This window comes from Psammomys obesus, unplaced genomic scaffold, assembly GCF_907164565.1.
Source record: "Psammomys obesus unplaced genomic scaffold, mPsaObe1.curated_primary_1811, whole genome shotgun sequence".
In the NCBI taxonomy this organism is placed as follows: Eukaryota; Metazoa; Chordata; class Mammalia; order Rodentia; family Muridae; genus Psammomys; species Psammomys obesus.
This window is the reverse complement of record NW_026585742.1, coordinates 661,239-723,692: the sequence shown is the minus strand read 5'-3', so window position 1 is coordinate 723,692 and position 62,454 is coordinate 661,239. Positions and strand designations below refer to the sequence as shown.

At 47.4% G+C, this 62,454-nt stretch overlaps 1 protein-coding gene across 1 annotated transcript; it reads left to right on the top strand.

The window, feature by feature from the left end:
* Positions 1 to 7,341: 7,341 nt before the first annotated feature.
* On the top strand, positions 7,342 to 34,165 carry Fam3d (FAM3 metabolism regulating signaling molecule D). The gene is made up of 10 exons (XM_055599024.1): positions 7,342 to 7,540; positions 18,319 to 18,369; positions 20,060 to 20,167; positions 23,499 to 23,519; positions 24,994 to 25,111; positions 26,309 to 26,367; positions 27,676 to 27,726; positions 29,205 to 29,289; positions 31,155 to 31,281; positions 33,706 to 34,165. The coding sequence occupies exons 2-10, from the start codon at positions 18,357 to 18,359 to the stop codon at positions 33,793 to 33,795; spliced, it is 672 nt and encodes a 223-aa protein (XP_055454999.1). The 5' UTR covers positions 7,342 to 7,540; positions 18,319 to 18,356; the 3' UTR covers positions 33,796 to 34,165.
* The last annotated feature ends 28,289 nt before the right edge of the window (positions 34,166 to 62,454 follow it).

Below are 62,454 nucleotides of genomic sequence, written 5' to 3'. Positions count from 1 at the left end.
TATATATATATATATATATATATATATATATATATATATATATATATGGTAATGCATACTCAATACCCATCAGATCTTATTATTTGTCCGCAATTGGCTCTTCCATGACCCCCAAACTTGTCATGAGTATATATTGTATCTGCAGACTGGTTCTTCCCAACTTGACAAGAGTATGTTGTGTCTGTAGAATGGTACCTCCCATCTCTTCCCAACTGCATACTTAGAAAGTTAATGATGGCAGCTTGAAACTGTATGCACTGTGTGTATGTCCTACTGTGAGAACTGAGACACTGCAGCTGAGATTGCTCCATTGCTGCCTGGGGGTCTAAACTTTAAAGAAGAAAGTACTAGATAAATGCTAATAATACAGATTACATCTAAATCTCTGCTATGATGAAAACCACTGTGTTGAAAACACAATCATAATTTGAGGGAGCTGGGTATAGTGGCACACACCTGTGATCACAGCACCCGGAAGGCTGAAATAGGAGAGAGGTGCATCTGAAGCCAATGTGAGATACACAGTAAAATCCTGTCTCCAAAAAATTACGGCAGGAATATTGAAAAACTGTTAACCTGGAGGAGTGCACTGGGAGAAGAGGAGAGAGGGGAACCTTAGGATGTAAAGTAAATAAACTTAAATTTTAAAAAATTTTAAATAAATATGAAAAAAAACCCTGTTAACCTGAGTCAGCAAAGTCACTTTGGCAGGTATCTTTCTTGCTCTACTGTCACCTGACACATTAACATAAAAGTAGCAATGTGACAGCATTAGACTCAGTCATTTGGTGACCTGATAGACTTCTCTGCTGGGTCGGAAACTAAGCAAATATAAACTCAAAGCTTAACTTTGTCAAATCACAATAGGTTGGCTCCGACAAGTTGGAAGTGAGGAACAGCCGAGGGTCAGTTGAGAGTCAATTGGCTGTGTGGGGTTTACAGTGAAGAGCACTGAGCTGTATGTGTTACCTCCATCCTCCATCATCTCATCTGAGGATGCAAGCTGCCCATCATGACATCGGGAAGGACTCTTTCCCATCATCTTCTCTGTGCGTAGAGGACTGAGGCTCAAAGAGAGGGAGTGACTTGTTCACACAAGTTCAGAACCTGCGCTCCTAGATGACCGACAGGTGAGGCTGAGGTTTTCTTAGGCATCTTGGGGAAGAGGAAATGTGGGCATAGAGGGAAGCATGGAGAGTAAGTCCTCTTCCAATGTTCACCATGACAATGATGACAACAACACATGGAAGAACCAGAAACACAATTCTCCCTTATTTTCATATTTCTTAAGAAATAAATTGTTTCCTTCAACTATCAGGAAGACTTTGTTTTCAAAAAATTTTGAGTGCCTATTATAGAAGTCCCCTCTTATCGAGAAGAGCTACATAGCAAGACCATCAGAGACACCTAAATCCTGGAGAGCAGCACAACCTATCTACTGAATGTTTTTGTCTTACACATGAGGAAGAAGAGCTACTTCCTCTCCAGGCACAGTTACTAAGAACAAGGAGCAGTTATAACAATACACTGTGATGAAATGTTATTTAAGTGTGGTTTCTCTATCCATCTACCCTTATTCTTTCTTAGTATGCTTCCATGTAATATGGTAAGTCCAAAGTTGACTATGGATAACTGAAACCTGAAAAATAGAAAACACTAATACAGGGGAAATGCTATCAGTCTAAGGATAGGAGACAGGAGACAGAGTAAGGGAGAGAAGGAAGGAGAAAGGAGAGCAAAGAAACAGATGGCAGAGTCATCTGGTGGTGTCAACCCAGAGCTATATCAGGAAACTGGTATATTTTTTTTCTTTCTGTTGTGTTTTTGAAGGTCCTACCTGGTTTCTAGTCCAGGGAATATGTCCATTAAATATGCTTTGTTGATAAACACCCAGAAAGCTGAATGCTGTAGAGACTGGTTAAACCCAAGTGCCAGCCTCCTTTCTCAATCACTACAGTGTCTAGAGAGAACCAGAGAAGTAAACCTCTAAATTATGCCAGGTGCATCTGCTTTCAGCAGGAATAAAGCCTGCCCATCACATCCCTGATGGGGCCCTGACTCAAGGCCAACCTTCTAGAATGAAAAATCTAGTTCACCCACCTTGCTTCTCTGCCTTTTGTATGTTAGACTCCATTGCCAGAGGTTTAGATTCTAGCCAGCCCATAGACCAAGAGGCTAGGAAGGGAAAACACTTCCTGGTGCAGTGAAAGAGCAATAGGTATGAACTGCAAATTTTAAAACCTATAACTTGGTCATAAAGATTAGCTGTTTCCTCTTCAGGGCTTCAGTGACCTCCAGAGCCTAGAAAGGCGGTGATGTGGGAAACTTAGTTCAGTCCACACTCAGAGAACATCACTGCATGTTAAATCTACATCACACCCAGGAGGGCTTAGCAAATGGGGAATCTGGAAAAGAGAGAAAGGAGGGTAGAGAAGGAATGTAGTGTTGACAGCAATCTGATTATACAGTGGTCTCTGTTAACTGTAGCAGAAGAGAGAGAAATATAAAAAAAAAATTACATTTCTGCCAGAGGGTGTAGCTCAGCAGTGGGAAGTTGGTGCACTGGCCACACAGTCCTGAGTTCTATCCCCAGCATGAAAGAGAAGGCAGGCATGGGAGCAGGTGAGACAGAAAGAGGAGAGAAGAGAGAGAGCCACCTCCAAGAGACACCATTTATGAACAGAAGTCCTCAGAGTTGAGAGGTTACAGGTCCAGAGATAAATTATCTTGTGCCATCTTAGCCTCCTAAGTAACCACTTAGTGACCACACCTGTTCTTGGCCTGATAGCCTGTGGCCAACAGGTAAAAGTCTATTTTTGAGTGTCCAAACAGACCTCTACCTTCCACTAATGTCTCCAAAGAATATCTAAAGCCTATAGCCCAGGCTTTCCAGCTTTGCTGCAAGCACAAGTTTCTTTCTTTTGTTCCTACAAAAGCTTCATAAAACTGTTACATTCAACGTGGTACTTTGGGGATCCCAAATCAGTGTTCTGGGTATAATCATTCATATTTGTCTTCAGTATAAGGTCTTTTATTCCCTTTGAGGAAAAGGGTCGACTAAGTTTTTGCATTGACAGTTTTTTGACATCCAATGCCATTTTCACTGGTTTCCCTTGTTACCAAAGCCCATGGGTACTGTGGAAAATGTTGCCAGTTGGGTGCTGAAGTGATCATGAAGAAACCCTGTCGTAGATCAGGCTCTAGTCTCAAAGATTAAAGTTCAAGCGATTGGTTTAATGGACATTTATTTCATTGGTAAGCCAACTCCCGTTGGCTGTGCACCTAGAAGGTCAGATATGGGCTGTAGACGCCCACACACGTGCTCCTCCCTTACATGAGGGAACTCACACACAGAAACACTCACACACAGTACACACTATGCAGTCTATATGCAAAGTGACTCTGCTTCACTGTTTACTCTCTGACTAGCCAGGGGAGGTTTGATCCTGGGGAAATAAATGTCACCTTCAGATAAGTTATTCTGCCTATCAGGGACACAAGACTGTACACAATTTAAAAAAAAAAAAAAGAAAAGAATGGAAAAACTCAGTTCAGAAAATGCTTGCGTGTTCTGAGAATCCAAAAGAGCAGTGAGCTAAAGGAGTCCTGATTGCTGGTGTCTGTGATCTCAGAGAAGGGTGTGTGTATAAATGTTTATTGTTTCCACTTGTGAGCTGTGTCAACATGGGAAAATTGCTTTTGACTATTCTGTGCCTCAGTTTCTCCATTTGCAAGTTGTAGGTAACAGTTTTATAGGAGGCTGTTAAGATGAATTATAAATGTGTATATCTCATTTAATAATGTCTTTTTTTAATGTTTTTGTTATTTTCTTGAGACTAGGTCTCATTGTAGCCCAGCCTGGCCTTGAACTCAATATGTAGCTGAGGATGACTTTGAATTCTTCATCATCCTGCCTGTACTCCCAAGGGCTTGGGTTATAGACATGTGCCGCTACACTGAACTCTACCATTCTACTATTCCTAGTTACACATTCATATATCATACACACACAGACATGTCACACGTCGGAGGACTCTGAGTGTCCAGTTTTGGAGAGAGTAAACCAAGCATGGCACTCTACAATGTGCAAGTGTGTGCACTGAGAAATCATAGCTACAGATGTCTGTGAAGAGAGGAAGTACCTCAGGCACAAGTGAGAACAGACTATAAAACCACTACCACCACTAGGGCAGCCAACAAGCCAAGACAGTAGCAGTCCCAGGGGGCATTTCCTGCTTGTTTTTCCTTCTCACTGGTAAAGAAAGTTTTTCAAACTTTTTGTGATGAGACTATGTTGATTTTATAACTAAATAAAAACAAGTACATTTTTGCCCTAAAACAGCTTCCCTGAGACATGGATTGCTGCTGGCAAAGCCCTGAGCCTTTGGCAACACTAGGGGCTGGTGACTTCCCCCACCTTCTCACCGCTGCTGGCAACATTTTGGCAACAAACACAGATGGCGGGAAAGGAGGAGCCAATAGTCAAACACCTCTTGTTGCATTTTCAATATTTCCTGCTCTGGGAAACCTCATAACCAAACTTGATATTGACTCTGCTTGCCCTGTGCTGTCTTCTGAGAAAGAAGACGGAGTAGTTCTGTCCTGTCACTGGAAAAGCCAGTCGCATAGGTGATATTATGCTATGATCTCAAGCCGGGGTTGGCTGAGCATTTCAGTTCAGGTTGAAGGCCTGGCCAGTTTTTTGGCATTGCAATTCAACCCTGTCATCCTCAAAGTTCATGCTTGAGAACAAATCAATCAAATTATTTTTAAAAGGTCAGAGGAAAGAAACCGTCAATGTTGTAAGCAGGCTTGGAATTTGTATTGCAACGTGTTTGGGGTCATCTGCCCACAGCCACAAGCAGCAAGTTGAGCATGCCTGGAGGGCGACAGCTCTGACTCTGCTCACGGCCACCGTGTAACAAATAAGACAGTGCCAATATGACAATGCTCAGGGAAGACTTTCAAAACCATGCAACTCCACCAGGTCACAGCTGGTGACCAGACTGCCCAATGCTGACTGTGTGATCAGAACTCGTGCTTCAGTTGTTATTTGCCAAGTCTTTACCAGGCACTGTCTGAGGCCCTGACACCATTCTGGTGAACATTTCCAGTGTTCCCTGACTGTATGGAGTTCACTTTCCAGTACAGCAGGACACATTACCAGTGTGGGGCTTAGAAACCCGTACCCCAAAGTGTGGGGCTTTGCCATGCTGAGCTGGACACCGGGTCCCTTTGAGTCTCTTGCTTCTCCCTGAAGTATAGAGTACGATACCTCGCTGGTAGTCCCCTTCTGAAACAGCTTCTTCTAGAGGAAATGCAGTTACCTTAAACTCCTTGGGACTCTATCCCATAATTGGGAATGATGAACCCCGGGAGAGGAGGCCAAAATTCATCACCAAACCCAGAGAGGCTTTTCATGGACTCCACAGGGCAGCATACCCTGGGAGACTTCCTGGCATAAGAGCCTGTGTCTGCAGTGAGATCTCTCTTCACCTGTACCACCTACCCCACACCCATTTCCCTCGTTCCTATGAGAACAGAATGTTAGATTCTGACTGAATTTTCAAATTGTGGATAGCTCCAGTATGTGTGTGCATATTAATATGTTCTCTCTTGATGATCTGCCTTTTGTTATAAGGGTGCCTGCATGCCTTTTTATGATGAGCAGGGGGGAAAAAAACACATTCCCTTTTCTGCCTGTCCAACGGTAATATTTTTTCCAGCATGTTGCAAATGCTATATGCAAAATAAATTAGGAGCATGCTTGCGTAGAATGATTCCATAGATGCTCATGTCTTAATTCTGCCACCTGGAAAGGCATACTGTCTCCAGGAAATGAGGAATAATAGTCAAAGGTTAAATTTACTTATTCATCTGCTGGTCTGAAGAAAGCCGGGATTATTCAGACTACCCACATGGGCCCAGCACAACCCCAGGGGTAGTGCTCAAGGTGGGAGAGGGAGCTGAGGATGAGTGAGGGAATGAGGGAATAAGGTGGATGAAGGAGTTAAAAATGGTCAGTAAGAGTCAAAGGTGCTGGCTGTGGAGAAGAAAAGTCATCTCTGGAGCCTCTCGAATGAGCCCCTGTCCTGCTGGCGCCTAGTTCCTAGGTGAGCACTAGATAGATGTTTGAAGCCACCAGGCGTACGGGTCACTGGTCACAGCACCTCCAAGGCTCTATCCGCAGAGAAGCTGCTCACAACTTTACCTCTCACTAGCAAAGGTCACCAAGGTTATTGAAGCCTGCTAAACAGGTTTATAACTTGCCACCACTTGAAATGATTTGCTTTGGGAAAGGGAGCTGTATGACCCTCCCCCTCCCAACACCTGAGGTGATACTGAAGGGCAGGTGTGGATGACAGGAGAAAAAAAAGAGGAAGAGGGAGGAACCAAGAGCCACATACCTAGGTTGGGGTGTGGCTGGAGCACGAACATACAGAACACGAACGCATAGCTTGCCCTGCCAGCCCGCTGGCCCCTGGGACTTACTTCTCCCTGCTCTTCCCTGCCACTAGCTCCTGGCACTTGTCTTTATGTCCTGATCAACTGCTGAACCTTAAGCCACAATATTCTCATTCCAAGGAGCCTCACATCCTTTTGAGGAGGAAATGGGGTTAATAGATGGGGAAGCCCCAGTCCAGCCCAAGTGTGTGAGGACCAAAGGTCCTTCTGGACAACAACATCCTAAAGATATATATAAAGACTATAAGTCTCAGTAGATAACCAATGATTAGTATTAAAAAAATAAAATTATTAAAAAAAAAGACTATAAGTCTCCATTGGTAACAAAGCCCAAGGATGTTTGTTGGCTCTCTCCAAAAGCACCTGGGTGCTAGGGAGAGAGAGATGGCATATACTCCTCTCACTGTGCTTTCCCCCACTTCCTTCCTCCACCTCCAGCTTTACTCTTTAGTTCACTGTGCCCCAACCCAGACCCCGAGTCTTTCGCCCACCCCACCTCCTCTCCCCATGGACCCTCACTTTTAATCCAGGAGGTTGCCTTTTCCCTACGTGGCCTCAGAGCCTGCACTGGCCCATTCACTGACTCACTGCCCCAGACTCACTAAGACCCTGGACAGTTCAGCACCAGTTGAGTGTTTTCTGTTTTATGTGGTTGGCAGTGGTGGGGAGAGGGGAGGATTTTACCCCTAGGTTGTTCGTGCCCACACCCAAGTGTCACCTGGGAAGGCTGGAGCTGCTCTGTTAGGAAGAAAGCAGGCACAGCCCTGCTCATGCCCCTACCAGACTTTAGCCTCATTTCCTCCCCAGAGAGCTCTAGATTAAACTTCCTCCTTCCTGGTAAGGTTGTTTAATGAGGCAGGGAGGGTTTATGACAAATCTCTTGCAAGAAGGACAGATCCTGGGCAGGGCTGGCAGCAACTACCCTCCCAAGGAGTCCATGACCTGCCCTGTCACTCCCACTGAGAAACCTCCTAAGAAAGGCCACAACTCTTCCAAGAAGCAGGAGGCAGGGGAGCAGTTGGCCGGGTCAGGACTCAAGGCATCGACAGCCGATTTATTCATCTTCTCGACCAAGGTAGGGAAGAGCGAGCCCTGAGCCTCAGGTAACGTTTCTGCCAGGCTAGAGGGCTTTACCTCTTGGTCCACGTTTTTGAATGATAGAGGCAGAGAGAGTGGGAAATGAAGAATAAGCATGCCTGAAAAGAAAGCAAGAGAAAAAGAAAAAGGAAACTACATTCCTGAAGAGATTTCTGAGACAGTGAGGAGAGTGAGGAGACTTCATCTGAAGGGGCCAAGGCCAACTGGTTGAGGGGAAGGCTGGGTTAGCATTTAGTACAGGTCACGCTGTGATTAATTAGTTATGTCTGCTGTGGGTACAAAGATAAGATCTTGGGTTCAAAATCCTTGGATTTGAAAACACAGGCTTAGACGATATCCCTTGACCACAGGGAATTTCCACGTGTATTAATCCACCCATGTATGTATTCATGCTTAAAAAAAAAAAAAAAAAAAAAAAAAAGCACATTCTAGATGAACATCAAGTTCCACAAGTATTTGAATAATGAATAAAGAGGGGCAGGATATTTTCTGGCCACAAAGTTTGTTGATCTCGGAAAAGATTGACTTGAAATGCCATGACAAAGGTACCTTGTCTTGAGAGATTTTTCTGACAATGTATTCAGGCTAGTTCATTTCATGAAGATCTGTGAAATGGGAATGAGGGGCCCGATACCCTGGTTCGAGCCCTTCAGTTCTCACCCATTAGGGATCTGTGGGAGGCATCAGTAAAGCACAGAAAATAGCACCAGCAGCATGCGAAGCATTCTCCACGTAGTAGCCTCTGTCAGGCCAGTTCTCATTATTACTCCTCTGCGAAGACAGAAAGCCAGAGCATTGAGAGACTTCATTCACCTAGGCAGATGGCAGCAGAGTTTGTGCCCTGACCCTATGCTACCATCCCCTGTGATGCAGTTGCCTCTGGAGTGTCCTTGCATATGGTTCACTCAAAGAATATTAATTGAGCACTTCCTACAGGGTAGGTAACATGCCATTGTTCTAACCAGAAAGCCAAACACAGCCTGCCAGGGGCCATCATTAGCAAATCAGTTTTGTCACATCTGTGGAGATGGCCTGGGAGTTAGGGACGGGCTTCTCCCAGGAGGTTAAATTGGCTAGGGCAGTGTGGTCTGGGAAGGTGGGAAGACAAGGAGATGAGCAGTGAAAGCAGTAGTGGCAGTGCAGACCACAACAGGGTAGAGCTGCTGGTCAAGGTGAGATAAGATGGCATCTCACCCGGGTTAAGCATGGCTGTAGGGGACAGCTCGGCTTTTCCCAGTTGAGCCATCTGTGAGTCTGCTGAGGTACACCTAGAGGCTTAGAGCCTTCTCTTTCCTGCTTATCATTTACACAGCTCTCTGAGCAGGACACCTAGTCTACAGGTGACACCGGTTACCTACTCTACTCCGGGAGGAATTTGGGGACCTGCAGAGCTGAGTAGCCTAACCTGCTCACTGGCGTTTCTCTGTGCTGGAGGATATTTGAAGTCATGGCTTGGCAACATTTCCTTAGGCTGAAGTAGCTGTTCCTTAGATGGAAGCAGTCTGTCTAATGGAGGGGCTGATGGGGCTTCAAGCAGACAGAGGACAGCGCGTAGGAGGGCTGTTTCTTGGAGAGGGTGCTGAAACTCCAATGCCTGGTACCAATCCTTTGCTTTAGGGGGCTCTAGGAGGTATTGGAACTCTGAAGTTTCCTCCCCAGGGAGCAGACAAGAGTGCCTTTTGTTCAGTTGTGTCTCCTTGAGCCAGTTGCTTCATCTTTTGTACTTGTCTAAACGTCTCCCTCTCCAAAGAATGGGTCATGTGTTTTACAGCAGATAGATTTCATCCATTTATTTGTTGGAATTAGTATTTTCTTTATTTTTTTTTAAATAATGGAGACATTAACAAATTCCTGGATGCTTAACTGATACAGATCAGTAAAAGGAAATAGTGTAAAATATCTGCCAAGGGGCTGGCATGGCGCAGGTGAATACCCAGGCTGGTACTCTTGTCAGTGTTCAGCACCTACTCTACCCTACTGTGCCCTGACACAGTGCAGGGCACCAGGCTTTTAGAACTGGCAAAATGCTATCTCCAAAAGTTCACAGTCTATCAGAATAGTCAGACTGAAGACTGGAAGTACACAGGCTGTGACACTACAAGAGAGGTGTTGTGTCTGTCGGCTTTCTGTCACTGTGACCTGAGAAAGTCGACTTAAAAGAAGAAAGGTTTATTTGGGCTTCTGCTTTCATGCTGTCGGGTCAGGGCCTGCGGTGCATCAGGGCATCATGGTGTGGAGAGTGCTGTGAAGCACAGCTGCTGGCTTTGTGATGACTAGAAAGCAAACAGAGCGTGGAGTAGGGTGTGGAGACAAAATAGACCATGAACTACTTCTTTCAGCTAGGCTCTGCCTCCTAGAGTGTCTCCTGCTTCCTGCTAGTCCATTAAGCTATCAACTCAATAGAGTAATCCAGTTCTGACGTTAGAACTCCCATAGGACCCACCTCTGAACCCTGCTGCTTTGGGAACCAAGCCTCCAACACATGAGCTTTTGGAGGACATCTCATAGGCAAACCAGAGCAGATGGGTTCGGATTCTGTGCTATCAAAACAAGCAACAACCACAAAAAGACAGGTGATGGGCGTGGAGGGTTGACTTCGAATCCAGCATGGCGCTGAGCACTTAGACCCAACTGTGTGAGGTGGGTCTTAGACCTGTTCTATAGGTGAACGGCTGAAGCAAAAAGAGAAAAAGGCAACCTGCCAACGGTGGGAAGGCTGGTAATGGTAGTGACAGACATCACTGAGGAGGAAGACTTTCCACGACTTCACGAAGGAGGCAGCATTCCACAAAGCACAGGGCCCCAAGCAAACAGGAGTGAAGGCATGTAAGGCGGACAACATTGCAGAATGTGGTGGCAGGAGCTGGACTCGGCACAGTCTGCCCACGGTCACCATGCCAAGGACTTAGATCTTCCCATTCGTATTCCTCCAGTGAAAGTAGCAATGGCAAAGTGGCTTTATTAGAGATGGCATGAGGAAGGAAACTGTTGCTGAAAACAAAGGTGTTGGCCCCATTTGGTTAGCCCTGTTGGAGATTGCAGGTATCAAACTTTGGAAGAAACGGGGTGGGATTTCACCCTGAAACTTTCTTATCTGTATAAATGGGAAAACCCTTGTTTCAGGTAGGACTCAGATACTAATGAAAAAAAAAAAAAGACATATGTTGGCATGTATGGAAAGACACACGTTGGCATGTATGGGAAGACATATGTTGTATGAAAAGACATAACGTTGGCATGTAGAGAAGTTGGGATGATTGTGACACTCCTAGGATTCTGTCTGCACATTGCTTTATTCTCCAGTAAGCTGTCCACACAGGAGAGATGTCCCTACAGGGTAGCAGAGATGTCCTCAAAAACTCTAGTTCCACACTGGGTGTGGTGGCACACACCCTTGATCATAGCACGTGGGAGGCAGAGGCCCGTGGACTTCTATGAGTTCAAGACCAGCTTGGTCTAGGACAGCCAGGGCTGTTACAGAAAGAAACCCTGTCTTGAAAAACACAAAATAAAAACAAAAGAAAATCTAGTTCTAGTTCTGAGCCACCTGGACTCAAGAGACCAACAGAAAGGCAGCTTTTCTTGGCTGAAATATCTTAGGAGAGCTCCGATCTGCCCAGAGAAGATCTCATCTCTGTGATCAAAGGATGTCATGTACTCTCTTCATTAAGGCCTGGGCCACATGGCCATCCTGGAGTCAAAGATTAGGGCCAACCCTATCTAAATGAATATGATGCAGAGATCTTTTCCCAAATGATAATTAGGATGCTCACCAGTAAAACAGAGTATTAGACAATTGGCCATGGCACAGATGCCCAATACGTCCCCACTTCCACCATAGTAAAGGATAGCAATACTGCCTAAACCACTCTACTTAACTGTCACTGGACAAGTTGCTTAACCTTTCTAGGTCACAATTTCCTCACTGGTAAAAATATAGTTCATAGGTGGGTGAGACTGGAAGGAGACGAGGGAGGGGGCTGCAGCCAGGATATAAAGTAAATACATTGTAATAAATAATTTTTTTAAAGTAGTTCATAAAAAACAAACCTGACAAGGTTGTTGGGAAGTTAAACAGTAACTTGGTGTTCAAAAGTGGCAAAATGATTGTGCTTATTAGAATCGGCATTGTGTTCTTTCTTCTTCGGTTAGATATGTGGGTCTTAGACCTTCCTAGATGAAGCATATCTGAGCACATTCCCAAGAGGCAGATATCTTAAATGACCTGCCTCTGGCAGAAACCAGATTACCTATGAATGAGTACATGTCTTCATGCTTGACCTCACTGAAGTGAGTCCAGTGACTGTAATCAGGGAAGGGGCCCTGACAGTATAAGTAGCCTCCCTCCCTTCACCCAGCTGAGTATTCTGGTGACTCCAGCCAGACTTTCAGCAAAGAGAGTTCTGGTGACTCAAACTGCTTACCTGAAGATGCCTTGCAGTTGCCCCTGGTCTCTCAGCCAACTGAGGAAAAGGGAAAGGCTGTGTGAGAAGCCTTTTCTCTAGCTCTCTGTGGGGATCTAGGCAATTCTATTGCCCATTCATCATTCAAAGAACATCTTGTTCTGGGAATACAGGGTCCTGGGAAAGTTGGGAATACATGCAGCATTCCCAGAGATGAAGCGGAGGGCTGGAGTGCTTCGTTATCTGCACTTGTCCCTGAAGGAGAACACTCAAGTGTCTGGGTGCATCTTTGTACCTAATCCCCATTAAGTTAAGCATGATGGTGGCACATACAGACAAGAAAACAGAGGTTGAGAGAGGACTACGGCTGCAATGCCATGGCAAAGCCCACAGCAGGCTCCACCATGTCCCTGCATTAACCACCTTGCATTACAGACTTTCAGCGCCTGGACCACTTGAAATTTTACACGAGTGATTGGGACTAAAGCAGTCATTTTACTGAGGGCCTCCCCAGGAGGGGGAGGAGGTTGAGGAGGAGATATTTAGCAAAGTGCATTAAACCATGATCTCCTTCAGATATACTGAGAGAAATGGCCTCCTAAAAGCCGTGTAAGGATAGACAACAAGCAACTAGCCTTCAAAGTAAACAGGTTCCCACGGATCTGCCTTCTGGGGAGACTGGCATGCCAGTCAGGAGGATGAAGGTGGAAATGGAACCTTAGAAGCTTCCCCTTATCCCAAGCACATTCCCCTCCATCACCTAAGCCGAGGCGAACCTCAATCCAGGGAGCTCCCAGGCTCATGGGTACCTTTAGCTAATAGAACTATGTATAGAGACAACACTGGCTAACTAAGGTCCATGGGCAGCCCAACACCTCTTTCCTGATTCTTTACTGGCCCACAACCACATCCACTCATATGTATGCAGTTTCCATCCTGCTCGAGTAGAAGGCTGAAGTGTCATATCTGTGAACAAATGGTCCAACCTATGAGAGCTGATTAAGCATGGGGCTTCTAAAGGAGCATGGTGGCTCATGCCTGTAATCTCAGCCATTTAGGTTGAGAGGTAAGAGGACTGTAAGACCAGCCTAGGCTATGTAAAGAGTACAAGGCCAGTCTGAGGTCTTAAGTTTAAAAAGAAAAAGTGGGCTCCTGAGACATACTGCCTCATCTGAAATTTTTTCTTCCTCTGATTCTTAGCTATGCTCTGAATACTCTGTGACTCAGTTTCCATAGATTCTTCACTGATCTGCTATGGGATTGAATCTGTTAAAATAATTCAAGTTTACACAATGCCTTGTGTAGGGTATTTGTCATCTTATCCTGGGAAATACCCCAGGCACTAGGAGGGTAAAATCTCTCTTCAATAAATAGGGGCTGGAGAAATGGCTTGTTACACATTAGACAGCTTACAACTTCCTGTAACTCCTGCTCCAGGGGATCTGACACCCTCTTCTGGCCTCCCCAGGCACTCTCACACACAAGGACCTACACACAGATAGATGTATGATACCTTAGCTATGGTTTCTATTGCTGGCATAAAGCACCACAGTCAAAAGCAACTTGGGGAGAAGAGGATCTATCTCATCGAATTACTCAGATCACATCCCATCCCTGAGGGAAGCAGGACAAGAACTCAACCAGGGGCAGGAACCTGAAAGCAGGAACTAAAGCACAGGCCATAGAGGCATGCTGCTTAGTGGCTTGCTTACTCAGGCCTTGCTCAACCTGCTTTGTTATAGAGCCCAGGACTACCTGCTCGAGGGTGGCACCACCCACAAAGGGCTGAGAATTCTCATAGCAATCATTAAGAAAAAGCCCCACAGGCTTACCTACAGACCAGTGGCTCCCTCCTCTGACATGTCTGGGCTTGTGTCAAGTTGATAAAACCAAACAGTACCTACATGTTTAAAAAAAACAAAAAACAAAAAACCTACAATATGAAGACAGAGTATCATGGAAATAAACTATTTGCTTCTTAAATAAATGTCACTGAAACAAATTGGTCTCACACACAGCCTTATTGTTTATAGGTTTATTCACTGTGTATCCCCCCTCTGTGCGGATGATATTATCAATGATTCCCTGTAGCTATCGGGGCTTGAATGGGTGGAGAAGGGATGAATGGTGGCCTCACACAGGCCTGGTATTCAGGGTGGAGAGCAGTGCCTGGAAAATGAGGGGATGAACAACTAAGCCTGGGCAGGCCCCCCACGGCCCCTGGTTCCAGGCTGATCCATAGCAAGACTGTCGGCGTGTGTTCTTAGTTTTCACTCTTAACCATGCCTCTCTTCCTGGGACTTATCGTCTTCCCCTGAGCTGTGCCCCTCGAAGCCCATCACTGCCCTGGTGGGATTGTCATCTCCTTGGCAATGAAGCCCTAACCTGGCAGGGAAGAACACACTGTGATCCGCAGCCTTCCGTGATGACACTTAGTCTGTGAAATGTCCAAGAATGATGTGACGATGACCAACCAGAACTTAAATTTTCAGAAGCCAGGTGGATTCTAAAGCCCAGGTGTGTCTTCTGGGTAGATCTAGCTTGAGGGGAAAATGATATCTAAAAGAAGATATTTCTGTGCAGGGAGAAGTCCAGTTTGCAGAAAGCCCTTTCCTTCATTCTTGACGCACCCTTCGAGTGCCTGGTACCCACACCCGGGACAGGAGTAAAGGCTATCTAGAGTGGTTGCAGGCAACAGGAAAGATGGCCAAAAGCTCAGGGCCAACCACGAAGCAGGTGCAAGTACTTTCATGGGAGGGGTCCTTGCGAAAAGTCCAAGAGTTGGAATTTAACCAGTGAGGTTCTCACTTCAATAATGAGGCTCAGATCCTCCCTCCTTGACAGTCCACCCCTAGCCTAAAAGTGTCACTCCTTTCTCTGGCTGTTTTGCCTCTGGGCAGGTTGTGATTTTGCTGAAAGGCACCTGTGTACAGAGAGCTCCTGAAAAGAGGAAGAAACTGATATCCTGGATCCTACAGGGCTTTTAGGAAATGTCACAGTGGAGACTGGAGGGCACACAGGTAGAGCTCAGTATCAAAGCATATGTTTGGCATGCTCGGTGTCCTAGGTTTAATGCCTAACACTGTAAGGGGGTGCGGGAGGCAAGGAAATGTCACAAGCGTAGATGCTGTGATAACACCTTGATTCAACAGAAAGAATAAACATCCTTGTGGAAATGATGCCAAGGAGGCAGAGGGTAGGAGGAGTAAGCGAGGCGGCATTAGGCTCTCAGGCCCCACAGCTCTTCCAGACAGGGCGACTTGCTGCCTGGCCCCTTCCACAACGCAAATAGCATCGCTTCTTTTTCCAAGGGAGAATTAAGACCCTGACAGCTCCACACGCGGCAAGCCCAGGTCTGCCTGACCCTCAGATGCAGCTGCTTTTCCAGCATTGCAGGTTTTTCACTGTTGATTTCCTTCCATGACCAGGCCTTCACACACTGCCCAGCTGCTCAGCCCACTCTGGCAGGTCATGTACCCACTGAGAAAGGGTATGTGGAATTAGGCCCACGAGCCCAGACTTACAGAAGCATTTCCAGGGAGAGATCTTAGCTGTCACCTCTCTTCTAGCCTCTATATATCCATCAGTAAACACTGGTCATGTCTGAGTCACATGCTTACTTTAAAAGCCATCACAGAAGGTCATAAATAGGCTCTGATTTGTCAGCCCCACGTGTCAGGGTAGGGTTACATGATGAATGTGTCTCTATCCAGGACGACATGGACATGTTTAACCTTGACTTCCAGAGTCAGAGAAGACTTCCCAGAGAAAGCGGCTTTAACCATGAGTCCTGCAAACTGAATAAGAGTGTTCTAGACATGGCGTCCTTACAACTGTTGAGACGAAGGACTAATAAGGACAAAGTTCCAGGGGTGGGGCAGGGTGTAACTTGTCACAGTCCCTCCCCTATGTCCAGCCTGACTCCACACCATTGCTCATCAAATGCTTCAGGAATAAAATGCACAATTTGCTGTGTGGCCTTAGAAATTACTCTGCCTCTGAATTTCCATCTGCTTCCCCATGTGATGGTTTAATCATCCTACACTCCCAGGACTGTGCAGGGTTCACTTCAACCCTTCTCTGAATATTTACTGGGCACTCTTCATGCTCAGGTAGCCCTGGATCTGCAGGACACAAGGCCTGCTGGGAAGAAGAAAGGGTTGGAAGCTTCAAATTGACCTGGAGACAGAAATCAGCAGATTGTGTGGAGAGGGACAAGACAGAGGGAGGTGGCTCTCTGATAAGGCATGGCTCACAGCAACTCAGATCCTCCTCATAACCCTTCTTTTATTCCTTCCCCAACACCCTTCCTACCTGTTGGATGAGCATCAGCCTGCAGTTGCCTTAGGCCACCAGGCCTGGCTGCACCTAGAACAAGGGGATCTCCCCCCCCCACCCAAAACTCTTCAACCTGAATGAACACTTGTGACAGAGAAAGAAACTTTTTTCACATATAGCTGCAGAAAGACTTCTCCTTCACCCTGTGTTACCTGTTCCTGGTGTCTTTCCCCTCCCCACAACCTCCACCCCAACGAGCACACCAGCCCTAAGCTCCAGCCCCATAACACCCACTCAGCTGCGAAGGTGAGCACGGAGGCCAGGGAGCTCCTTGGGTGTCAGGACGGCATACAAGGACTCAAGCAGGAGGCTCTTTCAGGCTGGAGAGCCCTTGGTTCAAGGCAGGATTATGTTCTGCCGCCCACCCCAACCCTGAAGCCAGAGCCTGACAAGGTTGGCTGCCCAGTCAGAGTCTCCAGTGTGCCCTGGCCCTCTCTCCTCCTCTCAATAATGTTGCCTAATTTGGGGGTATCTCTGAGTATCCACCAAGACTCCTCAGCCTTCATCTGCCCCTCTTTCATATCATCTATCCCACACCACCTTTCATCTCTGCTTCTACTGCATTCCTTTTAATTTTTCCTACATCAGCCTGCTCCACCCTTGCCCCTGACTAGATAAGTGCCGTTTCTTTGCACACTCTGCTACTATCCGTGTCTGCCCTGTGCTAGCCCGGCCCTTCTATCCTCTCTGTTCCCATATGTACATAGTGGGGGGACATAGACTGTCCTTCAGTTCTCATCTGGGAGCCCCTGGGCTATAAGTCATGTTCTAAGGACCCCATGTCATTATGAAATATTTTTGTATCTGAACAAAGAGGGAGGTGTCATTTGAATCTCAGGGAAGTTAAAGGGTTTACAAAAGCTTTCTTGAGGGAGGGTATGGGTTTAAAGGAGGGCGGGGGACATAGGTAACAGCTCAGATCCCTGACTCTGAAGGCTCTGGGTGGGGCTGAGGTTAGGGCAGTAGTTCTTCACTGGGGGTTTCAGCAGCTGTTACCATTGTTTAAATGTGAAAGGCAGATCCTGCCTCAGTACCTCCCATTATAGACAGAGGGAGGCCAGGGTACTTGACCTGATGCAGAAGCGTATTAGGGCCCTGTGAGTGTGTAGTCCTGTCTCCAGTCCTTGGCAGTTGGACATTGGAGACTGTTGAGAGGATGTCTGTTAAGATAGATTCTTGGGAGAAAGAAAGTTCTGGGGGCGAGGGGGAGATGAATAAAATTATAACAGGCCAAAAAAGGACATTTGCCCCAGGCTCCAACTCACCACCACCTGGCCCTCAACTCTCCAAATCCCAGCCTGCCTCCCAGAGACTTTCAAAGCAACTGACCAGACCCTAAGGGCAACACAGAGGGCATGGGAAGGATGACCCAGACCCTGCCCAGAACACAAGAAAAGAAAAAAACTCTGGGTTAAGCTCTCTTCTAGTACAAAAAGTAGCAGAAGTGGAACCCCGTAGGGAGGGCAGGGGAACACATACTGCAGATATGTGTCCACGTCCATCCCCTGTCACCTGCTGAATGACCTTGGGCTTAACCATGGTGAGTGGTCCTTACTAATCCCTGAAAAGAGATGTCCAAACAGCAACTGGCAGGAGCTTACCTGCAGGGTGCCAGTCCTGCCTACTTACGACTCCACACATCAACAAAAGTTGTTTGCTTTTACCAATGTTTTTCACTGCCTCACAGCCCTGAGAGGGTGGACAGTCAGAGAGGAGGATGGGGGAGATGGGGAAAGGTAGGAAAGAAAGGAGAGAGGGGGAAAGAGGGGAACGGAGGTAAAATCAACTCTTCCAAGTTGCCATTCCGCCCCTTGCTAATCTGCACTCAGTATAGGTGAAATCTAGGAACCTGTGCAAAGAAGATGTGGAGGTAGAACGGGCAAAAGCTGCTCCCCTGCTCCTAGGGCAGGCAAGAGGAAACCGAGCCAAAGGATGCCAATCTCAGTTCCAGGACCCTCCCTGGTCTTCAGGCCCCAGAGGTCAGTTTGTAATTTGGTTTTTCTTCTCTCCACAGGTTAACACTGACCCCAAGCCATTCTTCCCCTCAAAAGCATGAGAGTGGCAGGTAGGACAGGGTTCTGCAGCTTCTTGGGGGGGTCTAAAACTTGTTTTAGGATCACTACCCTATCATAAGCACCCACCTATCCCAGCTTCAGGGGTGGGTCAGTGTCTCTTGTCTACAGTCCTAGCAAGAAGGATGTCATGCAGGGGAATCTGGGAGAATGGAGGGTGCGACTTCATCCCTTTGGACATTGTGACATAACATTGTCACCTACAAAGTTCACACTTTATAACCACTAATAAGTTCCTAAAAATAGATACATGATAGATAGATAGATAGATAGATAGATAGATAGATAGATAGATAGATAGACAGACAGACAGACAGATGGATAGAATCTGCGCGTGTGTATGCTGATGTGTGCGCTCACAGGTGGACACACATGTCAGAAGTCAGATGTTTTCTTCTCAAGGTCTACTATATCTTTTAAGACAAGGTCTCTCCTTGAACTTGGAATTCAATGATATGGAGCCCCTGAGGCATGCTTGTCTCTACCCAACTCTTGTGGTAGTGCTGCAGTTATGGATAGACACCCCTGCCCTGGCTCAGACATGTACGCTGAGGATCCGAGCTTAGGCCTTCATGCCTGTGTAGACAGCTCTATACCCACTGAGCCATCTTACCTGATTCATAAGTCTCTGAATGTTTTTACGTTTATGATTTTCATGTTGGGTCATCTTCGTAGCTCTCCTTGACTGGCTGTGCCCTGTGTCTGGATACAGCTATAGGCTGGGTGAGCTGAACAGCCTGTGCTCAGCCCCTCCCGTGAATGGGATTGCTCCCAACTGTAGGAGCCAGACTTGCTTCTGGATGTAAGACAGGAAATGCCAGGGAGCTGGGTCCTGTTCTGAAACTGCTGAACAAGTCCACTGTGTGGTTATTTCTGGTGGCTCCAAGCTGATTGAAAATATGGAGGACATCCCAAGCTCCCCAAGCAGCCAGACAATTACCTACTTCTGTGACAATAATAGCAAAAATCCAGGCCATGCATCTACCCACTCATCCACTCTTCTACTCACTATCTATCCACCCACTTACCATTCCATCCATCCATCCATCCATCCTGTCCATCAATCCATCCATTCGTTTTTCTTTAATTCATCAACTACATATTAGTACATGCTCTGTATACAAAATAAAACCCTTGCCTTCAAGAAAGTCACATCCCAGAAAGCAGTCAGGTAACAGCCAAGTAATGTGATGATGGTATTTGGAAACAAATGGGATGATGTGACGGAAGGTAAATGAGGAGGGTTACAGCTGAAACTGTGATGGCCAGGGACCACATAGATAAGGGCATTACCATATCTGCCCTTTAGAGGTGACTGAGTTTATCTAAGAGAGGATGAATTCCAGAAAATAGCACAGACCCCAGAACACATCCCTGAGGGTTCTGTCTGGGCAGCCCAAAGAGGAATACTTTCAACTCATTCACAATGGCCATTTGGGAAGCGTTCACAAAATCTGATCATTGATCTCTTTGTCTGACCCCAGCATCGACTCTTATGTGGTCTCAGCACACAGTCTCATGGTGTGGACATAGCCTGCACCCAGGACAGAGGGTCTCCTATAGTGCTGGAATTTGTCACCTGGAATTTGGCAAGAATTCACACATGGAGTTTCTTCATGGCCCTGCACGGCAGCCTCCTATTGGGGCATGGCACGTGATCTGATAGAATCTCCCCACTTGCAGGTCTGATTCGTGCTGCAGCCTTCATCTTTACCCTGGTTGCCATGTGGGTCTTCCTTCGAACCTATACCAGCTTCAGCAGGAAAACCATCCGTCTGCCACGCTGGCTGGGTGAGTGGAGCTCATGGCCATAATCTGCAGACTAGGATGTGGGGGGTAAAGCCCTTTCTCTCCTGGGTGACTCGGGAGGCAGTCACAGGAGGTAAGCTGTGAACTCACATTGTGGGGCACGGTGTATGATTCCTGGACTGACAGGAAGGCTGATGCTATGAAGAGCAGAGAAGTGTCCTAAGGCCCTGATTTAAGGAAGGACAAAGAAAAGGAAAGAAGGAAGGAGAAAAAATGCTGTCTGAGCTATGAGTGAAGAAGTGATACTATCTGAGTTGCGAGTGGATTCTCTTTCCTGTTGTTCCCTCTGCTTCAAACCATCTCTGTACAGGGCCTGCACGTCTTCTCCATTTCACATTCAGCTTCCTACTCAAATATTACCATCCCAAAGGCCTCCCTTGACCTGCCCAGCTCCAGCTGTAGCCTGTTCTCTTCCTTTAGCCTCTTTCACGTCAGCCTGTTTCTTTCCAAACACCATCATCCCGTTATTTGTTTCCCTAGTTATTGCCTGACACCACCTCCTAGAATGTAACGTTCCTGAAGTCAAGGATTTTGTGTATAGGGCAGGGCCAATAACTATTTAATGAGTGAAAGAAAAATGGATGGATAGATGTATAGATGTAGATGGATGGTTGCATGGATTCGTGGATAAATGGATAGCTAGGTGAATGAATAGATGAGTGGGTGGATGGATAGAGAGTGGACAGTCAGACCAGAGGGTAGGTAGATCAGTAAGTGAATGGATAGCTGAATACAATGACAGATCAATAGGTGGGTGAATCAGTAAGTAAATGAGTAGATGAACTAATGAATGGATAGAATGAAAAGTAGGTGAGTTGTTGGTAGACAGATAAGTAAATAGATGAGTGGGTAGGTGAAGAAGAAAATGGATTAACAAGGAGATGATAAGTTCTTACTGCTTTACCTATACAGTATCATTTATGATACACAAATATCCTCAGGAAGTGGTCATTCATGTGGTTGCACAATAGAGCATGATTTGTGGCGTGGTTTCATCATGTGTGTTCTGAGAAAATAGAAAATCTACGCAACATTTAAAACTAACCCACATTCTCCCTTAGAGACATCAGAGCATGGATGAGAGCCTGAGTGTGTACATTTAAATCCTTTCAAGAGAGAAGGGAAGGGATGTGTATAGTGAGATTTGTCTTCCTGGGAGACTGAGAACCACCACCACTGACAAGAATCCAATATGATCTTCAAGAACCAAAATGGCTCCCTACTTCCCATTGCAGAAGGAAATCAGGAACCTCATCTTTAATACAAAACTCCACAGTGGAGGGCTTGAGAGGCCTCATGCCATCTGCCTCCTGCCAGCTGAGACACACAGCCCACATCGGGATTTCATGGAGACGAGAACCAAGGCAGTACAGGAGGGTCATGGTATCTTGTACAGGATAGAGCCACAGTGGGAATGTGGTGGTCAGCTGTTGCAGATACCTCACACAGTAACTATCTATACACAGTAACTATAAATACAGTAACTAAAACACAGTATTTATCTCTCAAAGCTCAGCTACCTGGGAGCTGACAAACCAATAGCTCCGATGCACAAAATCAGGGCTCAAGCTCTGTGTACGGTCACAGGGACCCCAAAAGAAGGAAAGGTGACCCCGTTTGTGGTGCACTGGCCTAGTCCAGAGTCTCCAGAAATGCAGGTGTGTGCCCAGTGGGAAGAGAGACAGAAAAACCCTCCAATAGTCCAGACTCAAGGGCTGACTTCCCCTCACTATCAGGCCTCTGCACCCCGCTGGGGGACACACACCCCTATTTTATGATTTCATGAGCTGATACTAAAGCCTATATACTACCACAGCACAAATTTATTTACTTACTATTTTACAGGAAGATGTTGAGAATTGGTTTCCTTCGTAATTCAATCTGGTTTATTTTATGCACTTAATAACTTGCACTCTGCTAGAGAAGAAAGTTACTAAGTATCCCAAGAGAGTAAGGACAAACTTACTCTAAAAAAAGCTTATGGGCCTTTTCCAGGCCACTGAGGCCCACCGCACAGGAGTACGGAGGTTAAGAACTCATGGCTTACCGGACAACCCAGGCAAGGAGAGACAGGATCAACCTAACTAGTTTGAGTATGACAGTGTCTCTTGAGTCTCATAACTGAGAAGTCAGGTATAAATAGTTCCAGGGTACCACAAAGACCTCAGGGCCCGCCTTAACCTTGGATGCTGTGGCTACATACGTGTTTATTTTCAAGAGAGTCCTGGGTAGCCTGGATTACCCTCAAACTGAGGGTACCCACGCAGCGGAGAATGGCAGTGAACTTTGACCCTCCTGCCTCTGTCTCCTGAGTGTTGGGATCACAATTGGGCACCACTGTGCCTGGCTTATGGGATGCTGGAAGTTGAACCCAGCGCTTTGTGCATGCTAGGCAAGCAGTCTACCAACTGAATAACATCCCCAGTCCCCAGGTGCTGCTTTCCTTCAACACAGTAGAATCCACACCCATGGTCAGCTTTTCTCTAGGACACATGGTGACTACCAGCTGTCCAGAGGCCAACATTATAACTGAAAAGGGTACACACACACACACACACACACACACACACACCAAGGCCAAGGGAATATATTAACTCAAAGAAGGCCTCTGTCTCCAGAGGACTGTAGTACTGTGGTTGGCTCAGCCTTGGTCATTTGCTGTGCCTCGGCCCCAGAAAAATAATGTTCCTTCCCTGACATTTTGCGTCCACTGAAGGAACCTGTTCTCTAGGACTTGGAGCCACCTGACCTAGGAACCTGGAAACAACTAGGACAGAATGAGACAAGACACCAGGCAGTGACCAGGATCCCTCAGGCCGAGCACAGACAGGCGTTCCGGAAAGATGACCCAGGGGCCACAGTACCACCAGCAGCATAATCCTCTCCTTCACTGAGGGCCTCTGAGTCTCCCTGGAGCCTCTCAACAGCCCAGCAAGCATGGTTGTGGTGCCTTCTATGTGCTGTCAAGAAAACTGGGCCACATGGCCCTTAAACAGCACAACCACCAAAGAAAAGGGGTTAAGGCTCCTCACAGCAGAGACGACTTGATTTTAAACACGTTTTTGTCTGTGCATGTGGATGTTTATGCCTATCTGTGTTGAGCATGCATGCATGTGGCTATTCATGGGTGTCTCAACCTGAGCATGTATGTAATGTGAGTATAGAGGTATGTGTGCCTATTCATGAGTGGGTGGCAGCAGCAAATGATGTAATGGGCTAATTTATGTCAGTGGAACCACTTCCCAGTCCCCCTCCCCTATCCTGCAGGAGGCTGGAGTACCTTTTTGCTAATCAGTGTCTTTCTCTCAAACAGGCATGGCCCCCAAGGAGATCCGTGAGTATCCACTGGGCCCCACCCCCTCACCTGCCCTCAGGCACAATGTCTCAGGGTCTATATTCTCAGTGCTGCAGGCCCCAGAGACACACAGGTGTCCAGAGTCTTCCCAGCCCACTCCTCTGTGACAGTGACAGTATGATATGACAATGATGGCTCTTGAAGCAGAGGTTGGGTAACCCCTTCCTGCCATTCAAACTGGAAAGGTCAAGGTTTTACTCTCCTTTCCGCAACTTCTTCTGTGTAGTCCAGACCATGGGGCACCCTGTCTCCTCTCTCTCTGAAACCTCACCTTGTTATGAGCCAGAACTGAAAGAGTACCAGGGTTCTCAAAGAACACAGAAGGTGGGAAGGAGGGAGCATGGCTTCTGTTAACGTTAACTCTGGGAGAGCCAGACACTGCATTTCATCCTCTGTACATCTCAAAGCTGAAACATGCCAATGTAGGTTCCATAGTATTTCCTTTCTCTAAGTGGGGAAACAGAAGGAGCTCTCCTGGCTAAGGCCAAACAGCTGTAGTGGCAAGTAGGGGGTCAAACACCCCCACTCTGCTATTTCAGAGACCATCTGCCCAACAGCTTTTTGCATAAGGCCTCCCTGCCAGGTCCTTCAACCTCCTAACCCAACATAGTGACTCCAGAGAGAGCTGAGCTTCAGGGTTGAGATTTAGGAAGGCATAGGAGCCCAATGCACACAGGATTGCAGAGAGAAGACTAAAAGAACTCACATAAACTGTTTATAGCCTTGACCTCATTGCTCTGAAGCCTCCTGAGTCCAGTTATGAACCAGACCCACAGTTATGACATCTTGCAGATATCATCTGCTGGGGAATAGCAAACTCAAACAAGCAGACTCCATTCTACCCTTCCTGATCTCATGGCAGACATCACTAATCAATTCCCACATTCTCACTCTCCTAGCCCATAGCCAGCTCCAAGAGTTTTAGTATTAAGATTTTCACAGAAGGTCCAAACTGGCATTTAGGAGAAAAATCTGCTAGTCCTCTCTGATCAAAAACTCCCTGATTTGACATTCAGCAAAGATAATTGGAGAAGCTTCTAGATTGGTAGAAGAGAAGTTCATAGTTCCTGGTATCTCCCCAACACATACATACAGTGCTTGTGACAGTACAGCAGCTTCAGGCCCAGAACAATGGCACCAGGGTTCCTGGAGGGATAGGGCTCAGAGTTTGCAAGAGCTATGAAGACAGCTCTTTCCGCCCCAGCTCAGACTCTAGATCCTGGCTTCCCATAGCTGAGATCTCCCCCATAGGCATCATTTCCCTTTATCCAGCAGCCTAGTGGTGAAGGCTGGACCATCAGAAAGCAATTCCAGAAAAGCTTGCTTAAGTTGGCCTGCAAGCTCTGGGCACTCCAGCTGTGGTCCCAAGGGAGCCTAGTATCTTCCCCACTAAGTGAGAACCAGTCCTGTCTCCAGATGCTGCCCCTTGGAGAATGCTGTGTTACCTTCCCAGGGGTCCCGAATACCAAGTGTGGGCTCAGCAAGCTCTGCCCAGACAACTTCTTCGCATTTAAAATCAGCAGTGGGGCTGCCAATGTCGTGGGCCCCTCCATGTGCTTCGAAGACGAAATGTAAGTATCCAAGGGGTGGCTGTGTTTCTCCCCCCGCGTTCCATTCATGCATTCATCCGTCCATCCATTTGACAATGTAAGCTTCAGGGCAGGCCCCTGAGGGAGCCCCCGCCTTTCCCAGGTGACGTTTGACACCAGGTGTGTGTTGCACATAGCAATCAGTCTGCTAGCACCACTTTCAGCCACACCTAGCTAAATTGCCCCTCCCTCCCTAGCACTGGCAGGCAGGCTATTACTGTTCCTGTGTAAAAGAAAACAAAGTGAGGTTCACAGTGCGTCACTTGCCGTGCTGAACGAAGGTCTGCCCAACAGACAAGCTGCTGAGCTTCTGGTGTAAGGGATGCTCTGGGGGGAAACTAGGAGCCCAGTCCCAGCCTAGAAAGCTGCCTTATCCTGCTGCGGAGAACGGAGGAGTATTTCTGTCCAGAGGCTGAACTAAACACAGCTTGCTAAGGCAGACTGTGTAGTGGTCTGTGTAGTTCAAATGCCAGAGGTTCCAAGCTTCAGGATGAGCAGGATCTAGCAGCTCAAAAGGCGCCATCAAGAAAGCCTTCTTCTCACGGCATCCCTCGCTTTCTCCTGCTGGCTGCTCTCCCCCCACTGAAAAATGGGACTTCTCTGTGAATGAGGAGAACACCATATACTCTTGAGTCATTAGCACCACCTTAGCACCTCACCAGGACAAGAGCGATCCCAAGACTCGGTCTTCTTGCTGCCTGGGGGCCTGAGTCTAATCCTGGTCCAATCACCATGGCCAAAGCAGCTTAGGAGGCTGAATCAGGTCAGTCTGCTGCCCCAGAAACCACGGCCTGAAGGTGGGAAAATACTGTTATCCTGAAGAATGGCAGCATGTGGATGCCAGATTAGTGGCGACCCAGCTGAGCTCCATAGGGGAACCAACCACTCCAGAATGACAAAACCTCCCCTGATACCTCAAAATCCCAGGCAAGGACTCTGTCTCTCCCTGTGTGCAGACTGACACAGATACGCCATGGACTAACGAGCTAGAGCACAAAGAACACAGCCCACCACAGGCTTCCAGAAAAAACTCTACAGCCCAAACCAGTACATGTGTTTCCTGGAGCTTCTGCCCAGGGCCCCAGGGCTAGGCCTTCTCAAGGTCCCCATCACAAAAGCAGAGCTTTCCTTCTGCTCCCGGGACCACGGGCCTATTTCACTCTCCTTCTTCATCTGCAGCATCATGAGTCCTGTGAGAAACAACGTGGGCAGAGGCCTGAACATCGCTCTGGTGAACGGTGAGTGGTCAGTGTCAGACCTGAGACCTGGGCCGCTCCACTCCAGCTTAGGCGAACTCCCATGCAGTCACAGTGGGCACACAGTGGGAACTGAGATGCGACAGGCAGGGCAGGTATAATCACAGAAGGTTCCAGAGCGGGCAACAGTCAGCTGCAGCTAAAAGTCAGCAAGTCATGCTGCGGAGAAAAGGAGAGACACTTCTTCCAGGCATTAGGGAAGAGAGGAGGAAAGGAAGGTCCCAAACTGAGACTTCCTGTCTGATCTCACAAGCCAAAAAAAAAGTGCCAATAAAGCTAACATGTGAAGCATGTACTGTGTACGAAGTGACCCCAGCTCTGGCCTCCTCCAGGTGGCAGCTTCCTGGCACTGCAGTGTCTCCTGGCAGGTGTGTAGTTTTGGGGCCTCAGACTCCTCACAGATAATAATTAGGCAGAGCAACAAAGCGTAGCCAAACATGGCTGGCTCCTAACCTCTTGCTGTCCAGAACTTCCTTTTGAGAAAGGAAGTTCAGACTATGCTACTCACCTCTACCCTGATTCTAGAAAAACCCACAAATGAGCATGGTCACAGGGACACACAACCCCTTCCAAAGACCCTGGGTAAAGCTCCTTATGGCTCTGAGACTTGAGAGGATTTGCCATGTTCCCCTTCACAGGGAGCGTTACCCTAGCCACGGCTTCAAGAAGCCCCGGCGCTGCCATGCCCTTTGCAATACTGCCATCTAGTGGTGAAGATTGAGACCTGTGGCTTTGCTCCAGAAAGCCAAGGTGTTTTGCCCCCAAACCACAAAAGCAACTCAGACCCTGAAAACAAAGAGACCATAATCACTGAAAATTCCATGGCCTCCAAAAATTCCAGACGTGGGGTGCAGATTTCCCACTCACTGGGGGCAGTGATAGCCATGCCCTTATAGTTTTGCAGGAGACATATCTTCTAGCACACCTACTGTTTTAGATGTAGGTCATTTCGAACCAACAGCCCATTGACTTTGTGCAAACATTGAGGACAAACTGCTGAGTCATGTGTGAGCAGCTGTCTCTCTCTCTCTCTCTCTCTCTCTCTCTCACACACACACACACACACACACACACACACACACACACACACACACACACGCTGCGTTCTGGCCTTTCAGCCAGCCAGCGTGTTCTAGCTCTCAGATAAGCACTAGCCCGGGAACTGTGAGGCCCTGCATGATCTTCCCAGGACCTAGTTTCATGAGGCTTCATACCACCCAATAACCAGACTGAGCACAATAACATGCAGGGGGCCTCACATTTGGGACTCACTAGTTCTCTTTTCACCAGGATCTACGGGACACTTGCTGAGAAAGGGCAGCTTTGACATGTACTCTGGAGGTAGGCACCTCTGCTGGCACTGCCGTCCTGGGAGCGGAGCCCCTTCCTGCAGCAGGGAAGTTCACACACAAGGATTCGGGAAGGCTGAGGGTTATCCTGCCGCTATAAACACCTCCCTGGGGTCCATGACTGTGCGTCTCGGGCACAGATCCTTAGATGAGGGTTTGTGTATAATGGTTTATTTGGAGGCTGATTTCAAGAAATTCTCACAGTGTATCAAGGAGTGAGAAAACTGAAGCCAACTGTGGGTTTAGAGAGCTGTTGCACACCGTCTCAGACACAACCCCAAGCCCTGTTCCCTCACCACTTCCTAACAACTCTGGCTTGCCCTCAGGGGCAGGAGGGCTCTTAGAGGCCAGGCAGAACCCCAGGCCAAAAAGTGTCATTGTTGTCATTGGTGCCAGACATGTGTACGCCCACTGTTGTGCTAAGGATGGGGCAGAAGACCCTGGCATCTTCTCAAGCCCTGCTAGGGAGAGCACGCTACAAGAGTGGAGGCTGTAGTGACCTCTAGCGGACCCAAGGATAGGACATGACCTTCTAAGGTCCCGAAGCACCTCTGAGAGATGCTCACTCCTTGCAGACCTGTTTTGTTCCTTTTGTTTGTTTTCATCTCTGTGCATATGGCTGGCTCCTGGGACGTCACCCTTCCTTCTTTAGCACAGTGAACAGAGCAGGTTTCCTTGAGCTGGAATCCAGGCATCTGGGTCCCATGAACAGTGTGGCTGCTGGTTTGATGCTCTATAATCACAGTCTGGACGTCCTCAACCGTTTTTCCATCAGTGGCCCTACGTTTTTATTTTTCACTGGACCCCACAATTTATGTAGCCAGTTCTGCTAACAATTTATAATTCCATTAAGGGGAGCGTATTGCATGCTCCAAATTATCACACATAGATATCACAAAGACACCACTTGCAAGGTTGTTGCTCATCCTTGTGGATATGTCACAAGACACTAGAGAGCTGTTTTTTTGTTTTGTTTTGTTTTGAAACAGAGACTTGTGAAGGTGAGGCTTCTAACTCATTATGTAACCAAGAATGAACAACAGCCTAGACTGTCTGTTGTAATTTAGAAGATGCCACGTGGCCTGGGACAGTAGGGATATACGAATCCTTCTGCCTCTCCCTCCCAAGTGCTGGCACTACTGGCACGTATCATCACACTAGGTCTATGTGTTTCTAGGGATCCACTCAGGCCTTTGTGCATGCTAGGCAAGCGCCCTCTCCCTGAGCTGTGTACCCAACCCCACCCCAGGGTCACACGAGTGACGTCTCCTTCTTAGGTGCCCACATTTCCCTGCCCAAGGACAAGTGCAGCAGGAAGCTCCAACCCCATCACACCGCCTCCATCTGGCTTCTTGGCTCCCATCAGCCTGGTCCAGATCCTCCCTTGGTCATTAGGGAATAGAAGGAAATAAGGATGACCTGCAGTCATTTCTCCTAAAGATCAGCACCTCTCTTTTCTTCCTCTCCCAGAACCCCAACTCTTGCTGAACTTCCTTGCAGAAATTCCAGATAGCACGCTTGTGCTGGTGGCCTCCTATGACGACCCAGGGACCAAGTAAGTGGGGAATTCCACCTGCTAGGCCACATGATGACAGAAACCAAATACTTCCACACCTGCATGTACTTTCCTGCTCTCCTGAGAGCCCCACCTTCCAGCAAATTATCCTGAGAAAGGAGCCATGGAGATGGGGGAAATGCTCTGGTGGTATGTTGTGCCCTTCATTATACAATGATGGCAAACTCTCCCCATCAGATAGCGGGTTATAGAAATTATAGCATGATGACATGTCATTATATATGATATATATACATGTGTGTAGACACTGTGCATTGCAAATGAAGGTGTGAAAATTATTAAGGACTTGCAAGAATGAGCACTGTCTTAGTGTTTTAGTGAAGAGACATCATGACCAAAGCAACTCTTACAGTAGAAAGCATCTAAACTGGAGGCTTGCTTGCTATTTCAGAGGCTTAGTCGATTATCATCATGGCAGAGAGTATGGCAGTAGATAGGCAGGCACAAAATTGGAGAATTGTCTGAGAGCTCCACCCTGATCTGCAGCGGGGGAGAGAGGGACAAAGAGGGAGAGAAAGGGAGGGGAAGGAGGGAGGGGAGAGGGAGAGAGAGAGCACAAGACTGAGCCTAGCATGGGCTTTATCCCCAGTGACACACTTCTCCAACAAGGTCTTACCTCCTAATCCTTGTAATCCTTTCAAACAGTTCCACTCCATGGTGACCAAGCGTTCAAATAGATGAGCCTGTGGGGACCATTCTTATTTAAACCACCACACTCAGCCTTCAGGGCTGCCTGATATACATACATATAATATCACACACATATGCACATTCATTAGCCTGCTGAGATGGCTCAGTGGACAGTGAATAAGAGTGGAGAGTGGGTTCAAATCCCCAGAGCCTACATCAGTGATTGGTAGACATGGTAACCAGTCTGCATTTCTAGCCTCTGAAGTCCAAGACAAGGGATTACCAAAGCAAGCCAGCTAGCCAAACCAGGTATATCAGCAAGCTCTGTGTTTGACTGAGAAACCCTGAGTCAAAAGAACAAATCGGAAGAGGGATTAAGAAATATTCTCACTATCAGCCTTGGAACGCCACACATACACACGCACATACACACATGTGCCACACATACATATACAAGCATACATATACACGCATGTACACACATATATGAGAAGAAGAAAAGCAGCCTCTTGTGCTATAAAGCTTGTTAAACAACTCATTACAGTGTTAAAATGTTTACAATGAATTAACTGAAAGTTGGTGCTTACCTATCTCTCTTGAAGAAATCATTGTAAACATTTTAACATGGTCATGAGTTGTTTAATGGTGGGTTAAACCTCTTTCTTACAATGGATCCCACTGTTTAAAAAAAAAAAGTGGGGCTGGAGAGATGGCTCAGTGGTTAAGAGCACTGTCTGCCCTTCCAAAGGGCATGAGTTCAATTCCCAGCAACCACATGGTGGCTCACAACCATCTATAATGTGAACTGATTCCCTCTTCTGGCAGGTGTAAATGCAGATAGAACACTCATATACATAAAATAAATAAATCTTAAAAAAAATTATAAAAATTTTTAAAAAAAGCAACTCATGACCATGTTAAAATGTTTAAATGATTTCTGCAAGGGAGAAGGGTAAGCTCCGCCTTTTAGTTAATTCTTCATGATGTCCTATGTTTCTCAGATGAACAGAGTAACACTGTCCAAACATGTCTCCAGCCCCACCCAAAGCTCTCTTGGAAAGTCTCAGACCCCTAGCCCAGTCCCAGTGAACTTTGAGAGCCTCTGAAGGCACGTATGTGTGCAGTGGGGAGTGGGGTAGGCCATTGAGCTGCTCGCCCTGTTCCTACCTCCCATCAATATCCTTTGGCCTCACTCCAACTGTTCTCTCTGGCAGAATGAATGACAAAATCAGGATGGTCTTCACCAACCTGGGCAGTTCCTATGCAAATCAGCTGGGCTTCCGGGACAGCTGGGTCTTCCTAGGTGCTAAAGACCTCAAGAATAAAAGCCCCTTTGAGCAGGTGGGTGCCTGGCTGCCTCCCTGTCTTAGGGAGGGCTAGGTGAACAAAGAGCTTCAGTGGGTGGAAGGACAGTCACTCACATAGGCTATACTGCTGGTCAGAAACTCCCTACAGAACCAGCATGGAGGACTGCCCTACTGTCATTCACCCCAATTTTGGGTGGTCCAACTGGCCAAATCCCAGCAGGAAGCGACCTTGGCCATTTTGCAAGAGGTGGGCCATATATGAATCCATAGGTATACACAAGTTCCCAAAAAGAGAGAACTTGAAAAGGGGGGGGGGTGTAAAAAAGGAAGGCACTAAATTCAACGGGAGGAAAGAGAAAAAAAGGTAAAGATGAAGCCATCTTAGGGTAGGGAAGGGTAGGAAGCAGAGTGGCTGGCTTCTGGTCCCAGCTGTGACCTTGACAAGCCTGTTCCCCAGGCCTTTCATCTCACCAGTAATGGGAAGAGTTTTGGAGCTGTGAATCTCTGAGTCCCCTTGGGAGCTCCCTAGGAGATTATGAACTTGCACCAGGAAGGGGACAATAGGACGCTGCACCCAGCATGTGGAAAGAAATGCTTAGCACTATAGTCATGACCTGAGGGTGGCCCTGAGCACGAGAGTCTAGGAAACTCTAATGTGGAATCTAAAGAATACTCACAGGATGGAGAGGAAATAATCAGAGCCTGAAGACTCCAGGGAAATATTGGACCTTCTCCCCTGTTCTGTGCATCCCAGCCTGGAGCAACCCCAGAAATCTAGGAGAAATGACCTGTCCCTCCCTGCACCACCCAGATCCCAAAATGGGAGCTAAGGGTTAATGATTCTATACACAAGACTATGTAGACTAGACCCAAAAGGGAACTAGTGCGGACCAACAAGAAGCACATGCAAAAGAGTGGCAGGATCTGACCATAACAGTAAGTGCTTACGCTGCTCAGGCATAAGTTACCAGCAGATCCCAGCTAACATGCCTAGTGAAGCAGAGATGATGATTGTCTTAGCGCACCTGTGAGATACCAGAGGCTTGGAGAGCTCAGGTCTCAGAACAACTGCGAAAGGCAGCCCACTTCTCACCAGGGTTTGTCCAGCTTCATAAAGGTGTCCTGAGTCTCTCAGGCAGCCTCACTGGCCAAGCACAGAGAGCACCATGGGAGAAAAGAGAGTCAGGAGACAGAGAGGATGCCTACGTGAGAATGAGACAGGACACAGCAGCCCAGATGTGTAGAGACTGTGAGGTGTGGGCAGGCCCGAGGGGACTGCGGAAGCAGGGCTGAACTCTGGGAGCAGGACCATTGTTTCCTTGACTGGACAATGCTGGCTTGCATGCACGTGGCTCCATAAGGACATGTCCACATTGTTAATTTTGTTGTGTTCTTAGTTCTTTGCTGTGACAAAGATTTGAGAGAAACTACCTACCTAAAGGATCAATTTATTTTGGCTCAGGCTTTCAGAGGTTTTGACCCGCCATGACAGCACAAAGCAGCTCGCCTCGCAGGGAGCAGCAACTAAATGCCTGAGCTTGTAGCTCCCTGCTTTCTCCCTTTATCCATGCTCTCAGCCTACGAATGGGGTGGAGTGGATGAAGAACTGCCTCTTCATTAGCTCCCTCTGCAAACACTGGCAGAAACATCCCCAGAGGAATACCTTCCAAACCTCCTAGCTGCTTTTCAGCCCAACCAATGAGCAATCAGTTTTAGCCATCACCCATATTTAGAAATCAACCCTAGTTCCGGATGGCCTAAGCTAGGAAAAGAAAGGGGAGAATACTCATGGCCTCTGGGTAAGAATGCAGGGCCTGGCCTGGCCTCCAGCACACCCAGGGGAGTCCAGACAGCGGGCAGACTAAGGTGCACCCCTTTTTCCCTCCTCACAAGGAAGGGTCCAGGATCCAACAGAAGCAGATGGCCACAAAACATGACCCAAAGATGCCCTATGTCCCCATGTCGATAACACATTAAAGAAATCACACAAAGAACTTCCCAGCCGGGGGACCCACATACAGTGACATTGCCTATCCATGCCTCAGTTTCTGCCACAGAAGGGAACCATAACAGCGTGCCCTTCCCAGGGCTGTTGTGCAGATAAGTACACAATTCAGCATAGGACAGTGCCAGCGTGCAGCAGTGCTCAACACCATTAGGATTCTTCTTTTCCATGGCGTTATTATTGTGATCTCAGCCGTATGGGGAGTTAGTGGAAAGTTTGGAGAAGGGCTGCAGCTCCCCAAGCTCCCCCAATCCTTGGTGCCCCATGGGACATAACAGGCCCTGATCCTATTTCTGAGACCCCAGAGCAAAGTTGTGGTACTTCCCTGAGCTTCTGGCACCATCTATAAAATGGGGTTGTGAGCCCTCAAGTGCTGAGGGATATGCAAATGCTTTTTGCATGAGTCCTAGACAGCCTTGCCCACTGTCTAAAACATCTCTCTTCTCTCCCTAGTTCTTAAAGAACACCCCAGAAACAAACAAATATGAAGGATGGCCAGAGTTACTAGAGCTGGAAGGCTGCGTGCCACGGAAGGTATTTTAGGGTGCTCATGACTCTTCTGGCCCAGGAGGCCGAAGAAACGCCCAAATGACTTGAGAGCAGAGCCCAGGGTTGCTGGGTCTGTGCTGACAGGAGCTGACTGGAAGGAAGAGAGAAGGAAGTCACACGCTTCTCATCCCCTTGGGTGGTGTGATTCACTTTCTGTCTGATGAAACAACACCACCACCACCACCCCCCCACTGCCCCGCAATGACCAGCCTGAAGACTGGCAGCCACAGGACCTGTGGAAACGTCTGGAGTGGAAAGAACAAGTGAGACCTCCCAAGACAGCCCAAGGTTGTCTCCAAAAGGACTGGCTGTTTATGCCTAAGCAGGATTAAATTCTATTTTTGGCTGATTTTGAACTTTCCAACCTCTCACACAGCTGTGGTTTTTGTCCCCTGGATTGTACTGGTCTAGTTTCAGTTAGCATGGGTCCTGGGTCTAGACAGGTACGGTTAGCTCACTTGGCAGCTGGGATGGAACCTGGTTCCCTGCAGTTTCAGTCAGGCACAAAAGAACTTGGTTCCTAAGATGGACACAAGTGGAGATACCTTGAGATAGGGCACATAGACCATCACCCTGACCTGCCCTTTTAAGGCAACCCAGAGGTAGCCTAGAGCTGGAAAAAAGAGAAAAGGGGAAAGTGTCTACAGTACTGAACGGGTTTCTAAATATCTGCCTGGCTTGGGGGTCCCCAGAGGCGGAATCTGAGCCAAGCATTCCAGGGCAGGCATTGTGTTTGGGGAAGGAGGCAGCCAGTAAGGGGTATTGCCAACCCAACTACTGGAGACTAGAATGAGACCCCAGCAGGAACTCTGGGACTCTGTAGAACACACACCTCAGAGACGGCATTCTTCATATCTTGAGAGATGCGGTGTTTATATACCACCAGCAGTAAGCCATTTGGTGAGGGAGGACAGTTGCTGCATCCCTGGACACTTCCTGTCCACCCCATGTAGGGACAGAGGCCACCTGTGTAAGATCTCTGAGAAGGGTCCAGTGGTTCTCAACCTGTGGGTCACCACAGATAGCCTGCTTATCAGATATTTATGATTCATAAGAGTAGCAAAATTACAGTATGAAGTAGTGATGAAATAATTGTGGGGGCCACAACATGGGAGACTTTATTAAAGGATTGCAGTGTTAGGAAGGGTTATCAAATCCTAGCAGGAATTCACAGAAGCATGTACTGGAAGACCTTGAGCTTCGTTGGGTGGAAAGCCCCAGTCTCAAGGGGTAAGTTTCTAAGCCCTGGGCACGGGGAGGACTTCACACATGTCAAGGTCCTGGTGGAGAAAAGATAGAGTTTAGGAACCTGGAGCAGGTTTTGATATGAGACACGAGCCCCAGTGTGACAGCTTTGAGTAGACTAAACTAAGGAAGCTAGAAGATGACCACTCAGCCACCCTAGTAAGTCCCTGTGTTCTAGACTACCCTACATGTCTTCAGACATCTGTACCCACACCAGTCTAATGCTTCAAAAGCCCACTGTGAGAATGAAAATGGCAGGCAGTTTTCACAAATACCTTTGTATTCCTAAAAATGTTTATATACAGTGAGCGAAGATACCTTATAAGATTTAAAAGGAGCCAGTAAAGTCTTCAAAAATGTGAGTTCTTGGCCAGAGACAGGAGGAGGCAGACAGCTTGGTAGTTGTCACTATTTTAAAAGGACCTGGGTGGCCATCGGGTATAAGGGAAGACACCGTACACATTGCACAGTGTGCTGGACGAAGCTGAGGACACGTCACCTGCTCAGAACCGAGGAAAGAGACTCCTAGGGCGGAAGAGGCTCAGAGAGGCAGCAGGGGAGGGAAATAGAGCAATGCTGTACCCAGGTCCCCTCCCCTGTGGTGGCTTCTAATGGTAGCATCCACAGAAGCCCCTCTAGATTGCCTAGGAGTCAGCCAGACAGCAACTTTGGAACAGAGGTGTGTGACTTGATGGACAGACCTGTGAGCAAGGCGTGGGAGGGCTAGAGGGTGGAGATAAGACTGAAAGAGTGAGCTGAGCGCCAGTTTTCTGTGCTAGGCAGAGAGGTTGGGCCTGGGACAGTGGTGACGTGGATGTTTAAACTACACAAGGAATGGTTAGGTCTGCTGTTTTCATAAAACTCAGTGTTAGGTAGCAGTAAGGAGGCCGGGAAGAGGCTTCTCTGTCATCAAGAAGCAGAAGATGATGAGCTGAGTCAGAAGGTAAAATGGATGAGACTTGGGGTTGACTAGCTCATTGCTGTGGACAAGACTCCAAGAATCTCCACAAGCTAATGGTGGCCTCAGGATCTGAGGCTTGTGTCTGCTTCCCAGATCCCTGCCAATGGTTGGCTCCCTACATACCCTAAGAGTAAGTGGAGACACTTGTGACCTACAGTATCTACTCCCTTCCACCGTGATATCTCCAGAAGCTGCAATTCTGATTCTCACCAGCAGATGACAGCATAGGCATGAAAGGGAGGACAGGGTACTGGGGGCCCTCACCTCTTTGGATATCAGGGTCTTAGCAATAGGCAGGGAACTTACCACCCTTACTGGCAGCATGATACCAGCCTTGCTGCTGGAGAACTGCAGACTCCTAGAAGCTCTGCCCAGAGCGAAATATCAATGTCTACCTCACTTCATCCTCAGGACATCGTGGAATGGGAACCACAATACTCGATTTTACATACGATAAGAAGGTTAGAAAGGTACCCACTTGGACACTGAACTGCCAGGGGCTACATCTGTGCAGGGGTTCTAGGTTATCTCGATGCATGGTCCTCGGTTGGAGTATGAGTCTCAGGAAAGATCCCTGTGCTCAGATTTTTTGGTTCTGTTGCTCTCTTTGTGGAGTTCCTGTCCTCTCCAGATCTTACTATTTCCCACTTCTTTCATAAGATTCCCTGCATTCTGCCCAAGGTTGGCCATAAGTCTCAGCATCTGCTTTGATAGTCTGCAAGGCAGAGCCTTTCAGAGGCCCTCTGTGGCAGGCTCCTAACTTGTCCAAGTGGGTTCCATAGTAATGGGAACAGGGACTGTCTCTGATATGAACTGATTGGCCTGCTCTTTGATCACCTCCCCCTGGGGGGGGGGGGGCAGGGAAGGAGCCTCACCAGGCCACAGAGGAAGACAATACAGCCACTCCTGATGAGATCTAATAGACTAGGATCAGAAGGAAGGAAAAGAAGACCTCCCTTATCAGTGGACTTGGGGAGGAAGGGAGGAGTTGGGAGGGGAAGAGGGAGGGAGCTACAGGGGGGATACAAAGTGATAAAGTATAATTAATAAAAAATTTAAAAACAATAAACAAACAAATGTTAGAAAGGTCAAGGGACCTGTCAAGACTACATGGGTCAAATGCCTCAGAATAAGGACTGAACTCCCACTGTCTCTTTTGCCACTTGAACCCACCCTTCAGATACAATTGCCCTAACCTCACTCTGAGGTGAATAACTCTCTCCTCCTCTTCTCTTCCCTCCCTCTCTTCTGCCCACTGTGCTCCTCCTGGATGCCCCTGAAGACGTTTGAGAATTGCACAGAACCCCAGGGTCAACATCCCAGGCCTATGCCATTGTGGCATTGGGGGAATGGAGACCAACTGGTTACAGAGTTTCGAGTGTCTGTTTCCAAAGCTTTCCCCCTCTGTGATCCTGGCTTCCTCCCACTGGTTACTAGGAAGGGGTAGATATTTGCTTCCATCTTGCAGATGAAGCTAGGGGATATGAGAAAGTACAGAGGGACCTGGGATACCCAATCCTTGGCTCTCCGCTTCCTTAGAGGGTAAACTCCTGCTGATGTAGTGTGGTCTGGACGTTGCACTGGGTCCTTCTGCCCAGAACAGGGCTTCACAGTCTGAGAGAAAGCACAGCCAATAGGCTTCCATGTAGCTCGTAAGCCCTATTTTAGCAAGAGTCCAGGCAGATGAGGGAAAATGTAAAGAGTGTGTAAAAGTCCTTCCCTTCCCACCCACCAAGAGCCAAGCCAGTGGATAATTATGAAATGGTTTCCGAGGTGGGGGCAGGGGGTGGACTTCAGGTTGACTACTCCAGCTGATGGCCATTTGGGCCCTTTGCAACCTGCAGCTCTCCCAGCAGGAAGGAAGATGAGCCCAAGCTAGACTGTACTAGAGAAAAAAGAGTGGGGAGCAAATGCATGTTTTCTTGGCCAGAATGTGGGCTGGAGAGGATACAGCACAAGAGCTGTGGAATAAAATTTTGTCATGCAATGACTGTGTGTGTGTGTGTGTGTGTGTGTGTATGTATGTGTGTGAGAGCGTGTGTGTTATGTATGTGAGTGCATGTGTGTATATGAGTATGTATGTGAATGAATGTGTGTGTATGAATGTATCTGAGAATGTGTGTAGGTATGTATTGTGTGAGTGAGTGTGTGTGTGTGTGTGATGTGCATATGTGCTCACCCAGATGTGTACATATGCTGACACACAGAGACTTCCAAAGTTGCCATCTGTCTTATTTTTTGAGACAGGGTCTCTCACTGGACTGAGGTAAGAGGAACAGAAAGATAGACTGAATCTGATAGAATGAGATACAACAAAGGGGATTCATTATAGTGACTCAGGGGCAGTTGTGGTGGCTAATCTTGGTTGTCCACTTGATTACATCTGGAACTACCCAAAATCTGAAACTGGAAGGGCACATCTGTGAAGGATTTTTGCTTAATTTGAAATGGAAAGATCTGCTTCTAATCCAGATCTTAAGGTGGGAGACAGGCCTTTAATACAAATCTTTTGATCTGGGGAAACTCCATGTGTGATCTGGGCCATGCCTCCTGCTGGACACCTACATAAAGACATAGAAGAACAAAGCTTTTGTTCTTTGTGTGCTTGCTCTTGTCCTCACTAGCAAGACCATTCCATTCACTGGCGTTAGCACCTACTTCTTCAAGATTCTGGTATATCCTGAAGACCAGCTGAGACATCCAGCCTTGTGGACTGAACAACTACTAGATTCTTAGATGTTCTGTTCATAGGCAGCCATTGTTGGATTAGCTGGACCACAGCCTCTAAATCATTCTAATAAATCCCTTTTCTCTATATTGGAGAGATTTTATAAGTTCTGTTACTCTAGAGAACCCTGACTAATACAGTTGAGTCCTGGTTCATCCAACAATGGCTGTATCCCAACGGAAAGGCCAAGAATCTAGTAGTTGTTTCAGTCCATGAGGCTGGATGTCCCAGCTGGTCTTCAGTATATGAAGAAGTAGGTTCTAACACCAGAGAAGGAATGCCCAGGAGCAGGGTAAATGAACTTGTCTTCAAGAGTCAGGGCAAGCAGACAGAAAGCAGAAGACTTCTTTCTTCCACACCCTTTTTGGTAGGCTGCTATCTGAACAGTGGGTGTGCATTTAGGGTGATCTTCTGGCCTCAGATGATCCAGATTTGTGGTGAGTCTTCCCACCTCAAAGCTAAGCATGCCTAGCTGCTTAGATTTTAGTCAATTCCAGATGAAATTAAGTAGACAGTGAAGATTAGCCATCACACTGAACCCCAGAGCTCACTAGTTCAGCACCCAGGACCCTCCTGCCTCTGTGTTCCAGATCTGGGTTAGTAGAGGTCACATGCCCAGTGTTTAACATGATGCTGGGAATCCAACTTAGGTCTTTAGAGTTATATAGCAAGCACTTTGCCCTCTGACTCCTCCCCCAGCCCCTGTTGTGACCTCTTTCAGTGAGTAAGACTGTGTGGAGCCCAGCTAGACTGTTTCAGTAACTCCATCATCATTGGGTGACACTTGAGCTACTACAATGGGACCAACGCTGTCTTAAATCAAGGGGAAAACTAATAAGATGGGACAGATCCATTCCAGACAAGAGAGGTGAGGACAAAAAAAAAAACAAACACAAAATAAAATACTGACCAGGGAGCCCACGAGGCTTCCAGAAGGGCCAAGAAGGCTTCTCTTAGGAGGTGATGCCTGACAGGTCAATGGTCAAAAGAAGAGCATCAGGCAGAAACCAAAAGATGATGGGTAGGGAGGAGGGAGCATACTGGAAGAGTGAAAATAGCAAATGCAAAGATCCTATGGCATAGGGGCAGGTGCTGTGAACTAGACTCTTGGGCAGAGGGAGTAGAAAAGAAGGTCCTAGAAGCAAGCATGGCTGGATATATCCGCCCTGTAAACCTGGAAGTGGGGGGTTTTAGTTGTCACTCCACCACCCAATGCTGCTGTAAAAATCACCTGCATGTGTTTCCTAAAACCTACTCCATGTCAGGCTCTGTTCTCCAGGAAAGGGATGGTGGCAGGAATTCCTTCACCCCATATTTTGGTAGGGCAGCTCCTGGGACTCACCAGTGGGCACAGAACTCGGCACCATTATCATCAGCACCGTGATGGTGGTGCCTTGCTATACTGAAACCTTCTCCAGAGGCTTTCTCCAAGCCACTACCTCCTTTCATTCTCAGCCCTACAGGACGGGGCCATTGTAGCCCCTCTGACCCAGCATAAGCTTTTATTATTTTACTCTCCTTTGATTTAGAGAAAGAGCCACGTGTAACCCAGGCTGGCCTTGAACTCACGATGCAGTTCAATGTGACCTGGTTTTCCTGCCTCTTCCTGAGTGCTTGGGTGACAAGCACACACTAACGCACTAGTTTCAGACAGTGCTGGGGATTGAATACAGGGCACTGTGCACTCCAACTAAGCTTCAGTCCAGAACATAAGCTTGTAAGCAAGTGACAGGATCCAAGCAACACTTTGGTAAAATAGTGGCTTCAGCTTACACTTAATCACCCAATCAGATCCTATGTAGGTGGATGAATGGGGACAAGAGTTTTGTGTCAGAAAAGTTAAACCATGTCCCCAAGGCTACACAGCTGTGAGGAGTAGAGCTAGCATGTAATCCCAACGTGACTCCTGCTTTAGTATCTAACCAGGCTTGTGTCAGTGAGGAGCCTGCTGGGGGTACTTTGAGAACTTGGCCTCTGGCCTGGAATCTGGCCTCTAGACATTTTCCTGGCCTTAGTCCAGCTGGTTGCCCTAGTGAATGATAGAATGTGCTCTCAGAGTTCCACTCCAGGAGAGCCCCAGCCCAACTGTCTTCAGAGATGTCCAATTAACAAGGCGGTCTAGCCTGATGCCAATGTCTCCACACAGGCCCACCCTGCAGCCCCACTGCCCTGGGAAGGTTAACTGCTGGCTATCTGCTACACAGTGCCTGGCCAGAGGGGGAGGCCAGGTCCTGTGGCCCAGCCAGCCAGAGCTGACCAGGTCAGCCCAGAGCTGACCTGCTGCGCCCGAGCTGTGTCACCACTCTGTTGCCCCCTGCTTCTCCACCTTCCTGGTTGCTTTGGTTTTTCTTTTTTTTTTTTTATCCTTTCTTCCTACCTAAGAAAGAAAAAGAAGTGAGAAATCCCCGAGTCTCAGTTTTCATAGCTAGTTGTTTTTTTTTTTTTTTGTTTTTTGTTTTTTGTTTCTGAATAGTAACTTGTAACCATCTCCTAAATGACAATAAATATCCATAGCTCGTAGAACAAGCAAAATTTATCCACCTCTCCTTATGAGAATGGGACATTATTCTCTTAAGGTTGCTTCCTGCTAATTTGGGGGCATAGGAATAAATACTTTATTTCCCAAATAAAATTGGAAAAAATGGTTAATTAAGCTAGCAATAACATTTGTAGTCCAGTCTCTAAGTGTTGGGAAATTTCAGGCTTAATTGAAGTCCTGTTTGGAACAGTCTGAAAGCTGAACCAATTGAGATCAGCAGCTTTCTTTGAAGCAGTCTTGAAAGCAGTCTTTGATGGGAAACAGAACTGAAGCAGCTGAGGCAGGACATTTCAGCATCCTCCAGGATAAATCCCATCAGGTCGGATTCGTCACTGGTTTCCGGTTCTTTTGTTCTGAAAACATACTTTCTCACAGTAATATAAAGTTCTAAAATAATAAATTCATGAGATGTTTGGAAGGCACAGACCAAGAAGGATGGTTCTCTGCTCTTTGTATGAGCAGAAGAAAGACATCTATCTTTCTATAAGCCCGTCTGGAGTGTACACCAAACTGTAATACCAATTTTATCTATGCTATTTAAAAGAATGGCATAGTAAGCCTTGAGGATTTTGTTGCCAACAAGATTTATTAGCTATGTAGAGTTGAAGTTCTGGCTAGAGACATTTGTATGTCCCAGTCAGTCTCAGAGTTGTCCCCATGTGGAGGGATCCGCAAGTTATGTTACCCGTCCTGTTTAGTCTTCTTGATTTCTTTCTTCTCGTGTATGGCCAAGATCTTCAGGTGGTCTTCCTCTGTCATATCTTGTTTTTTTTTTTTTTATCAGTTTTGATAGAACTCATAATTTCTCCTCTCCTGTATGAATATACAAAAAACCCCTTCCCCAGTGTAACACATTTCCTGCTCTCCATTGTGGGGTTAGTGTATCTTTGAAATAGACAGGCTGAAATATTTCAGCATTTTTTTTTATAACCCAATGTTTCTTTGCAGCCATTGCTCGTTGTCCATTAGAATTTAAGAAATTTAAAGTCAGCAAAGCATTATGTAATCTATCTCTGGGGGTCTTTGGCACCCCCTCTCTGTTTAGAGGCAGGAGCTTTGGAGACCTCAGAGAGCCTTAAGATGCCTGGGAACTTGCACCACCCACCCTGACTGAAGTGCTCCAGGCTTTGGAGCAAGAATGAACCATGAAATGTTGGGAAGCCCTGGTCCTGAAAGCCTTCTGGTCCCTGGTTTCTAAGATCAGCTCCAGCAGGGAGAACCTGGACCTAGCTTGAAGCTCACTTGCGCCTGTTACCCACTTCATGCCATGAGAACAACCCAAGGAAGATGGTAGGAGCCCCTGTGTGTCAGGCTGCCACCACCACCACAGCCAGGAGCCTTAGCCACTCATGCCTTCAAGGCTCTCTCCAACTCACAGCCACAATTTGCTCTGGAAATCTGGCCAGGGTCCAGAGCAAAGCCTGTGTCTGATTTCATTTCTACAGTGACGAGGATGACCTAGGTTCTCCGGTACCCAGGGGAGGGTCCAAGCACAGTGACAATTACAGACTGACTCACTGGCTGTCACCGGATACAGGGCTGTGGGCGAGCTTTCTGTTCATTTCCTTGTGTATAAGGTCACCATCTACATGACTCACTGTGAAAATTAAATAAATTGAACTATGTGAAGTGTTTAGGATGGTGCCTGTTTGGATGGTCTAAGCTCTGTCATCAGACCTGTGCTCAAGTCATTTTCCTTCCCCTGAGGGGAAGGTTCTGAGCTGGAGTCTTCAGAAGGTCCCATCTAGGCAGTGCTTCTGAAAATGTGGCCAGTGAGCCTCCTTGTGTCAGTGTGGGGGAGAGTGGCATGTGGGAGGGGCCCAGTCTACTGTCTCTCCTAGTTCCAGCAGTGTGGTCAGGCAGCCAGGTCACAGCTACCACTTACTATCCCAACACTTCATCTCACTCTGCCTGCCGCTTCAGGAGCTCTGAGGGCGGACAAGGCCAAGCATCCCCCTAGCTGCCCGGTACTGTGGAGAAGCCGCAACTAGACCCCACGAGGACCCACACTGGCAGAGTAAAAGCAGGTGGGACATTGGTCCAGAGTCCATTGCTGTGTCCATTCACGAACCCCAAAAGACCAGGAATAAACTCCCCTGTAAATACATGACATGAGGGTTTTTTTTTTAATTGTATACATAATTCGAACATGGGATATAAACCCCCTGCAGAAACAGGAGAGAAATACAGCCCCGTAGTGTAGGAGAATAAGGTTTTTATAGGGCAAAACCACAAGCAAGGACTTTCATACTTCGGTGTTACATGATTGGGTAAGGGAAATTGACTTTTGAAATGATTGGTCCACTTTAGGCACCAAGACCACAAACAGTTCTGGCCTGGTCATGTGGGCCAGTTTCCTAGCAACTGTATAATTAGTGGGCGGGGAAAGAATGTATTAAGGCTAGCTTTTTTTCCCCCACTGGTGGCTAGACATATCTCCATTTGCTGGCCTCTGTTCAGGCTTGTGCTTTAAACTTTAAAAAAAATACCCACTGATTCTTAATTCTTTGTCCTCTCACATAAGAGGTGATGAGGCAGCATCTTTTGCTGAATCTTTTGACACCTGCCTATGTAGCTTCCTAACTCCTAAACATACACCACACCCCTGAGGGAACCTGCCCACTTGGCTTAGACTGGGGTCTTGTACACTTGAGTTCCTACATATAACACTGACAGACACCGAATCACAAAATAAAAGAGAAAACCAGGAAAAGAAGGAGGAGGAGGAGAAGGAGGGCTACAGAGCGAAGTTGGCCAGCTGCAGTTTTATGCTCTCGTCCCCAGAGCACCTGCATCTGCTTGGCACCCAGTGGTACTCGAGCCACCGCCTTCAGGCCCGTTGGGATCACTTGTCTGGCCTTTGGTCCTGAGGCTTTTAAGACTCACCTGCCTAGCACATGAGCCACATGACCACCTACTTTTCCTCAAGCAAATTACAGCAGCATCCACAAGGGAGGTCTGCTCTCACCTCATCTCACAAGTCAGGACACTGCAGCTCTGGGCTTGTCAGCCAGAAGTGGCAGGATCAGGGCTGCGCTGAGAACTCCCCAGGCAGGAAACCCTGAGCAGGACAGCGCACTGTATACTCAGTCTTTCCCAGCTCCTGCCCCAGTGCAGAGGAGGAAACAGACCTAGCCTCGGGAGCTGATATTCCCTGGAAATCACAGAATATAGGGACAAACAGAGGCTCCAGACCTCAGTTTCCTTGGATGTAAAGTGGAGATAAAATATACATTTGGTGATGAGGCCTGGTAGGCTAGGGTCAGATGGAAGGGGAGGAGGACCTCCCATATCTGTAGACTGGGGAAGGGACATGGGAGGAGAAGAGGGAGGGAGGGCGGGACATGGGAGGAGAAGAGGGAGGGAGGGCAGGACATAGGAGGAGAAGAGGGAGGGAGGGTGGGACTGGGAGGAGAAGAGGGAGGGGGCTACAGCTGGGATACAAAGTGAATAGATTATAATAAATAAAAAAAATTATTAAGTTGCTTTGTAAAAAATACAATAAATAAACAAGCTAAATACACACACATATTTGGTTTGGTTTAATCCCAGCACTTGGGAGGAAAATGCAGGTGGATCTCTGAGTTAGAGGCCAACCTGGTCTACAAAGCAAGTTTCAGGATAGCCAAGGCTACACAGAGAAACCCTGTCTTGAAAAGCCAAAAACATTTGGTATTGTCCCATGTGAGAATCAGTATCTTGGATGCATTCTTCCCCTTCGGGTTTCAGTTCTCCACCTGGGAACTGAAAAGGGCAAGTGAATTCACCCTCATGCCTCCAAACCCTGGCAAAAATGACAAACTCCAAGTATTCCCCAAGATTGGGTGGCTGCCTTTCTGGGCCTTGCCCCTGGAGAACACAGAGGATGCTCAGGGCACTGACCTGGTCACTATGCTTAGCAGGACCCGGTACATATGTAAGGCTTGTCTAAAAATCACCAAGAATCTCAGACAGCAGGACACCCACCCTTCCCAGCAGCAGAGCCCGTGTAACTGTGTAGTCACACACCCAGAGAGAAAGCTAGTTCGGTGCCAGCCAAGGAGACATGCATGTGTGGGAAGCATGCCCCCAGGCTAGGGAGTGACCAGGACCCTGCAGACTCTGGACTTGGTCACCTATTCCAGGCTCCCTCTGCCTGTCATCTGTTCAGTCTCTAGGTCTGGCAGGCCCTAGATGGTTCTGTCCCTGGGCTGAGCACGCTGGGCAGCATGTTACTGTCTGTTTATTGTGAACAATCTTCCCACATAGCTCCCACTTTCAAGATGGCCCTAGGCTTCAACTCTTGGAAAACAGAAGTGTCTTTCCTGGGGAAGCCTGGGGTCACATGGGAGCAGCTCTTGGCAGTCAATGAAAGGGTCATTTGAAAGTACTTAGTGACCTTAGGAGACAGGAAAACTAAGCAGGGTGCTTGGCAAGGCTTCTCAGTGGGGCTTTTCTTATGTTCCATCCCTGGTCTTCTTCAAGCTGGGTTCAGAAGTTGAATGCCCAGGCCTGCTTCATTTAAACAGATGTATAGGTGGAGCACTGAACAAGGCATCCAGTTGATGAATAGCTTCCTGGTGGTGGAAATCCGGCTGCTCTCTGCTTCCAGAGGCTTGTGTCCTGTGCTGACTTTGGCTGCTGGAGGAAGAAATGATCCCTTGTTATTCCTCAGGGCTATCATGCATGACCTTGTAATGCCCTCTTGAGACCAAAATTTCTCCTGGATATCCTTATGGTTGCCCCCGCCCCAGTAAAAACCTCACACACACACACACACAGAGGGAGAAAAAAAAACAGATTGTGGAAGAGGAAAACAGCTGCCACGTTAGCTGACACTTCCCCGGGGAAGCCCTCCCTAGAAGGCTCTAGAGTGCCTGCACAGGGCAAGGGGCTTCCATAGCAAAAGCAGATATTTGCCTTAGAGTGTGCACATCTACTCCTAGTGTGACTGCAGCCTGGAAGGGCACTGCTCCCCTAGGTCAGCGCCAATCCTGGCACAAAGCTCTCCAGGGTCCACAGCAGTGGTTGTGACTTCATCTTTGACTCTGTAATTTGTCATGGAGAGACTGAATTTGATTCATGGCTTGCCACTGTGTCCCCAGCTCCTAGCACATAGAAGAAGTTCCATAAATTGAGGGAGGGAAGAGAGGGAAAGAAGAGAGCCGTTTTCCCAGATAGGTACTAAAGGGCAGGTTAAAGGTCAAGTTCACTGAGGATCCAGGCTGAAATTTACAGGCTCCACACCGTATCAGTTACTGTGACAAGAAAACAACTTTGGGAAGAGAGGGTTTATTTTGGTGCATAAGTGACCAGTCATGCCCCTCATGGTGGGGAATCCCAGCAGCAGGCAGCTGGTCACATGGCGCCTCCAGCCAGGAAGAAGAGAGAGATGAATGCCGCTGCTCCACTCAGTGGGATTTCTCCTTTGCCTTCTTTCGGGGACAACATCCCACAGAATGGTGCCACCTTCCCTTAAGGTCAGGCTTTCATCTCGGTTATCCCAATACAGAATCTCCATCACAGGCATGCCCAGAGGTTTGCCTCTTCGATGATTCTAAATCCTGTCAAGTTGACAAGTTGTACTGAATACGAACAGTCAGGCCACTGGGAAGAAATGGGTACAGAGCCCAACAGGAGCCGAGTTAACCCAAGAGAGGTCCTAGTAGAGGGCGGAGACTCTGAGGTAAGCAATGTGGAAGGAAGACTGGGCACTGCAGAGTCCCAGGAGGAACACGGGGAGGCCCTGGTTCATCTGGGTGTCAAAGACTGACCAGGTACTAGGAGGAATCAGACTCCAGGAGAACCTAGCCAGGCCTGTAGCATGAGATCCTACAACCTGTCCCAGGAGCCAAAAGAGCAAGGACTGGGATAAGTGGCCTTGTTGGAGCAGGTGTGGCCTCTTTGGAATAGGTGTGGCCCTTGTTGGAGAAAGTGCGTCACTGGGCGTGGGCTTTGAGATCTCAGATACTCAAGCCAGGCCTAGTGTGATCTTCCCTCGCTGCCGCCTGCTGATCTGCCTGCTGATCCAGATATAGAACTCTCAGCTACTCCCCAGCACCATGTCTGCCTGTGCACTGCCACCTTTCCCACCATGAGGGTAACAGACTCAACAACTCTAAGCCAGCCCCAGTTAAAGTATTCCTTTATAGGAGTTGCCGTCATGGTGTCTCTTCACGGCAACAGAACATTGACGTAAAGTTAGGCAGGGGAGAAGATAAGAGGATAGAAACAAACATTCTCTTGAGAGCTAACTCTGCCCAAGGTACATAGCCAGGGCCTGAGAAGCACCTCAAACTGCCCTGTCCCCAGTCTGGGACTCAGTTTTCTTCCACAGACATCAAAGTCAAGGTCTCCCAGAAACGTGCACAGCCCAGTCAGCCTGTCCCTACACTCCAGCTTGGGGTTCACCTTTCTCCTCCATAGTACAGATACCTCAAGAAGACAAAATAAGAACGCCTTCCAAGAGCCAGAGGGAGTGCTCAGTTGGTAACGCGCGGGCCTGAGTTTTTGCCCCAACATCCACATGAAGAAGCTGGACATGGTAGTGTGTACTTCCAATCCCAGTGTTGGGGACGGATCAGTGCCTGGGGCTTTCTGGCCAGCCAGCCTGGCTAGTGAAAAATCTTGCCTCAAAAAAAAAAAAAAAAAAAAAGTAAGGAAATGGAAGGAAGGAGGGAAAGAAAAAGAAAGTAGGTAGCCCTTGAGGTAGGCCTCTGGCTAGTATACATACTACACACATGTACCCGCTGCGCAAACACACACACACACACACACACACACACACACACGAAGGGTTTGGAGGAGATATGCAAGAATGCCTTCTAACTATTTGATTCCCACAAAATTGCTCCACATGACAAAAGAATCCAAGGCCACATTTCAGCAAAGCCAAAGTGTGAGTTCTGAGGGATTAAATCTGCTGTTCAGGATCACATTGCCAGTTCAAGGCTAAAGCCTTGATACAGGGGACCCCATACCCCACATTTTCAGTTTCCCAAGCATCAGGATTGAAGCTGTTCTAGGGTCAGAATAAATCTTCTCTTTGCCAGGGGAGGTAACAACACCTCAGAGGCCTCAGTGAAAGGGGTCCTAAAGTTCAGAAGCATCACATTTCTCTCTGGGAGGTGGAGTAGGAGAGGCCAAATCAAAGGGTAGCCTTCCTGCAGGCTGCAACCCAAATCACAGCTCCCTGGCTGGGCCAGGACCAGTTCTCAGATAACAGGGAGTCTACCATACTGCCTCAATAAGTGGCTTTGTTCAGGGCGAAATCAGATCGCAGAGCCTGGGGCCTAGAGAAGAACAAGGCCTGGAACTTTCTTTTGCCATCTAAGTGGACTGATGACAGAGGCAGCCTGGGAAGCCAGATAAGCCTCGCTCAGTCATGTGACATCTTGCTAAGAAACCTTGGAATAGGGCCTGAGGTGTCCCTAGGGAAAGGCACACCAGAGCCTGCAAGGAGGGCCAGAATGGGGCCTAGGGATGGCGTCTATCATTCTGAGGGACAAGGAAAGCATTTCTCTATCTGCCTAGCCTCTTAGAAATGCTGTGGGTTGTTTGGGGGTACATGATGTTACAAGTATTTGTGGAGGTTCCTGCGGGCCCTGAAGCAGACAGCTTCTACAATCGCCTAGCTATGATCCCAGCTAGGCACTGGTAGTGACACATAAGCTTTTGAGCTGATGTGAACAACGACCTGCAACTGGATGGATGGAAAGAACAGAAAGTTTTTTCTCCCCAGTCCTAGAGTGGAAGTCAAAGTATTGCCAGGCACCTCCCCAGGAGGCTCTAGGAATCTGTTCTATGCAGTCACCTGCCTCTGCCATGGTCAGTAATGGAGTTCCTCAGCCTGTACACGCCAGCCCGATCCAGTCTTTCATCCCCGCTTACCTGTCCTCAGGATGGACTGTCCCTGTGTGTCTGCATTTCTTCATATAAAGATGGTTTCAGGGGCTTGGGGGATGCCCCACCACAGAAGTGCCTGCTGTGCACACAAGACCTCGGTCTGGATCACAAACACACGCATAAAAACTGGGGTCAGAAGCATATACCTGTAACCCCAGCATTGCGGGGAGGTAAGGTGGGGCTCTCTGGAGCTCATTGGCCAGCCAGCCTACCCAATTGGGGAGCTCCAGGTTCAGGGAGTCTCAGACAATAAGCTAAGAGAGTGATAAAGGGAGACACTTGACATAGACATTTGGTCTTCCAAGCATTATTCTCCACAAACACCATGTACAACATATTTATCAAGACATACAAAAAACATGTGTCAGACTAGGGCCCACTCTAAAGATCAGACAGTAGACATACATGAATGAATGAATGAATGAATGAATGAATGAATGAATGAATGAATGAATGAATGAAGAGCCTGCAGAGGGAACCATAGAGGGAACTCACTCATTTATTCTGAAAATAGTTCTGAGGCATGAAGAAGACCCCAGCTGAGCCTCAGAGGCACCTGGTGATGATGATCTACTCAAGAAGACCAATATTGTAGGCTGAGTATCCAAGCACTAGGATAGAGCATGCTTCCTCCCCTGCACAATATCACAAATTCAAACTCTACTGGATTCCATGTCAGTGGTCGGGTGCCAGCATGGACATGCCTCAAAGGACCAGCTAGCCTTTCTGGATATCTGAGTTTATTCTCTTAGGCCCTCCATCCCTAATAATCCTGGGGTGAGGGAGACAGAGAAATGGAGTTTCTGCCACTTTCTGGGGATTTGAGTTGAATTTTAGGCTCTATTAGAAAGGAGATCAAGAGGAAACCTTGGGCTCTTCAGGGAGGCCTGTCCCAGAAGCTCATACCTCCAGGACCTAGTGTCATCAAAAAGAACAAACCTGGTCCATGGCCCTGTCCCCCACCCAACATGCTCTAAAAGCCACAGCCATACTGCTTTTAGAATTACTCACTGGCCATCCTGAGGCCAAGGGAAGAGTCCCTCCACCCCCAACCTCAGCCCTTCCTCCAGGGGTTCAGTTGTTTTCTTCCTGAGGTCCCCACTTGGCTCCTTTTCAGTAACTGGATGCAGGATTTTGTGACTAGAGGATGCACAGCACATTGGTCCTTGCAAGTCTGTTTCTTCCTCAGAGATTATTATTTCTGGGTAGATAAAGTCTAAAATGTTTTAATTGTGAAATTTTAAAAATTATTCCAATAGCGCCCACAAAAGACCGTTCGGAAGTGTGTAGACAAACAAGGCGCAGTGAAGCATGGGCCGAACCACCTGCTAAAGCAAATAGCTGACCGTGGCCTGGAAAGACATCTGCACCCTGATAGCCCTTTGCCCCCAGCCCTGTCAGGTATCACCACTCTCCTGGTCATTGTCACTCAGTCCCAGAGTTCTAACTGCTTTCCATTCCAACTTAACATGGATGTGACCAGAGGGCACTGTCTGCCACAATTTGCTTTTTTCACTTAACAGCATATTCCTGAGATTCATCACTGCTGTCCTGTGTGTCTGGGACAGATCTGCAAGTGCTCCACTATGTAACCTGCCCATACCATGGTTGACTGACATTTGGGTGTTCCCAGAATGGTAGACGTGAGCATTCTTGCAGTGTTTCTGGCTCTCTTGGGGAAGAATCTAGAATCTAGAATCTCCTCACACGCACGAAACAAAACTAGTTATAGGAAATCCATTCCACCATCATGACTACCCCACTGGCAGCACACTCCTTATCTGTGTTTTGTTATTTAAGCTTTTTCTATTTTTGTGAACCAAGTGACTATATTACTAGGATCTCATTATGAGTTTTTCCTTTATTTTTTTAAAGTAATATGCTTGGTTTAAAAGGTGTAGTTTGAAGACTCTAGATTGTTTTTGTTCTTGTTGGGTTTTTTTGTTTTATGTTGTGTTGTTTTTTGAGACAGGGTTTCCCTATGTAACCTTGGCTGCTCTGGACTTGCTTTGTAGACCAGGGTGGCCCCAAACTCATAGGGATCTGCCTGCTTCTTTCTCCATGAGTGCTAGGATTACAGATGTGTGCTACCATGCCTGGCCTAGATTGTTTTCCCAAATACCAATAGAGGATTTAGCAATGTTGACCATACATAGGTTAGAGAATAAGCCTAGATACGAAAGCTTCAGGATTATTCATTCTCACCATAGTGTGTGTTTGTAAGTAAGAAATAAATTATTAAAAAAAAAGACCAAGGAAATATGTTTGGAAAATATGAAACACTTAAAAACTGGCCAAAGAACTGCTCTTTGATCACCTCCCCCTGATGGGGAGCAGCCTTTCAGGACACAGAGGAAGACAAAGCAGCCAGTCCTGATGAGACCTGATAGACTAGTATTAGAAGGAAGAAAAGGAAGACCTCCCCTATCAGTAGATTGGGGGAGGGGCATGGGTAGAGAAAGGGGAGGAAGAGTGGGATTGAAAGGGGAGGAAGGAGGGAGCTACAGGGGGGATACAAAGTAAATAAATTGTAATTAATAAATATTAAAATTAAAAATTAAACTATAAAAAATGGCCAAAGAAGATGTTAAGAAAAATCTTTAGGTTGAATGAAAAGAAAATATCTATATATTAAAACTGTGGGATTTAGTAGCAATAGCATTAAAGGGGAAGTTTGTAGCTTTAAATGAATATAGAAAAAAATCTAAATTTTAAAGTAAGGAGTTGGGGGAAAAAGCAACAGTGGTCATCCAAAGAACACAAAAATGAAATAATGTACAAACTAAAGATGTGGAAAGCAAGCACATGATGCTCGAGGTCTCATTATATAGGCTTGCCTGTCCTGTCCTACATAGACCAGGCTGTGTGGGGAGCTCCTGAAGGCTTCATGGCCACCAGGAAAATGATCCAGGTGAGGTAAGACTGAAACTTGGTCCAGCCCAACTTAGGCAACTGGGGCTGGGCCAAACCTCAAGAGTCTGACACCAGGTCGTTGTCTCAAGTGTACAGCAAATTTAAGACTTGTTTACATTGATATTCTTTATAAAGTACATCTGTCTTCTTTCACTTAGATGGGTAAAGTTGACCCAGAGATCCAAGATTTAGGGTCTAGGAGGCTTGACTGAGGTAAACATAATGCCTGTGGGAGTCAGGATGGGCCTGGCTCTAAGATGAAATAAGAGGCTGCTGTAAAGTACAGGTGACATCACTCATAGGAATTGGTTTAATGACATAGAAGCAATGCTCAAGGTTTAAGGGGAAAGGATCTAGGAGAAACAAACATAATATTCTGGGAATATGGGCAGAGCCTAGCTCAACAACTAATAGTCACCAAACTGTAAACTACATCTTCCCCAGCATTCCGGGAGAAACACGGAAGCACCTCGTTCCTTTGATGAGGTGGGCTCTGCATTTAACTCTCCCTGATTTTCTAGTGTTTATCTGTGTTCAAGGACTTTGGCCCTCTATAAGGCTGGACTCAAACTCACAGAGATCCACCTGCTTCTCCTTCCCAACTGCTGAGATTAAAGGCATGGGCCACCAGGCCCAGTCCTTAGCCTGCAAATTTTTTTAATTTTTAAAAATGTTTAGTAAATATTGAACAAAATTGGACTAAAAAGAACTGGAAAACCTGATAGCTGATAACTAATTTGAAGACAATGAATCATGAAATAATCCACTAGAGAGAAACCATTAGGCCATCAACTTTAGGCCAGCATTCCCTAAACTTTGAAGGGTATTCATCACTGTGTTCTATGCATAATGTTCCAGACATTGCAAACCATGGGGCCACTTAGCATTTCGCTTCACAATCATAAAACAAATCTGGCATCAAAACTCAGCAGAGACACTGCTAAAGGAAAGGAGAACAGAATGGGCTCGTCGTTCTTGGGTTTAATTTAAAGCTGCAGAGGTAGCCCAGTGAGTAAAATGCTTGCTTGCATGAGGACCTGAACTCAAGGCCCAGCACACATGTAAAAGGCCAGGTGTAGTGCACCTGCCATCCAGGCACCAAAGACATGGAGAGAGAAGGAGCCCTCCTCTCAATGGTCAGCTATTCTAGCCAAATCTGCAGGCTCCTGGGCCCACTGAAAGGCTCTGTCTCAAAAAAGAGAAAGCAAGGTAAATGGAACCTGAGAATGACACCTGAGAGTGGCCTCTGACCTAAACACACACACACACACACACACACACACACACACACACACACACCCCACAAAACAAAACCACAAAATCTACAAATCAGTACTCCTGAATACAGCACCAAGAACTGGTGGTGCTGAAATCACTTCTGGCCTAGGTTCCTGTCTCCAACACCGTCTCTCTATATGTGTGCACCAGGTAGAAAGCTCAGCATTGAAGTGCAAGGGTCTGTTCGTCCTTGGAAGCCAGGGGTACTTTTTCCAGGGATATCCTGCAGTGAGGTCAGCTTTTCCCTGTGGAGAGAGAAAAGCTCTCAGTGACTTCCTGGGTTTGGGCCTTCCACAGCACCACAGCAAGTGGGTACTTCTCTGGCTGGGCCACCCCAGAGACATAGGTTGCAGGGAGTCACAGCACCTCAAGCAAAAGCTGTCTGTGGGTGTCTGTCACCTGTATCCCTAAAGCAGGCTGCAAGAACCAATGCTTTTCTTCTGGCTAGCCATGTCTCCATAGTGTTCTTAGGTAAAGACTTGTCAGCCATAAAGGCCAAGCTTCTGGGGTTCTGGGTGGGGCTGGCCTCTTGAGGAGAGGACGTCATGGAAAGGTTCCTGAGGAGTGCCCATCTCAGCAGAGTTCTGAAGGAATAGACCATAAAAAGAGTGACGTCAGACCAGGTTACACGGACCTTCAGTAGCAAAGCTGAGGAAGGAAGCCTTGATGCCATTCTGGGTACCCTGTGCCACTCAACCAGGCAGGAGGCAGAGGCTGAAGCATGCTGTAAAAGAGGGCACAGAGGTCAGAAGTCATCAGAACTTGGGGTACAAGACAGGGGCTGGCAAGAGGCAAGAGCCCCAAGGCCAGAGGCTAGACTTGCTTCCAGCACAGCATCATGACCCCTGTCATATCAGGCACACTTCTTCTATGGAAGCCTTGTAAGCTTGGCCACCAGCCTGACCTCTCAGTCCTAGCTTCCTCCTCTGTATGTGGTTTAATAGAACCCACCAAGCACAGAACAGCGCGCCCAGCAGATGGCTACTGTGTTGTTGTCATTTTTATCTGGCCAAGCAGCTCACTGGCTAGAGTTTAGGCAGGATCCTGGCTTAGTACTAAGAGCAGTAGAGGAAGCAAGAGCGTCAGAAGAAAGACAGTAGTGTTTTGCTACTTTGCAAAGCCAGGTATCTGCCCCAAATGGTGGGCATGCTGACTGAGCACAGGAGACAGTTTTTCTAGTCCTGAATACAGGTTCCTTCCCTCCTTTCCTCATTGGCTGAGTAATTGGGAGGGGACGATCTTCCATGTCATCTAGCCTTATGTTTCCCTTGGCCACTTACATCTGTCAATTTCTCAACAAAGACCATATGTGGGGTCATCTCTACACATCACAGCCTGTTTATTTTAAAGCTTGCCAAGCACCTGGCCTTGTCACATCCGCAGGTCACTAGTCAAGCCTGCCTGGTAGAAGTTTTCTACTCCAAACTTCTGGTTTGGGCAGTGGGATAACTAGACTAACAGATTGGGTGCAGGTGGCTAATTTAGCAGCCTATCTTCAGGGCCCAGCTTTTCTTATCCATCTGTGGTTGGACCTAAGCCAACTCAAGGTACTTTTTTTTTTTTAAATGAATCATCGGATTTTATTTCTTACAGCAGGCAATGTGGCCCTGCCAACCTACCACAGGACACTCATCTTCTACAGGAAGGACAACCAAGGCTGGGGAGATGCTTAGCCAGTCACATGTTCACCTCACAAGCATAGGGAATAAGCTTGAGCCCTAAGACTGTGGTGCACACTTGGAGTCTCAGCACTGGAAAGGTGGGTCTCAGTGGACAACAAGTCTAGCATAATTGGCAAGCACCAGGCCAGGGTGAGGCTCTGTCTCAAAGAATGTAAGAGCAACAATGCAAGGAGATGTCTAAGGTGAGCACACATCTTCCTGACTGGGCTGGTCCTGCTGAAGCCATCTGGCAGCACCCCACCTGCTCAGTGGCACACTCTCTGGACATACAATGCCAGCCACAGTTTTGCTGACCCACACCTTCCTTCTCACACAAGGCCTGAGTGATAGCCTGGACCTGGGCAGCATTACCTAGTAGAGAAGAATGTTCCAAACATCAGAACAAACCAGGACTTCCTAGATACTACCAGCCCCACCCTTGGCTGGTAGAAAGCAGAGCAGCCTCTGGAAATAATCCAGCTCCCCAGCTATGAAAACAGCTTTCGATCACTGGTTTCCTGTGCACTTTCAGCTGCACTGCGTTAAGCCCATTTTACAGATGTGCCACTGAGGTCTACCTGGAGAAGTGAGGAGGACGACAGAGCTAGGAATGGTCCTGTCGTGATCTACACCAATGAAGGCTGAGCTCGAAGACACAGGCTCCTCCCAGGCTTTTGGCACCCAGCCCTGATTTGCCTCACATGCATGCCAGGAGCTCACTAAATGGCTTTATTTCACCCTATCCTCTCTGTGGCTCTGAGTGAAGCCAGAGGTTGGAAGATATTGTAGAGACTGAACTGGAAAAAGAAGTATTATTGTTAGGATGCTGGGGCATATCAGTCTCCAGGTTACCGTGAAGCCTGGGGCTTACCTGTGCCTAAGAAACACCTGTGGACTGCAAGCGTAACAGCTTGCAGTTACGCTTACTTCAAAGCGTAGCAGCTCTCCGGGGCTGGACTGGCCATTTTCCCAGGTGTGTCTAGAGAGCCAAGGTTTTCAGTCTGTGGGTCGCAACCCCTTTGAGGTCATATATCAGATATCCTGCATATCAGATATTTACATTATGATTCATAACAATAGCAAAGTTACAGTTATGAAGTAACAATGAAATAATTTTATGCTTGGGGTCACCACCTGAGGAACTATATTAAAGGGCCACAGTGTTAGAAAGGTTTTCTGTGAGTTTTGAATTCTTTTTCTTTTACAAGAAGACATGAATGACCAGAAGAGTAAACTATTTGCCCAAGGCCACACAGGTGGAAAAATGGCCTAGCACCTGACCCTGTTAGAACCAGAGGCCCTCATTTCCTTGTAAAGTGAAGCCATGCCTCCCTTTCTCTAGGACCAGGTCCCGAGGGCACACCCACTCTAACCTTGCCAGTGGCCCCAGGTCTTCAGAGAACTCAGATGCATGGATCCTTGCAGATCTTGGGAAAGAAGCCAGTGGAAAGAGGAACAAGCAATAGCATACCCATGCCAGCTCCAACAACTCGCTGCTTATTCATTAATAAAAGAATGCCCAGGCTATTTGGGGCACCTGTAATTTTCTACTTGAATAACCAAGGAAGTGGCTGCCTGCCCGCTCCTCTGCTCTGCTCATGGCGCCAGAATGGAGGAAACATGATCTCGGCTGATGTAATGGGACCTAAATGGAGCTTCACGGACAATTTCCCAGCCTTTGCCCCATTCTAAAGGCCCGGTGTCCCCTGAGCCTCTCCCAAGGGAGCCTTGAGGTAAAACCCAATTCCAGTTTGGATATTGGAAAAGAGGTGGGTTCTCCCAGATTCAGGAAGCAAGCAAAGCTTGGCCATTTGCCAACTGTGACCCTTTGGGCACATGACCCAATCTCTGGGCCTCAAGTTCTCCTCTGAGAAATGGGACTAACCACTTCCCTGGCAGGTTTGGATCCAAAGAAGTGTCTGTTTGCGGATGATCAGCCTGTTACTGCTACTGTGTATTTCAAGGATAAGAAAGGAATCATTCTGGAATGTTTAGAGCTCGGAGAGATCATATAAGCCAGATAAGACCCTGTAGCTGAGAAATGGGGCAGAAAACAAACATGGAACTGGAGCTGGGACACTAGCTCAGTTACTAATTGCCCACTCTGCAACTAGTTTGATCTCCAGAACCCATGTTCTGGGTTTATATAAACATGGATATATATATATATATATATATATATATATATATATATATATATAAACATTTGTAACCCCAGAAGATGAAGATGGATCTCAGGGTTCACTGACCAGACAGCCTAGCCTACTTGGTGAGCTCCATACCAATGACAGACCTTGTCCCCAAAATAACAAAAAGTAGGCCATGCCTATAGAATGACACCTGAAATTGTCCTCTGGCCTCAACATGCACATTTACACACACGCATACACGGATATTAGTTAAACATACACAAACGGAGGTGGTCCCAAAAATCTACAGGGCCCCCACACGACCCACAGAGTCTAGCCTAGGGTGAGACTGTCTGAGAGTCACCAAAGGTAAGCTGTTAGAAGGCAAAGGTGACCTGAGATTCAGGGTCAGGCAGTGGTGGCAGACAGGTTCCTCAAAGGCCCCCGACCGAGCCACCAGGAAGACTGTGCCTTAGGAACAAGCTCACACTACACCAAGAAGCCTCCTGCTGCCCTAGCAAAGACCAAATCCCTCAGGATCCTCAGAGGAGGTTTGCTGAAGAGCCAGCAAAGTCTGAAGGATTTGGGAACTAGCCAGTGCTTTACACACAAATCCTCCCCTAAGAAAAAGCAAAGTCTCCATTAGACAAGAGAGAAAGCAGCCTCATGGAAGTACAAAGAATTGCCTAGAAATTTCACTGCCTGCTAAGACAATTTTTAACACTTTTCTCAGAAAGATAGAATCCAGAATCTAAACAATATCCAGGATACAATCAACCTTCTCTAAACACACAGAGGTAGGATAATGTGATCCTTTATCATGAAAACAAAAAGCCATTAGTCACTGATGCCAAAATACCCTGAGGCCAGGGTTAGCATATGGAGATCTTAAAGATATGGCCCAGGGAGTGGTACAGACACTAAGGGCTGAGCTCACAACCAAACAGACAAAACAAGGCTGCAGAGGTGGCTCAGAGGTTAATAACCCTGGCTGGTCTTCAAAAGGTCCTGAGTTCAAGTCCCAGCAACCACACGGTGGCTCATAACCATCTGTAATGAGATCTAGTGTCCTCTTCTGGGCTGCAGGCACAAATGTATTCAGACTAATGAATGAATGAATGAATGAGTCTTAAAAAAAAAAAAAAGAAAGAAAAAGACAAGATAGCCCAGGATTTGATATATCACAGAGTCCCAATAAATGTCAGCTGCTCATTTCCACATGAGCAAAATAATTGTTCCCCTAATGACTTTGAAATGCCTCACATACCGAGTTTCTGCTGTCTGTACAGCAAAACTCTCTGGGAGACCACCACGTGCAGTGATAAAAGTGACCAGCAGCCTCTGCTGCTTATGAGGGATAGTCCCTAAGCAGTCCTTTATGAAGTGGGGGTTCAGGCAGATCATCTCAAAGGCCCTTTTTTAACAAGGCCCAGGTGAGCTCTAAGCTAGGGCCAGAAAGAGGCTTTTAAAGAAGGGACCAGATCTGCTGCCAACACCTTGCGGGGAACCTATCCTGGGAGGTTCTCCTGCAGGTATAAGAATGCTGGGCTGTGAGCAGGGCCTGAGCTCATTTTCCAGAGTAAACTTTCTGAAAAATTGTCTCCTAGCAACTGGCTCCTCCTGGAGAGCCTTCAGGGACCTCACTGAAGCGCAAAGGCTTGTCGTGGCTCCCTTCCTCAATAGCCCTCCTGACAGCTACTTACCATCCAAGGCACTGGTGAGAAGAGCCAACGCAAGGGCACCTGCTAGGGTGCAAACCCTGGGAGGGTCTCCACCCACACCTGCCACTTCTTTTCTTCCATGAGATAAAAAGAGGACCCAGACAGTCCTGATGAGCCCTGATATGCTAGGGTCAGATAGTAGAGAGGAGGATCTCTGCTATCAGTGGACTAGGGGAGGGGCATGGGGGGTAAGAAGAAGGGAAGGTGGGACTGGGAGGAGAACAGGGAGGGGGCTGTAGCCAGGATACAAAATGACTAAATTTTAATAAATAATAATAAGAAGAAATCTCTGTCTACTTTTAAAAAGAGAGAGAAAAGGCAAACAGAGGGCCACACGCTGCAGTCATGCCTGCAGGATGGGAGTTGCTACTTGTAGGCCAGGACACCCATCCATCCCAGTGCTGCCTCACTTCACAGAGAAATAGCTCATGGCTGGCAGGGAGGCACTACAACCGCACATCGGTGCTGGGGCTGGGCACCTGTCTAAGAAATCCTCTTCCTGGTGTGCACCAGCCAGTGACTAATGGTAGGAAGTGTAGGTGCTCATTCCCACTGCTTCAAGGTACATCAGCGTGGTGGTACCATTATCCCTCTGGACTCCCTATGGGGCTTGCCTGAGGCTGTGCTCACATGACCCCAACACCGCTGCTTAGCCACGTCTGACCTCGTTGCTTCCCTGCTCTTTTATCAGCCTCCTCTAAGAACCACCCTGCCCTAAGTCGTCTGCCTCTAAAGTTCCCACTTCAGACTCCTTGTGGGATATCCAAAATATGATAGTACCTTTCCTTCCGAGCCACAAAGAGGCCCCAGCAATAGCATGCCAACGCCTGAGCAATGGCAGATGCTCAGTAAATCAACGCCGTTGGCATCCTCCTCCCCAGTGTTATCACAGTCAAGGATGGGCCTGAGTGAGAGAAGGCGTGTAACACGCACAGGCGCTCAGGACAGTCTTGGTGTGCTGGAATCATTGCGCTTAGACTCGCTATCACCGTGAAAGAAGATGACCACCTTTGTTTTATTCTTTACTTGATACTAATAAATTATTTTCTGATTGTAAAAGCAACAAAAGTTTAATTTAGAAACCTCAAAGAATGCAAAGAGCTGCAAAATGAAAGAATGAAATCCCCCTACCACTTAAGTATAATCACTGAAAAGATTTTAAATTCTATTCTTCCAAATATTTTCTACAGAAATTCATATAATGCCTATATATAGAAATACAAATGTACACACAAACATAAATATATAGCTGATACATACAATACATGCATATATTTGTAAATATGTGAGCAATACCAAAAAAGTAGTATAACACTACAAATGTTATAATATATACAATTTTAGCTGTATAGAGACAGGACAGAACACTTACCTTACTATCTTTTGGTGGGTGGGTACATATATGTACATGTTCATGTGTATGCCTGTTTATATGCACACATCTGTGTAAAGGCCAGAGGTCAGCATCAAGTGTCTTCATTGATCCCTGCTATTTTACCTTTTGAAGCAGGGTCACTCACCAAGCTCACTGATTTTGACTATACTGTCTGGCCAATGAGCTCCAGAGACTAGCCCATCCCTGCCCCCAGGGCCGGGGTTCCAGATGCATGCCTAGCTTTTTATGAATATGCATGTGCTGGCCATCTGACCTCAAGTCCTCATGCTTGCATAGAAGATAGTTTACCAATGACTGAGCACCCTTCCCAGCTCCAGAACAAAGCTGGCTGGTGACCATCCTTGACCATGTGTCTCTGTACATAGCTTAGACCTTTAAGCCAAATTCTTGGAACTAGAACAGCACAGGTATTGGGATACTGCTCATGGCCCTTTGACATTTCCAGCAGGATGCCACACAGTCAACATTCTTTCCTGGAGTGGAGCACAGCGTCACTTCTCTATGCCCTCTCTAACACTAGGGAGCATTGTGTTTTCCTTTTTGCCAGTCTGGTTGCAGGAAGATAATGTGCTGTTGTTGCTAGTGTGTGTGTTTTCCCTGGTTTCTGAGGAGGCCAAGAATCTCTTCTTACACTTGTGGGCTGTTTTAGGTTTTGCCCGCTGAGAATTGCCCTTGTCCTTCATTGGCAAGGAACCTCTGGGTATCTCCTCTCATCCTTCCTCTCTGTCCAGAACCAGGGCTCAGTAGCTCCCTGGGGTGCTGTTTCATAATGTTGCAAAGCTCTGCTTCCTGCTGGATAGATGCCCAGGCAGGCAGAGTTTTCACCCTCTGCCCAGAAGCCCTCCTGAGCTAGGATTAGTAGGAATCCAGTTGCTTGGCCTCCAAGCACCAATCACCAAGCACCCCACCCCCATCCACAAGCCTACCCCAAAGGGACAGCAGAAACCAGATCTGCTTTAAGGCAAAAAACAAAAACAAAAACCTGTTTTCTTCCAAATTCCAAATCCACCCAACAAATACATTCCAGGAGTGATTATTAGCATGACTGGAGGAATCTTTTCAGAACTTACCAGAACATTGCTTTTAAGTCCAGTGTTCTTAAGAGGTTTAAAATAAGCCTATACTCAGGTCAAGATCTATCACAGCTGAAAACCTGCCAGTCATTGGCCCAGGAATTCCACTGGGTAAAAGTCCCCCTCTGGGTGGGTACAGTTGCCCGTGTACAGAAAGACACTGAAAAATAAAAGGCCAGCCTGAAAAATAAAGGCCATGACTGAAAAATAAAAGGCCAGCCTCTTCCTGCCACAGCGTGGGGGAGGAGTAATCGAGGCCTCATGGGGGGGGGGGGGGGGGGGGGGGGGGGGCGGTACCAGGAGCCTGCCAGGGTTAACTCTGGTCTCTGGGAGTTTGTCTGCACATGTGCAGCTTTTGTTCTAGGTACATATATAACCCTGCCTGTCAGTGAAATGAACTGACCCCGCCGCAGGCTCACAGCAAGGCAGCAGGCAGGTCACTGGACACAAGTTTAGTTCAGGAATCTGAATCTAGTGTTCCCTTAACTTGGAACCACTCAACCAAATAGCTGCTCCCAGTAGGTTTGCAAATCATTAAAGGGATGCTGAGATCCTCAAAGTATTGGCCAGAGGAGGAGGACAAAAACAGAAACCAGTGAAAGGACAAAAACAAGTGACTCTGTCTGCCTTTCCAAAGTTAACACTGGGCTTTAAGAGACCAACACAGCATGGTAGCTTCATCCTTGCTCAGGAAGAAGGGAAGGGGAGGAGGATATGGAAGAGGAGAAAATGGAGAAGGGGGAGGCTGAAGTGGAGGGGAGGGGAGTGAAATGGAAGAAGAGGAGGTGGAGGAGGCAGAAGAGGTAGAAGAGGAAGTAGAGAAGAAGTTTGGAGGGAGAAGGGGTAAAGTGCAAGAGAAGGAGGAGATGGAGGAGGAGGTGGTGGAGAAGCGGAGGTGCAGGAAAAGGAGGAGTGGAGAAGGAAGAGGAGGTTGAGAAGGAAGAAGAAGAGGATAAGGAAGGCAATAAACATCTCAGAAAGAAAATGTGAGCATAACCAGGAAGAAGGGTAAAGTGAGTCTCTCCACACTACCCAGAAAGAGAATACAACAGTACTGTGTCAGGGGTCACAGATGAACAGGAAGGAAGGAAGGAAGGAAGGAAGGAAGGAAGGAAGGAAGGAAGG

Bases quoted from the DNA above. Each gene is read 5' to 3' on its own strand.
- Fam3d (XM_055599024.1), top strand. The intron at 27,727-29,204 runs GTAGGCACCTCT...TTCCTCTCCCAG, and splicing joins CTTTGACATGTACTCTGGAG to AACCCCAACTCTTGCTGAAC. The intron at 31,282-33,705 runs GTGGGTGCCTGG...TTCTCTCCCTAG, and splicing joins ATAAAAGCCCCTTTGAGCAG to TTCTTAAAGAACACCCCAGA.